We start from the raw sequence: 72089 nt of genomic DNA on the forward strand, positions 1-72089 counted from the left end.
CGTTTAAATCGTGTAGAATCATCAAAACGTATCGACAAATGATTATCTTCAATTAAAAACTCATAACAACAACTATATAACGGCCGATTAATCCAGGTAACCTCCGAAATAATAGTAAAATCCAATTAACGCTCTTTAACATCTAGATGCTCCAATTGGTACTATAAATAAGATCCAAACCAACATCAAAACTCGCACCAACCTCAAATCTCCTCTCTAACACTCTCTAAAATACCAGTTGCTTATCAAAGTTTGTTTTTCCGGCCAACTCGTCATTCAACCTTATTCCGGCATCATAAGAGGTAATTGATAGGTTAATTTCTAGTGTTTTGATCCGACAAACAAAACCCCTAACCTAAATCTAACAAACATAGAACGATTATGGAGAATTGAATCTAGGGTTTTATGTGATGAAGATGATGAATATGATCTTCCGTTTATATCTAATTGTTTCCATCAGTTTTCAACAATAATGGTTTGGTCCAGTGGTTGGTCATGTTTGCTGTGGACGTGGACACCCGGGTCACATCAGATCCTTTTTATTTATTTTAAAAACCATTTTTATCAATTTTAATAAATTTAATATATATTTATAAGTCATTCAAAATAAATAAAATTAGTTTTATAGATAAATAAAAGATGTTTTGATTTCCGTTAACAGTTTTTCGTTTAAGAATCAACTTTTACAAACCCAAACTGCTCGTTAAAACTCGTAAAATAATTATATAGATAATATATATATACTGTCGTCGTAATTTTATAAATTCTAAATCAAGAAACACTTATACTAATAATCATACCGGTAACGGTGACATAATTATATACAAATTTAGTATAAAACTTATAATTAATATTATAATAATAAATCGTCAAAATCCATTAAACTTAATATTACAATACAATAAAATGGGTAAAAGTATATATAAATAATAATACATGAACCTTAAAACATGTAAGGCCCCGTTACCGGTAGCCCTACTTTCGTGTTGGATTTACTCATAAACACAGTTCTAAATATCAGAGTTAATTAAAACTTTCGCGGAATATAAAAGCTTTCATAAAACATTTCATAACAAAACACGTCTTGTCTTAAAACATCATTTTGTCTTTCAAAATAAACGAAACATTAAACTTAAACGTCTTGAGTCTTCCGATGCCAGCCTCTTATTCAGTGCCACGTGTCTCCTCAAGCGAGCTGCCTCATCCTACTCACCTGCGTGCATACTAAAAGTCAGCTACGCTGAGTGAGTTCTAGTTAATCATACACTATACAATACACATAAACTTATATTCTTTCATTCATACTTTCATACTTTCATACTTTCTTTTGTATTAACTTACTTTCATATCTTACGTTATAAAGAGCATTACGCCCTACATTCCTCGAGTATTATTAGGGCTCGGTACCCTCCTTCCTCGAGTATTATTAGGGCTCGGTACCCTCCTTCCTCGAGTATTATTAGGGCTCGGTACCCTCTTTCCTCGAATATTAGTAGGGTTCGGTTCCCTAGTTCTCGAATATTAGTAGGGTTCGATTCCCTCTTCGTTACCATACAACCATACATCACACCTCGAGTATTATTAGGGCTCGGTACCCTCCTTCCTCGAGTATTATTAGGGCTTGGTACCCTCTTTCCTCTAATATTAGTAGGGTTCGGTTCCCTAGTTCTCGAATATATTAGTAGGGTTCGATTCCCTCTTCGTTACCATACAACCATACATCATACCTTGAGTATTATTAGGGCTCGGTACCCTTTTCGTAACCATACAACCATACAACCATCATTTCCTTCTTTTATTAACTTTATCACTTTCATACACATAAGCATACATATCATACTTATCTTATACATAGCGTTACAACCTGACAGTACGTGCAATATCCGAAGATCGTTCACGTACCATCAAGCAATCATTCATACATTTCACATTATCCACATAAGGCATACACTTATCTCTTAGGATAAGCGTATTAACAAACATATTGAGTATGCACACAGCCCCGAAAACATAACACATAAATGGGGCTAGAAACTCACCTGAATCCTGTTACGCTCTCCGTTAATAGTTATTCCCTTCTTGAGCTGTGCACGGCTAACTGCACAATATTTACACGTATCAATTAACTACTACTACTCATGTTGTATTTCTATCTTTATATGACCCACAACGAACAGGGGTTCGGGGGCAGCGCCCCTGGTAGCGGGGTCTAGGGGCGGCAGCCCCTAGCAGGGTCCAAAGGGCAGAGCCCCTGGCTGGGGTCGAGCTATCTTAACACATTTTCATTAGGTTTTTAATTTATTTTCTAAGTGAACTTAACTTTAGGCGAAGTTAAACCTTAAGCGAACTTAGCTTTAGGCGAAGTTATCAGTTAGGCGAACTTGGCCTTAGGCGAAGTTATCAGTTAGGCGAACTTGGCCTTAGGCGAAGTTACCAGTTAGGCGAACTTGGCCGTAGGCAAAGTTAAGCTTTGGAGGCGAACTTGGCCGTAGGCAAAGTTAAGCTTTGGAGGCGAAGTTAAGCTTTGAAGGCGAAGTTATCAGTTTGCAGGCGAAGTTGCCCGGTTCGCAGGCGAAGTTGCCCAGTTCAGCTACGGGTTTGGTTTTTATCAAGCATTTTGGCGATTTTAATACCCTTGTTATGGTTCGACATCACCCACTAACGTTCCCTAACCATTTTCGGTCATATATATATCCCGTATATACTATAAAGCTTGGATCTTTAAGCTTAAGGACATTCAAAAGGCTAAACGTTCAATAAAACGTAAACTTTAAAGGTCAAGAACATACCTTTAGCGCTCGTTCGATCTTGGTTAGCTTGTTTATGCACTCTAGATCTCGTGTAATAAGATCTAATACCAACTAACGTTTACTCTCTCTCGGATCTTGCTCGTTTATGGTGTGTGTGTGTTTGGAGTGTGTAGAGATTATGATGGAAATGAAATGAGGGTTTAGGGTTTTAGGTTGGTTTAGGGGATATTTATATCCCTTAAAGCCCATGGACCTAAGGCCCATTCTCATTTAACCCATCTCAATTAATCTAAGTCCATGATCCGTTCTTTACTCGACATTAATTAATTAATAAAGCGAAATCACTAAACGTAACTTTCTTTATTTAACATTATGAATTTTAGGATGTTACAAAACAAACACTTTATTTTCCATAAAATTAGTTAGTAATTATTTTGTTTTTATTATTTTAGTTCGTGACGTTCACTTGCTTTGGTTTCAATTACGCACTTACGATTTTATTTCAAGTTTGTCTTCAACTTCAAGGTGAGTTTCTCACACCCCCTTTTACCATTTTTAACTATTTTGGGGGTAGTATATATATCCTATCAAAAATACAATTTATTTTATTTATTATTTACAAACTACAATTCGCATCATGGACTTCTTTGATATTACGTGCATGGATTTCTTCGATAAGTATGATCATACGCCCCCCCTTTGCACTCATGGACCATTGTTTCTAGTGGAAAATGGACTCTGATATTAGTACGTTGGTGTACAATCCCAACTAGAAAAGACCTTTATTTATTCTTTACACTCATGGACCATTTATTCTAGTGTAAAGAACCTTTATGTGATTTTTCACAAGTTTTCATGGAATTGTATGGTTTTATATATTATTTAAACGGTGTGACCTCACCAACAATTAAGTTAGTTGAAATTATTTTATATATATGTTACAGGTACCTTTGTTAGAGGATGAAATATATGAAGTCATTAGAAGTTAGGTTATTTAAATAATAAACAAGAAGACCTTTGTTTGTTCCTTTCTCTTTGTATTTGTTTTATTAAACAACTTGTGTACTTAGGTTTTGAATGAATTAATGAAATTATCGTCACTTAATAGTGTCATATGTGTTTTGGGCAATCTGTACGTCACACTCGGGCGTATTCCGCTGGGCCCAATCCCGAATTCACATGGTAATTTATACATCCTAGTGGCCGTCGACTAAGTGTCTAAATGGGTCGAGACAATAGCCACTAGGACGAATGATCACACAGTCATTTGCAATTTTGTGCAAAGTAATATATTTTCAAGATTTAGAGCCTCCCGAACCATCATAAATGATGGGGGATCTCATTTCAAAAACTTTAAATTTGGAAAATTGCTTAAACGATACGGTGTTGATCACAGAATTGCCACACCTTACCATCCACAAATGAGTGGACAAGTTGAGGTGTCTAATCGGAAAATCAAGCTGGTCAAAGTTCGTTGAAACTCGAGACTAGGTCCCGAGTTCACCTGGGAACGACAAGACCAGATGAAACAAAAATACCCTCATCTGTTTCCAGTAGAATCAGAAACCAGTGAAACTTCCTAAATTTCTGGACGAAATTTCTTAAATGAAGGGATAATTCCTAAATTTCTTAAACGAAATTCACTAATGCAATCACGTTTATCCATCCTAATTTTGTTTTATTAATAAAATCTCTCTTTATTAAGAATCATTATCTTGTAAAGTCAACAAAAAGTCCAAATTTCAACACGAAACGAGAAAAACGTGAAAAAACTCGGGCAGCGAGCCAGTAAGTAAATAAACCATTAGATTTATTAAACAATCTCAAAAATTCAAAATATATATGAAAACATCTGAGACAACATAAAAATATAATTTAGGAAGGCTCAAATCACGAAAATTGGAAAATAAGCAAACACGAGCCAGTACAGGACCCGGAAATGACCTCACATAAACTATTTTAAAGAAAATGGTTTTTATGGTCCATACTGTTAGGAATGTGATTTCGTTTAAAGTCTGATAAAAATTATTGAAAACGGAATCCGTTTGGATATTTTAATCACACAATACGTTAAATGATTAATCGAAAATACCTAGTTATTAACCAAAAACCCCTCATATACCCCCCCATTCCCATAACCGGCCCCCCTTAACACCTCACACCCCCACTTCCCATTTGCACCAATGATCATCCTCCAACTCTCCATACCACTGATTGGTGTTTCTAGAAGGTGAATGAGTTGTAAAGAAATGAGGCCATCCACCACTCACCCTATTATCCAACTCAATACTCTACCCTACCCTCTCCCTCTCCCTTAAAAAGCTATGGCCAACCCCCCTCCCAATACACCCAAACCAAATTCAAATCAACACTAAACACACACATACACATAATCAAGAACATGGAGATTTAAATCAAGATCAAGAAGGGATTAAGCTATTAAGGAGCTATTAGGAAGGAAGCACAATACACCACTCACACATAAACACTATATTCATCTTTCAAAAATCTCAAGAATCAAGTGAGTATTATGTTAAGATTAATTAAGTATTGATTATGGTAATACAGGGTTTGATGTTCTTGAGTTGATGATTGAAAGTTTGATAATGTGAGTAAGTGTATGTGTATACATGTGTTGTGGGTGTATGTATATGTGTGGAAGGGAGGATCAAAACTTAATACACATGCATACATACATCCTAAAGACCCTATATTGATTATTAGATTTGATATTGGGTGTTAATAATCTCTTGAACCTTTGATGAATTTGAAAGAACTTGATTCTAGGGTTTATTGTTACAATGAAGTTTGGATTAATTATTATTCATAAATTTGTTATTATGGACTTAAATTGTTAAAAATTGTGTTAGAGATGGATAAAATAAGAATATGTTCATAATTGTGAAAATTGGGGATTTTTTGTATTAAGTTAATTAAGAGGTTTTGAATGAATTCTTGGATCAAAAGATGTTGCCGGAACAACCTAATTGGAAATAAGATAAGTTGTATGTTAGAAATAGTAGATAGAACTTGAAAATTTGTTAAAGTTACTAAATAAGAAAACTTTAATCTAAGAAAAGATGAAAATTGGATTTTTATGTGAATACTTGTAATATATATAATCAATAGGTGATTAAAAACAACTTAAACTAAGATAGGGTGGATAATTAGAAACTTGGATTAGTTAAAACATTGTTAAAATAAACAAACAACTTGCTAAAGATAGAAACTTTGTTAAATGGTGAATTGGAAGAATAAAATGGGAATAGATTATCTAGGATGCATGAAATCCTATCAAACTAATTGAATGAAATAAACATAAAATGGTATTTAATCAAAGTGGATGAATTAGATTAATTAGAATTATCAAATATTAAAAGTTACTAAAATAGGAAAATTTGTTAGAACAACACTTAGAAAATTTTATAAATCCATGATCCTTTGATTAACTGATTGTTTAAAAGGTTGATAAATATGGGAATAATATAAAGGTAATTAGTTATAAAGGAATAGAAACTTTTGAAAAGCAAAAACATGATGTTATTAAAAAGGACAATACTTGGATCATGAACACTTAGATTCTTTTAAAAGAAAATGAGAATCTTTATTAAAAAGTATCATTTTCGAATTATTAGGAACTCATAAAATAAGTTAAAATCAGGACTTTTAAAATATTTAAATATAATTATATATATAAAAAATAACAAGCTTAACTATTAACATTGTTAAGGAAATCTAAAATACGAACTAGTAACCGAAAAACTCGATTAAAAGTATCTTATGAACATATATAGTTAAAACTGCACTTTATGGTAAATTATATGTTATTATATGTGTTTAGTTCATAGGATGATTAGTATAGACTTGTGCAATTTATTTGACTTGTCGGTAACGTAAACGGTCGAAAAATTGGCTTTTTAAACGAAACCGACACAACTATTAGGGCATGTTTTAGTAACAAGTAACAAGTATTTCAAGCATAAAACCGACAAAAACGACAAGTTTTGTGAAAAATAGAAGATTAATATTTTCTTAAAAATTTCCAGCAACTGAAACTTAAAATATTTTATTATATTTTAATTTTTTATTAATTAATTTAATTAATTAAATAATAGTTAACGGAAAACTGAACTATGTGTACTCGTTTATTTGCTTATGTGTATACTAGAGTAGGACTAATAAATTAAAAAGAGTTTTGTATAAAAACAAAAATCAAGTTTTTATTAACAAAACGTGTACTAATATAGGGCACGAGATTTTTTGAAACGAAAAGCTACAAAACCGTGAGTTTCTCTATCGAAACCCCCTTTGTTTTTTAACTGGAATTGTTTTAAATCGATATTTAATTGCGTTTTGGGGGAAAAGCATATTCTTCATTTCATATGGAACCCTTTTGATATTGCAAAGGCATTTTATTTTACAAACTGTATCAAAACCGGGATGAGTCTAGTTGGCTAAATAACGGTTAACCCTAGAAAGGGGCACAGAAATATTGGTAGATCTATCGGGGTGACGCCCCCCATTTCTAATCGCGTTGGGTTAAAAGTGGGTATATTTTGAGTCTGGTATGTATCGTGTTATCAACTATGATAGTCATACGTAATGTTTTATTCTTAGCTAGTTTACAATAGCACGATTTGTTTAAAAAGTAAAATGCTTATTGTTTTGTGATGTAATGACGATAGATCATTACATACGGATTTGTGATATAATGGCAGTAGACCATTATACACGGGATATTTTGGATATAATTCGATGTGTAGTGACGATTACACAAGAATTGATATCGGATATAATTATATGGATGTTGTTTTCGATTCATATATATATATATGTATGGACTATTTTGATATAAAGGAAACTCACCAACACGTTGTGTTGATCAATATATTAATAAGCTTTTGTAAGGCCCCGATCCCGGTGCCGTACTTTAGCGTTGGATTTATTCATAAAGACAGTTCTAAATATCAGAGTTGACTAAAACTTTCGCGTAATAACATAAAACATCAGCAGTCATTACAAACATCCATAACTTTTCTTTAAAACATAACTTAAAACATTTCTTTTAGTTTAAACATTAACAATAAAACTTCAGATGCCAGCTTCTTTATTCTTCCGCCACGTGTCCCCACTCAAGCCAGCTGTCTCAATCTACTCACATGCGTGCATACTAAAAGTCAGCTACGCTGAGTGACTTCTAGGTAATCATACAACATACAATCGGTTCACATACTTTCACACATGCCCGAAGGGGTGTACATTATTCATACTTACCTTTCATACATAACTATCCATCCTATTTAAATAGCCTTCCGCCCTATAACCTAAAATATATTATAAGGGTCTGGTCCCTAACATCACAGATATTATAAAGGGTGTGGTCACCAACATCACATATATTATTAGGGTCTGATCCCTACCATCACATATATTATTAGGGTCTGGTCCCTACCATCACAAATATTGTTAGGGTCTGGTCCCTTTTCTACTTTTCTATCTCTTACGTTCATTCATAACATACATACATATCATTCATACATTTTACATAACATTCATAGTCATAATTATAACTTGACGGTACGCACAATATCCGAAGATCGTTCACATGCCGTCAAGCGATCATTCATACGGTTCACATATATCACATAGGGCATACACTTATCACTTAGGATACGTGTATTAAAAAATCACATCGAGTATGCACACAGCCCCGAAAACATAACAAGGAAGTGGGGCTAGAAACTCACTGGATCCTGTTGCGTTCACCGTTAATCGTTATCCCCTTCTTTAATTGCACGGCTAACTGTATAACAAGTACACGTATCAATCTAACTATCACTACCCATATCGAGTTTCTAGTTTAATTATTGCCCTCAACGAACGGGGGTTCGGGGGCAGCGCCCCTGGTAGTGGGGTTCTAGGGGCGGCAGCCTCTAGCGGGGTCCAAGGGGCAGAGCCCTTGGCTGGGGTTAAGCTTGTTTAAATTAGGATCTTAACTTATTTTCTAAGTTGGGCTTGTTTGCACCCCTTAGGACAATGGGCTAGCTTGTTTAAATTAGATAAGGGCTTAGCATGATGTGGGTTTAGTTGTTTCAGGCCCAATTGTTCACTATGTGGGCCCAACTGTCCATCTGGGCCCAACTGGATTCAGCCCAACACCCAATTGAGGTCTTGGTCAGCCAAGAACCCTTGGCAGAGAATCCTAGAGACCGAGAAATCTGGTCTGACCGAGAACTCAAGTTTGACCGACCGAACTCTTGTATTGACCGAAATCCCATACCTGGCCGAAAACACGGGTTGGCCGAGAACCCCCTGTTCAGCACATCTTTCTATCTTTATGTTTCTACCTTGCTCAGTAACTGTTCTATGGTTCAACTCATGAACTTTTAACCCCTTTTTATCATCATTCATAACCGTTTTTCACCAATTATCATCACGGCTGCAAGGTTTAACCCGTTTTAGACATAAAGCTTAAACCTTTATAGAGTTAAAACGTTATAGGCTAGATCTAGGGTTTATCTATGAGCCATATATTGGCATAGGTCTATTAAGTTCATTCTGATCATCAAGTTTGCATTTTTATGAAGCATTTAGACCCGACCTACTCTAGGGTTAAGTTTCATAGCAAACCGTTCATAAAAAACGTAACCTTTAAGGTTAAAGAACATACCTTTAGACGTTTCTAAAGTCAAGGCTAGCTTGGTTACGAGACTTGACCTTCTATTTAGCTTGTATCCTAATGATCTATCAATACAAGGTTTGATTTTGATCCCAGATCCTTGTTCTTGCTTACGGCCGAAATGGAAGGGTTTGTAGGTGTGCTATGGTGTATAAAGGGAATAAGATGGATGATATGGATGGAAATGGAAATATTTAGGGTTTAAGTGGGTATTTATACTACCTTAAGGACATGGACCTAGGGCCCATCTTTCCTTTTTAGTCCATGATTAATTCCTTTTAATTAGCTTACTTATCTTTCCCTTTTACCATTTTACTAGTTACTTATTAACTCAAGTAAACTTTCCTGACATAACAGATCGATATGAAATATTATTATTCGAAATTTTGGGATGTTACAAGTCTTCCCTCCTTAAAGAGGTTTCGTCCCCGAAACCTAACTATTACTTAAACAGACTAGGGTAAAATCTACGCATCTCATCTTTAGCTTCCCAAGTGGCATCTGACCCTTTGCGATGCTTCCATATCACTTTCACCAATGGTATAACCTTGTGACGAAGCTACTTTTCCTTGTGATCAACGATCTCTATTGGTTGCTCAATGTAGTTCAGCTGTTCATCAACCTCGATGTCCATCAATGGCACGTGAGACGTTTCATCAGCTAGACATTTCCTCAGATGAGAAACATGGAAGGTTGAATGAATTCCTTCTAACTCGTCGGGTAAATCCAGCTTATAAGCCACATCATTCACGCGATCTATAATCTTAAACGGTCCGATATACTCGGACTCAACTTTCCTCTCTTCCTGAAACGAATAATCCCTTTCCAAGGTGAGACCTTGAGCATTACATTGTCACCAACGTTAAACTCAATCGGTCGTCGCCGCTTATCAGCATATGACTTCTGTCTGTCTTGAGCAGCTTTCATCCTAGCCTTAATCTGATCGAACTTTGAGGACGTTTCTTGAACCACCTCTAAGCTTCCCATTTACTTTTGACCAATCTCTCCCCCAAATACGGGAGTTCTACATTGTCTACCATAGAGCATTTCAAACGGTGGCACACCAATACTTGAGTGGTAGCTGTTGTTATAGGAGAACTCTGCTAGGTGCAAATGATCATCCCGAATTCCTCCAAAGTCTAAAACACAAGGACGTGGCATATCCTCAAGGGTTTGGATCGTCCTTTCAGACTCTCCATCTGTTTGAGGATGATACGCCGTACAGATGTTCAATCTCATTCCCATAGATTCATGGAACTTCTTCCAAAACCTTGAAGTAAACCGAGTATCTCTGTCAGACACAATCATTAACGGCACTCCGTGTTTAGCCACAACCTCTTTAATGAACAAGCTTGCTAAAGTTTCTGACGAGATAGCCTCTCGTATAGGCAAAAAGTGAGCATTCTTGGTCAAACAGTCCACAATCACCCAGATGGTATCATGTTGCTTAGCTGTACGAGGTAGCTTAGTTATGAAATCCATAGTGATGTATTCCCATTTCCACTCAGGTATCTCAAGCGGTTTCATTTTTCCATAAGGCTTCTAATGTTCGACTTTGAAACAAGTTAAGCACTTATTAACATAATCCACTACATCGTTTTTCATCCCTGGCCACCAATAATCTCTTTTCAAATCTTGGTACATCGTTGTAGCTCCAGGATGAATCAAGTATCTCGACTTATGAGGTTCATCTAATATTCGACCTCTGAGATCACCATGGTGTGAGATCCACATACGGTCGAACCTAGTCTTAACACCATGAGTGTTTTCCATCAACTAATCTTGCTGGACATAAATTCTTTCCTTCTTTACTAACTTCTCGTCTCCTAACACTTCTGACTGCACTATGGTGATTTCTTCAAAAAGACTTGAATTCATAATCAGCTGGTATGACTTTACTGTTGCAAGGACTTGCTCATTCTTACGACTCAGCGCGTCAGCGGCCACATTAGCTTTACCAGGATAATACTTAATGTCGCAGTCATAATCCTTAATCAATTCCAACCATCTTCTTTGCCTCATGTACAGTTCTTTCTGCTCGAAGAAGTATTTTAAACTCTTATGTTCTGTGTAAATAGTACACTTAGTACCATACAGATAATGCCTCTATATCTTGAGAGCATGCACTACGGCTACTAGTTCTAAATCATGCGTCGGATAAGTACTTTTGTGCACTTTCAATTGTCTAGACGCGTAAGCTATCACTTTCCCTCGCTGCATCAACATGCAACCTAACCCAAGATGCGAAGCATTAGTACAAATAACCAGATCCTCGTCACCATCGGGTAAAGCAAAGATTGGAGCTTGCATGAGTCTCTTCTTTAACTCCTGAAAAGCCCCTTCTTGAAACTTTCCCCAACTGAATACTATCGACTTTCGGGTCATACCGGTCAACGGTGCGGCTATCTTGGAGAAACCTTCGATGAATATCCCATAGTAGCCAGCTAACCCTAGGAAACTTCGTATATCAGTCGGATTCTGTGGAGTCTTCAAGTTCGTTGTCGCCTCAATCTTGGCTGGGTCAACGGTAATCCCGTCAAGATTTATCACGTGACCTAGAAATTGCACTTCTCTTAACCAGAACGCGCACTTCAAAAAATTAGCATACAACTTCTTTTTCTTTAGAGTCTCCAATACCTCTCTCATATGCTCGGCATGATCATACTTGCTTCTAGAATAAATAAATATATCATCAACGAAGACGATAACTGACTTATCCAACATTGGCCGACACACCCTATTCATCATATCCATAAATGCTGCGGGAGCATTCGTTAGACCGAATGACATCACGAGGAACTCGTAGTGTCCATATCGCGTCCGAAACGCTATCTTAAGGATGTCTGCCTCCTTCACCTTCAATTGATGATAGCCTGATCTAAGATCTATTCGTGAGAACCAACTTGAGCCTTGAAGTTGGTCAAATAGATCATCAATCCTTGGCAAAGAATATCTATTCTTTACCATAAGCTTATTCAACTCGCGATAATCTATGCACATTCTCATACTTCCATCATTCTTCTCCACGAATAACACTGGTGCGCCCCACGGGGAAACACTTGGTCTAATAAAACCTTTTTCGAGGAGTTCTTGCAGTTAGGACATCAATTCTTTCATCTCGGACGGTGCTAGACGGTAAGGCGCTTTCGCGACGGGTTGGGCTCCTGGTACTAAATCTATCTGGAATTCTATCTCTAGCTCTGGTGGCAACCCCGAAAGACCCTCAGGGAATACTTCCGGGTAGTCGCGCACGATAGGAACATCTTTCAATTCTTTCATCTCGGCCGTAGCGTTGACAGCATACGCCAGGTAAGCACCGCACCCTCGCCTCAATAATCCCTCGGCTTGTATCATCGAAATGACATTAAGCCCAGAACTTTCCTTATCACCATAAACCATCACCACACTACCATCCAAGGACTTTAACCTTATTATCGTACTCTTACACACTATCTAAGCTTCATACTCACACAACCAATCCATTCCCAAAACCACATCGAACCCTCCTAAGGTCATAACATACAGGGTAACAGGGAACTCATATCCCTCTAACTCTATCTTACAGTCCTTAACCATTCTCATTATTTTAACCGAAGTGTCACTAGCGGTTTCTACTATCAAAGTTTCAGACACTCGACAACATTTCATTTTAGCAAATTTACTAAATAGCGTGGCTACGAAACTTTTGTTCGCACCCGAATCAAATAACACAGAAGCGGAAACACCGTTTACTAGAAACTTACCTGTGACGACATCGGGAATCTGCTTGGATTGTTCTTGCGTTAGCATGTAGGCTCTAGTCTTTGGCCTTGTTGGTTCCGCATCCTTCTTCGCACTACCTCCAGCCTCACCATCGGTGCACTCTCTTTTCATATGGCATGTCTTGCCACATTTGTAACATGCTGGCTTCGTACTGCACTCATTGGCATAATGCCCTACCTTCCCACACTTATAGCACGCATTAGACCCCATCCTGCATTCTCCACCATGAGTTTTTCTACATTTGTTACAAACATCAGAACTCCTACTCCACTTACACTCACCACCACGCATCTTTCCGCAGGTCTTACACAATTTCTTCTCCCACACTTTCTGCTTCTTATCCTTGAAGTTTCACAACTGAGTACGAGGTCGTTTAACAGGAGTGACCCACTTCTTATCCTTCTTCTCCTCAACCACAACAACATCATCCATAGACAGGTCCTCATAATCCATCTGTGCGAGTTCAACAGCAGAGTCAAAGGTAGCAGGTTTATTTGCCCTGACTAGTAGGCAAACTTTTTGTGGCAATCCCCTCACGTAGCACTTGATCCTCTTAGCCTCATTGTTGACCATTTCAGGCACCAACCTAAACATTCGGTTGAACTCGGTGGTGTACTCACGATGTGTCATCATCCCAGCTTTCAAGTACAGGAACTTCATCTCCACCCTCTCAACCTCGGCCTCAGCACATAATTTCTTCATAACAAGTTCTTTCAGATCCTCCCACCTCATAGCCTTTATTTCCTCTCGACTCCTTCTCTGCTCAATCGACTCCCACCAATACATCGCCTCATCTACAAACGATTGGGTGGCATAACCGACAGCTTGATCGGGACGACACTCGCGAATGCGGATAACCTTGTCCATAGTGGTTATCCATTGAAGAGTAGCGATTGCGTCTCCCAAACCAGTTAGCTTTGGCGGGTCACATTCCTTGAAAGACTTATAGTTGCACCCACCTCGGCCTCTTTTCCTATCATCAACCTTCACAGACCTTACCACACTCGAAGCCTCCCTCTCTCCTTCGTCATCTTTCCTACCCCTTCCTCCCGCTCCTTCAGCGGTACTTTCATGGCCTCTAGCAGACCCCTCCTGGTTCAAGTTCTTCACAGCAGTGGCTACAGCTTGAACAATAGCTGCTTGGATTGCAGGATCTAGTTGAACCCCTTCATTTTTGTTCTGGTCTCCTCCAGCTGCGCTTCCTTCGTCTCTCGTTTTGGAAGCTTCTTCTATCGAAGGTTTTCGGGCACGACAAGGCCTTCCACGGCGCCCGGTGCGGCCTCCAGCTCCCACATTTTCTCCCGTTCCAGCCATTGTATTCTAAGAAGGGAAAACACAAACGTCATCACTCAAGGAACTATTTAGTACAAGGATAGTAAGGCTAACAGGTAATAATAGTGGCTAGTTGTGATTAGCTGATCACGTTACTTTCCGTGTCCTATACAGTTCCCCTTTTGAGTCTATTTGTGCTGGTACTACATTAAACAGTTAGTCAATCAGAGCAATCATGTAATCCTATCCCTATCATTCACATAACCTTCCTTATCATTTCACATACGTCTTTTAAATATACACTTTACCTTCACTGAGCTTTCTTGAGTGACACATGTCATTCTTGAACTGACATCTTCTTTCTTTTCTTACTAAAATCCCATTCTCTATTCAAGTCTAAGCATGTAGTATGCTTAAATCTCTTGAACTTTGCTCTGATACCAACTTGTAAGGCCCCGATCCCAGTGCCCTACTTTAGCGTTGGATTTACTCATAAACACAGTTCTAAATATCAGAGTTGATTAAAACTTTCACGGAATAACATAAAACATCAGCAGTCATTACAAATATCCATAACTTTTCATTAAAACATAACTTAAAACATGTCTTTTACTTTAAACATTAACAATAAAACTTCAGATGCCAGCTTCTTTATTCTTCCTCCATGTGTCCCCACTCAAGCTAGCTGTTTCAATCTACTCACCTACGTGCATACTAAAAGTCAGCTACGCTGAGTGAGTTCTAGGTAATCATACAACATACAATTGGTTCACATACTTGCACACATGCCCGAAGGGGTGTACGTTATTCATACTTACTTTTAATACATAACTATCCATCATATTTAAAGAGCCTTCCACCCTATAACCTCACAGATATTATAAGCGTCTGGTCCCCAACATCATAGATATTATTAGGGCGTGATCCCTACCATCACATATATTATTAGGGTCTGGTCCCTACCATCACAGATATTATAAGGGTCTGGTCCCTTTTCTACTTTTCTATCTATTACATTCATTCATAACATACATACATATCATTCATACATTTTACATAACATTCATAGTCATAATTATAACTTGACAGTACGCGCAATATCCGAAGATCGTTCACATGCCGTCAAGCGATCATTCATACCGTTCACATATATCACATTGGGCATACACTTATCACTTAGGATACGTGTATTAACAAATCACATCGAGTATGCACACAGCCCCGAAAACATAACAAGGAAGTGGGGCTAGAAACTCACCTGGATCCTGTTGCGTTCACCGTTAATCGTTATCCCCTTCTTTAATTGTGCACGGTTAACTGTATAACAAGTACACGTATCAATCTAACTATCACTACCCATATCGCGTTTCTAGTTTAATTATTGCCTTCAACAAACGGGGGTCCGGGGGCAACGCCCCTGGCAGCGGAGTTCTAGGGGCGGCAGCCGCTAGCGGGGTCCAAGGGGCAGAGCCCCTGGATGGGGTTAAACTGTGCACAATTGGCTAGCTTGTTTAAATTAGATAAGGGCTTAGCATGATGTGGGCTTAGTTGTTTCAAGCCCAACTGTTCACTATCTGGGCCCAACTGTCCATCTAGGCCCAACTGGATTCAGCCAAATACCCAAAAGAGGACTTGGTCAGCCGAGAACCCTTGGTAGAGAACCCTGGAGACTGAGAACTCTGGTCTGACCGAGAACTCAGGTTTGACCGAGAACTCGAGTTTGACCGAACTCTTGTTTTGACCAAAATCCCATACCTGGCCGAAAACACGGGTTGACCGAGAACCCTCAGTCCTGGCTGAGAACCCCTAGTTCTGCTCATCTTTCTATCTTTATGTTTCTACCTTGCTCAGTAACTGTTCTATGGTTTAACTCCTGAACTTTTAACCCTTTTTTATCATCATTCATAACCGTTTTTCACCCATTATCATCATGGCTTCAAGGTCTAACCCGTTTTAGACATAAAGCTTAAACCTTTATAGAGTTAAAACGTTATAGGCTAGATCTAGGGTTTATCTATGAGCCGTATATTGCCATAGGTCTATTAAGTTCATTCTAATCATCAAGTTTGCATTTTTATGAAGCATTTAGACCCGACCTACTCTAGGGTTAAGTTTCATAGCAAACCGTTCATATAAAACGTAACCTTTAAGGTTAAAGAACGTACCTTTAGACGTTTCTAAGGTCACAGCTAGGTTGGTTACGAGACTTGACCTTCTATTTAGCTTGTATCCTAAGGATCTATCAATACAAGGTTTAATTTTGATCCCGGATCCTTGTTCTTGCTTCCAGCCGAAATGGAAGGGTTTATAGGTGTGCTATGGTGTATAGAGGGAATAAGATGGATAATATGGATGGAAATGGAAAGATTTAGGGTTTAAGGTGGTATTTATACTCCCTTAAGCCTATGGACCTAAGGCCCATCTTTCTTTTTTAGTCCATGATTAATTCTTTTTAGTTAGCCTACTTATCTTTCCCTTTTACCATTTTACTAGTTACTTATTAACTTAAGTAAACTTTCCTGACATAACAGATCGATATGAAATATTATTATTCTAAATTTTGGGATGTTACAGCTTTTCAGGTAAGTGAGGATTTCGAGGAGGCATGGAAAGGAGGGCATGTGGTGTTTGAATAAAGTTGTAATAATGTAAACCGTGCAATAGCATGCGTAAGAAACTCAGATAAAGTAAAATATTTTCTTTAATAAAAGATGATGCTTTTATTATTAATTGTCTATTATTATTGGCTATCGGCATCTGTCATAACCCGAACGACTTAAGTTAAATCTTCGGTTGTGTTAAGATTTTCGGGGTGTGAAACCTTGTGGTCCGTTTCTTATTGTTAATGAGACACGAGCAAGGGGACCCCACATGGCTAACAGCGTGGATGATCAAGTCAGTAGTGTATTTTCTCTTTTTTAGCTTTATTTAAATATTCACAACCCCACTTAGGAATTATGAATACCCAGGTGAATAAACTGCATACAGACCCATACTCTCCGGACCCGAAGCATCCCATCAATACAAGAATTAAGGTTATAAAACCATACGCCACTGAAGTGTAAAACACTAAAACTAAGCAATTTAAGATTTATATCACCGGCTACTTGGCATATTCTAACGTCAAACCTACACAAGCATCATATCATAACGTATTCAAATTTAAAATTCATAATATTTTCACATTTCATACCAAGAATTGAGGTTTGAGTATGACCCGCCTTTCATTACTTATTTTCCATAGATAAAACGCTTTACCCACAAAATATTTCCGTTTTACCCATTTTATCAAATTGCCCTTTCATTCCCAAGGCTGAGCCTACTGACACATCCCAAGTTAAGTGCGTTTTGTTTTATATTATCTCATATTATTAGTAGTTTGAAAACCAATTCCCGATAAGTATCATCATCTCCCACTTTAACGCAAAAAACTAAATTAAAAGGACATTTTTTTTAAAACAGTTTTCTATTTTTTTTAAAATTTTTTTGAGTAAAGTTAGATTTAAACTATGACTCAAATCTCATATCCCCACACTTAAATTTTGAATTGTCCTCAATGCAAAGATAAAGACGACTTAGAATAAAAATAAAATAAAAATAAAGTCGGGCTACAAAAAACTAAAAACCTAAAAATAATACAAAATAAAATATTAATAAGCTAGATAATGGAAAAAACTTAGGGTATGTTTGGCAAAACTAGCTGGTAGCTGGAAGCTGGTGACTAGAAGCTGTAGTTGGTAGCTGTTAGTTGTAGCTTTTTAGAAATCTTTCAGTGTTTGGTAGAGTAGTTGGAGCATTTAAGAAAACTAGTTGGATGCTTGCGCGATGCACTGTTCTAATCCGAAACCTATTCTGACTTCACCCCATTAAACTCAAAATCGTACCATCATGAACCGAACTAAATTAGCCCTTTTTGCATCGACTCGTTCCTACCCTAATTTGGTCTTACATATGACCCGGGCTTGCCTGACTCGACTTGTTGTCGATCCTAACTTGCATCCACATAATATGTTAATTTTTTAAAGTTAAAGAAGTATAACAATATGATACTCAAATTAAAGAGAATAGAATGCTCGTTTTTATGATACATTTAAAAAAAATATATTAACATGTGAAAAAGTTATGGTATTTTAAAAATTCATGGGGGTAGTTGGTTTTGAATATGGGTTAAATACATTATTATTATATGAATTAACAAAATATGATGGAAGTTCAAGAACCAAAATTGTAAAATTTGAAATTGTACAATAATAATTACCCCCATGATTGTAATTACATATTTAACCCATATTCAAAACCAACTACCCCATGACTTTTTAACCCGTATTCAAAACCAACTACCCTATAACAAATAATCATTACATATTTAACCCATATTCAAAACCAACTACCCCATGACTTTTTAAAACACCATAACGTTTTCGCACGTTAATATTTTTTTTTTAAAATTGCATCATAAAAACGGGCATTTTATTCTCTTTAATTTGAGTACCATATTGCTATACTTTTTTAACTTTAAAAAATTAACATATTATGTGAATATTGGTTAGGATCGAAAACAAGTCGAGTCAGGCAATACCGGGTCATGTGTAAGACCAAATTAGGGTCGAAACGAGTTGATGAAAAAAGGGCTAATTTAGTTCGGTTCATGTTGGTACGGTTTTGAGTCGAAAGGGGCAAGTCAGAATAGGTATCGTATTAAAACGGTGCACCGCGCGAGCACCCTACTAGTTTTATTAAAAGATCCAGCTACTCTACCAAACACCTAAATATTTCTAAAAAGCTACATCTAACAGCTACCAGCTACAGCTTCTAGCCACCAGCTAACAGCTAGCAGCTTCCATCTACAGCTACCAGCTAGTTTTGCCAAACATACCCCTAACCTAAAAGCTTCAAGTTACTAAAACCAAAGAATACTTTTCAATAAGTATGAGTTTTTTCTTAAAAGCTTGTTTCTTAAAGCTCTTAAAAGCTCCTAAAAGCTCTTTTCCAAACATACCCGTAGCTGGTAATATGTGCATGTAACATGATGCCAAATTCTTCTTCCATGAATGCCCTCCAACGACAAACTTGCTCTCCAAACAGTAACTCCTTCTCTCACACACGAATGTAAGCGGAAAAAATTCAACAATATCTAATAATATATCTTATCAATCTAATAGATATTATGCAATTAAAATACATCACCAACCAACAAATATATAAAACATGAATAATCAGGAGCAAATAAATAAATATAAAGTATACGGTTCAATTGCTCCATCCCCAAACTTGTTTTTTTCATTATACTCAACCTGGGGATCGTCTCTAGCTTAATCTTTCTTCAAACTAGCAAAACTTAAAATACAAAAACAACGACGAACTACAAAAAACGACGTTAGTGACTTGATGAATTATACAAGACTCGAACAACTAGACCCTAAAACATGACTCAAAATACCAAACTAAACACAAGGAATCACACCTGAATGATAAAACAAGGAATAACAAGAAATATTAAATAATAATAAAAAACATAAAAAATAAATAAAATCTGATACGCTCACCCATGGCCGCGCTAAGAGACCAGGGATGGGCTCCTGGCCGCGCGGTGTGTCGTCTTGCCTGCCTCACATCCCAGCGTCTCGCGTGGGGTCCTTGTACCTACGCGAGGTGTTTTTAACAGAAAGTTACGAAATTTTGAATCTTTAATGATTAGAAAAATTTTTAAAAATTACGTCACTATTACGAAATTTTGAAGTCTTTTTATGCAATATTATGTCATTTTTACGTGCAAAACTTACCTGGAATCCCTTGAATTCTCATCAAATCCTCTCTCCATGATAGTAGTGATTCCTTGAACCGACTCAACGACACAAATTAAAACTAAGAAAAACTAACGTTAGTGACTCAAAGAAAAAATAAAAAAAAATTGAAATAAACAAACTCTACACTTGAATTTTCACTCAAGAACTCATGCTATGAGAATCACGTGGCGGACCGAGTGGAGCTTCTCTACCTCGGTAGAACTCCAATGCCCTCAAATATACTGAATCTAGGTCTGACGATTCATCAACCTTACTTTTCTTCTTTCTAGCTCAAAGAACCTTCACAAACTTTCTCTTACCACTACCAATTTCTCTAACACACTTTACCATTACTCGAGAAGTTGAAACCTCTCGCTCCTTCTCCCAACCAATTCTCACGGAACGGGAATCGTCAAAACGTGGATCCATGCCCAAGATAAATGATTATATCGAGTAGACTGGATGACATGGATCAGTAAGACCGCCTTGACCACTCGGATGTCTCATGGATTTAGCCATATAAGTGGCACTATCGTCACCGACTCTAAAAGTGATCTTGCCTTCGAACATGTCAATGATTGCCCTAGCAGTACGTAAAAGTGGAAGACCCAAAATTATAGGAACTCACTCATCGGCCTCCATATCCAAATAAAACAAAATATGTGGGAAAAACCAAATTATCGACCTTAACGAGCAAGTTCTCCATGACACCCCTCGGATACTTAATGAAACGATCAGCTAAAGGCAACGTCATACGAGTAGGGGTGAGCTCTCCTAGGCCTAGCTTTTCATATATAGAATACGACATGAGGTTTGTGCTAGCTCCTAGATCGGCCAATGCTTGACACGTCATGTCACTTTCGAAAAGGCATGGAATGGTAAAAACACCGGGGTCGGGTAATTTTTCCGGTACTTTACTTAGAACCACCGCAGAACACTCTCCATTTAGTGGTACAGTCGAAAGTTCCTCCAACTTATACTTTATTTTAAGAAGGTCTTTCAAGAACTTTGCATATTTAGGCATATGCCGGAGGACTTCGACGAACGGGAGGTTAATTTTTAACTGGCTAAACATATTGAATAAATGCCCGTAATCTTTCGTATACTTTTGATCCTTTAGAAAAGTGGGATACGGGACATAGGCAAGGTCAATCATGTGTGGTGGTGGTTGGACTTCAACCGGCTTCTTCTCGATGCTTCTCTGTACTTGCGGCTCTATAATTTGTGTGTTACCCTGTATTTTCCCCGGAACCTCCATCTCTATCTCCTCATCCACCAACTCATCGTCCCCATCTTTCTCAACTTGTCTACTAACTATCTCCGGACCTAAAACCCTACCACTACGAGTGGAGATGGCTTTCAATTGAGCAGCCAGATTAGTTTGAGGAATACCCAAAAAATGACCTAGAGGCCTCTCTTCTAATTGATGAGCAATATCACCAATGGACATTTGAAGGTCAAATAACTATTATTGTTGATTCTTTAAAAGTAGGTCGTACTCGGCGAACTTTTTCTGTGTAGCTTGATCTCTTTCCAGGATTTGCTTCATCATATCTTCCAAATGTCCTATTTCATCGCTCGAATCCTGCACATTATATTGAACATTAGCACCATTTTTATTGTTATTAATTAAAATACTGACCTTGTCCTTGATTGTAAGAATTTTGAAAGCTAGGTGGTGCACCGAACGGACGCCAATTTGAGTTATTTTGATTTGGGTTCTTGTAGGTGTTGCAACTCAAATCGTTATTATTGTTAAAAGCATTTAGAAACTTGTTTTGACCAGCAATAAAATCGACCTCTTGATTCATCAACGGTCACTCCAAAATGCCATGTCCACCCCTACGAACCTCACACTTATCAACCTTGGCCTTCAGCTCATTCACCTCTCTAGTCAAAGAGTCCAAAGCAGCGGCCACACTAGTGTCCAGATTATCCTGGTGCACACCTCGAGCAGATGAGGGTGTACTAGTTACAGGAATGTAATTCCCGCGATGTGGCCGTTTGGCGTATTCTGATTGAGCAGAGCTTTCAAAAAAATCGTTACATTCGGTGACATTCTTCTTCGCCATTAAATTTCCTCCCTCAGCGGTGTCGAATTGAACTTGGGTTTTATAGTTCAGCCCATTGTAAAACTTCTCAACGAGAGCCCATAGTGTGAGACCATTATGTGAACAACGAGATTTTAGATTTTGAAAACGCTCCCATACTTAACAATACGGTTCATCCGGCTCCATGTGAAGGAGTGGATCTGATCACGAAGATAAGATGCTTTAGCAGGTGGGAAGTATTTCTTGATAAAAGCTGAACGTAGTGCTTCCCAGGTGGTGAATGTGCTAGACGGGAGAGTGTCAAGTCAAAGAGTTGATTTTCCTGCAAGTGAAAAAGGGAAAAGATGTATGAAAATAGCATCTTCAGTAGCACCTTGTAACCTAAAAAGTTTTAAAGCTCGGTAGAGCCGGTTAATGTGTGTTGGTGCATCCTCGTCATCACACCTATGAAATTGGTTAGTTTGAACGAGATTGTTCATGACGTACGAAGGAATCTGCCATGAGTTGGGATTGTCGATCTCAGGAATGATGATACTCGACTGGTTTCCGGTTAAGCCATCAAAGGCTTGTGCGGCGACTGTTCTGTCATCGGCCATTTGGACGTCAATTTGACTTCTCGGACTTTCCGGTGGTGAATTATGTGATGATGACCTTGGTGTTGAACCAGCTTCTGACGGTTTTTTCTCTGCTGACGGATGATGAGGGTAACTACCTAGGCTAAAATCCCCTAAGTTATGGCATCAGTTAAATCAAACTCAACAACTTACTTAAAACATAAATTCCATAACGAAAAGAATCCCAATCAAAATTCAACCAAACAAAGGTTCATCATGACCTAGGTAGTTTATAAAGTTTAGCTTAACATCATGTAATCAAAATCAAACAAAGTAAATAAATCCAAAACCATGGTGAAAATATGAAAAAGAAAAATTAAAGGCGATAAATCCGTAGTCTTCGATCTTGAACGTAAAGCTCTTCACCGGATGTTCTATTTCCTTCAACCCGCCAAGAATCTCGAAATATAGCTCAAGTAAACTCCAAATTTGTCTGGCGGAAACAGGGTCTTTTTCAGGTTAAGGTTAAGGACTTAAGGGTGTTTATATAGTTAAACAGGGCCCAAAACCTGACAAAAACGATAAAACTTTCTATATTCTGATGATGGCCACCACCCGCGACCATGAAAAACCCCCATGGTCGCGCGGCGCAGCATGTAATAATAGGGGGCGGTCTGACCTGTTCCATCCGGTTAATTTTCTGATGCGTTCCGGCTTCACTTTTTATCACGATCAACTCTCGGAACCTACAAAACACAATAATGTTAGTAGTATACAAATCTTGACTGAAAACGAAGGGGCAGAGCCCCTGGCTGGGGTTAAGCTGCCAGGTCAGCTTAGAAAAATTTTATTTTCACTAACTGTCTTAACACATTTTCCATTAGGATTTTAAATTATTTTCTAATTCGCTAACTCAATCTCTATAACGAATTAAGCCTAATTCGTTAACTAATTCGTTTCTTTCATAATCTAGTTCGTTAACTGATTCGTCATCTGATCATCATCTGATTCCTCATTCCAATTCGTTATCTGAACAAACCTTGATTCGTTACCTTATTCTTAACGAATTTGCGAATAACGAATCACCTGATTTGTTATCTGGTTCGCTGTCTAGTTCGTTATTTGGGCATAACGAATGGGTGAACTGATTCGTTGTTCGGACATAACGAATTGGCAAACTGATTAGTTATCTTGCCTTAACGAATTAGTTAGTTGATTCGTTACCTTACACCAATCTTATCCAGACTTTGACGAGTCAAATTCAAAATCGTCAAGAACACCATAACAGTCAACAGATCTCATATTTGCGATTAAACCCCCAATTCTTAACGAAATAGCATGATTTTGGTCTCGTTGAACTCGCAATCCCATCGCCTACAAACCCCAATCACCCAAACATCCAAATATTGCGTTCTAATGAGTGCGATTAATGCATTCATATTACGGGTTCTTTTAGGTTATCAATTAACCTATCAAACGTTAATGAATTTCAGTAGGATTTTTTGTGTTGGATTCGTTTTTAACATACTAAAATAGATCTATGATTTCCTAAACCAATCCGAGTCTAAACGAACGATTTCTAATTATAACATACCTTAAACGAGTCAAACTACGAACACGGTCAAGTCTTGATGTAGGTTTGGTTCGTCACCACGTTCTAGCACCAACAAACTCGGGTTTTCAACTTTGGATCTAGGCTCGGGTTAAAGGATAGTGTTTGTGTGTGTTTATGATGGTGTAGGCTATGGCGTAGAGATGGATAAAAATGGAAAGATTAGGTTTAAGGGATATTTATACTCCCTTAAGCCCATTGACCTAAGACCCATTCCATCTCTTATTCCATCTTTTAAAGTCTAAGCCCACCTTCTATCAGATGTAACATTCGTTAATTTAAACCCGAAAACCCAACCCGTTTTAAATTTTCGGTTTTGTTTCTATTTAAATTAATATATTTTTATAATATTATAAAGACAGAATTACAAATTTTGTCCTTTAAAAAATATCCAAATTACGGTTTGTGTCCTTATTTTAGTTTCTTTGCAGGTGGTGCCCTTTTTTTTAGTTTCTTTGCAGGTGATGTCCTTTAAACATTTTTTTCCTACACGTTATGTCCTTTACGCTAACTACGTTAGAAAAACTCAGTTAAATACCCTCACGTGAGACGCATGTGAGGGTATTTTGGTCTTTTCAATGAAGTGGTTAAAATATATTTAATAATTAATATTTATAAAATAAATCTCTCTCTCTTTCTCTCTCTCTCTCTCCAACCCATCTCCATCTCATCTCCAATTCATCTTCATCTCCATTCCACCTCCAAGCTCTTTCTTCTTCCACCACTCTTCCGGCCACCATCACCACCGCCACCACCTGCAAGGTTGCAACACCCAACATCACCACCGCTTATCTCCACCAACAAGTGTCACCATTTCTGTGACCACCATTAGATCTGACCACCGCTTATGCCGACCACCTTGCAACACCAAACATCTTAGAACCCACAAAACCTGATCCGACGACGGGCTAAGAACCCACAAACCCAGATCCAACTCGCCGGAGAACCCATAAACCCAGATCCATCTTCCGGTCAATCCCGCCGGAGAAGACCGGACGAAATCCAACGCCGGAGAAGACCGACCCAGATCCAACTCGCCGGATAACCCACAAACCCATATCCATCTTCCGGTCAAACTCGCTGGAGAAGACCGAACGAAATCCGACGTCGAAGAAGACCGACCCAGATCCAACTCTCCGGAGAACCCACAAACCCAGATCCATCTTCCGGTCAAACACGCCGGAGAAGACCGGATGAAATCCGACGCCGGTGAGTGGTGTGTGTGTTTGTGTTTGTCTATGGATAGGGAGAGTGGTGTTTGTGTGTGATGGAATTTGGGTTTGGAAACCATAATTCGGAAACTGGTGGTGGAAATTTTGGGGTTTTTGGTTTGGTCTGGAAGATGGAATTGGGTTTTGGAGTGGAGGTTGGTGGGCGACGGTGGTGGTTGCTGGAGGTTGAATGGTGGTGTGAAGGTGGGTGTTGATGGTGAGTTTGGTGGTGGTGGATGAGTTTTGGAAGAAAGAGAGAATATTATATAAACTTTTTGCAGGTGTAGACGAAAAGACCAATATGCCCTCACATGCGTCTCACGTGAGGGTATTTACCTGAGTTTTTCTAACCCAGTTAGCGTAATGGACATAACGTGTAGGAAAAAATGTTTAAAACACACCGCCTGCAATGAAACTAAAAAAATGACACAAACCGTAATTTGTCTTTTTTTAAAGGACAAAATTTGTAATTCTGTCTATTATATATTATTCTCGAATTTCGTTAATGTATTTTATGTAATCATTTCTTTGCAGTTATATTTTTCACCACCCTTGTAGTGTTACATACTCATTTAAAACATTCATAATCAAGATCAAATATTATTTAACTATAATTATTATTTAACTACTACTACTACTACTACTACTACTACTACTACTACTACTACTACTACTACTACTTTATTATTATTATTATTATTATCATCATCTTTTCATATGTTACTTAACTAATAAAAATAATGAATGTTTTAATTAAATAGGGTTTATTAAAATAGTTAAACCTTTTGAATGCCCCATTAAACTATTTTTAATTCGTGTATTAATTGTAATAAACATGATTTAATTTCATAAATTCTATAAAGCATAACAACTCTAAAAATCCACTATAAAAGGAGGACTAATCATTTGTCTTTTTCACACCATAATACATTATTTTCTTAAGTTTAAAAGCACTAACAAGTAAGTTTTTACCATTTCATGCATATTATAGCTTTTGTTTTGATATTTATCTTGAATGTTCATACTTGTTCATAAGTTGTTTCTCATGATCATGTTACTTTTATCATAAAAATCTTATATTTTGGTTATAATAAATCACTATGGTCATGGATATCTAAGATAAACACTTTGATTTTCTAAATATTATGTCAAAACTAGTTATTTTGAAAAACAAATATAATATTATCTAGCTGTTATTATCTGTTAATCATCATAAACTTACAAACCTTTTTATTTTAACTAAGATGATATATACAAAATGGTTTTAATTAAAGATTTCTTATAATAGAAATTGTATACTTGGTTTCTCTAGATAATTAATTATTGTTTATTTATTTCAACAAAAACTAATATCTGTAAATTCTTTAAAATAATTCATGCAAAACATTTAAGTTAATTAATTATTAAAATTATTAATTATGTTACTAGAATAAAAATAAAACGTTTAATCATAAATTGTTATTTAATCTTATAGTAATAAGTTATAATTATTCATCTACAAATCATTCTTCAACAAATAAATATCAAATTATTTATATAAACATTAATTCATTTTTTGTTAAACTCATTTTAAATAAAGAAATCCCCCAAGTCCCCTTTTGCCATAAGTTAATTAACTTTATAACTCGGGTAGCTAGTCCTTGATTTTGTATCTTCATTATTATTTATAATTTCGTGAGATTCAATTGCTTCGTTTGTTAACTCGCTTTCAGTTATTATTTGAAGTTGTCTCCAATATCAAAGGTGAGTTTCTCACAGCCCTTTTTTTATACCCTTTTTTTAACTATTTTGGGGGTCGCATATATATCCTATCAAGAATTAAATTTCTTTTATTTATTATTTACAAGCAACAATTCGTTACATGGATTTGTGTGTTTACTTGTTACTTGCTCAAATATTATGTGCATGGATTTCTTCGATAAGTATGATCATACGCCCCCCTTTGCACCCAGGACCATTATTTCTAGTGGAAAAGGGACCTCGATCTGAGTACGTTGGTGCCCAATCCCAACTGGAAAAGACCTTCATTTATTCTTTACACTCAGGACATTTGATTAGAGTGTAAAGAACCCTTATTTGCATTTCACAAGTTTTCATGGAATTATATGGTTTTTATGTAGTATTTAAACTGTGTGAACTAACAAACTATTAATTTAGTTGACATTTAAATATATGTTACATGTACAATTATTAGAGGATGAAACGGATGAAGACACTAGACCTAGGATATTTTAAATAAGAGTTGAATGTTTCATTTTCATTATAATTTCTTTATTTGCAACAACTTATGTACTTGATACCTTTGAATGAACTAATGACAATATTGTAACTTAATAGTGTCACATGTGTCTTGAACAATCTGTACGTCACACTCGGGCGTATTCTGCTTTAGCCGGGGTGTTACAGGTTGGCATCAAAGCCGTGACTATAAGAGAGGACATTAAACGTAGTGTTCTAGTTGGTTATAGTTTATTTTCATAGTTGTTTAGGTTTCATGAATAGAAATTATGTGAGCCTTATGTGATTGTTTAAAACACTTACCGTTACTATTTTATAATGATTCAATTACTTCAATTACACAAGCACACACAAGTCCAAGGCTTATGCCTAACGCAAAGATTTCCAAAAGATTTTCAATAATCAAATTTTCAATTTTAAGTTGTCGATATTTCTTATTCTTAAAGATGGTTCTATGTGGCGGGTATGTAGTAACTGGAAGGGTGACGTGCTTATTTTTTGAACTCTTGACACCAAGGTTATTGAAACTTAAATATAAGCAATGTGCATAACTCTCAATCAGGCGCGAGACCCGATTGCTTACCTGTAGAGTTCGGATAGGGCACGTGTAACCTCACGAAAAATAACCGGTCAAAAATACCAAGTTTCAATATTACAAGGACTTAAAATATAATTTCTGATTTCCTGTCTAGTCGCGATACGCGACGTCACAAAAGGCAAGCCCATCGCGTATCGTGATGGGTATGTTTTCAAAACCCCAAGATATGGGAAGATGGCTATACGCGACGAACCAAAAACCCAACGTCCTCGCGATACACGATGACGAGGTCTGACAACGTGACACATGTCCCGCCACGTGTCACATGGGGGCACCATGTTCCTGCCACATGTCACCACATGGCAAAACTACCTGTGACTCATGTGACACTCGTCAATTTCAGGTTAACTCCGTTAATTTAAACTTAAGATCACGCGAACTGTAACGCATATCTCATTACATTTAAATTAGGGTTTAAATGACGCATGACAATTATTACACAAGTAGTCTTTCGGAATTTCACCGAAACACACACGAGTCGACTCAAACCGTTGGTAAACAAACAATAATTAATATAAACAAGTACTTAGTATAATACATATTATATTGTCATAATATATGTTATGTGACTATGTGCTGTCATGTATAACATCATGTTATGGTTGTAAAAGATTAGTTTGTACTAAAATTAAACTAAATAAAACTTGAGGGTGCTAGTTGTAACTTGTAATTTATTTAATCACTATATAAACAACATTAAACAATAAACCCTAACCCTTTCCCTCCCTCCCTCTCTCCCTTGCGACGGCAGCCACCCAAACACCCCTTCCCTCTCCTTGTTCAACCAAAACACACAACACACACACACATACAATCATCTTTGCAAGTCTATTGAAGAATCTAAGGTGCTAACTAGATAACTAACACCCTATATATACTTTATGTTGATTTAATTACATCATTAAGCATACTAATCATAAACCCTAAATTCTAAGTATGTTGATTGTTGATGAGTTAGGGTCGTATGCATGATTTCTAGTTCATAGGTTAATAATATGTTGAGTTTTGATGAAAACTGATGCTGGACAGATTCTTGAATTCGTGTTTAGACAACTGTAACTCGATGTTAATATTGTATTTTGAAGTTATTGTTGATTCTATGATGTATTAGATCGAGTCTAGTTTCTAAAGAGTCTGATTTTGTAATTTTTGGACGAGTAAAATTTAGTTTTTATTATTTTACAAATCTGTTGTGCAAGTCTGATTCGGGAAGCCTGCTGGTAGGCTGTTTTGCGATTAAGATATCTCATAAATGAAAAGACCAATGGGGTTGATTCCACTTCTGGGAGTTAATATCTGAGTTAGGAATCTAACCCAATTGTTCTTGCATTAATTGTATTTACCACGTAACGGGAATAACAAATAACATTCTGTTGCGCATGATAATGACTGCTGTGTGTTTACTGAGTTGTTTTGATCATTGTGAGAAAAAATATGTGATAAAAATATAATAAAAATAGTTTTTGAAGCCTAACTCAAGTGTGCTTCTGTGATGATATTTGGTGATTTATTTGACATGTTATGATTTATTAAATAGAGTAATCTTGTCGGGTAAAAATCTGCCTGGGTAAATTAGCTGCTGAATTACTTGAATTAACATGAAAAGTGATTTGTTGATCGATGTTTGCTATGTTGTGACTTATTTGCCCTTGTGAGGGATAGTTGCTAGTAATGTTCAATGGTAACAATTAACACTTAATACTTGTTCACACATGTAAATAATCACCAACGTGTCTATCGAGTCACACCTGTTTCACAAATTAACACGAACACATCTCATGTATAGGTTTTATGTGTTGAGTCTAGTGACTCACTCATAGTTCAAATACTTAGAAAATCTCGTTTTGTTTTTAGAGCACTAATGAGGATTTTCTGTGATGCACACCTTTCTCGGATCTTTTTGTTATCTTCGCAAACAGTGAGTTTCACGGCCCCTTTTACTCTTTAACGTTTTTATTAGGGGGAGATAACATACTCCAACAACGTAGATTTTGTTACTTTATTATATATCACTTGTAAGGATAAGTGGCAACAAACCAACTAAAGCCCTTCTGAACATCGAACCAGTTAATATTTGGATAATAGCGAGTCACCTTTGAGTAGTACTACTGGGTTTGACAAACCCCACCCAACTCTAAACTCGACTGTTGGTCGAGCGGGTGTAAATTTGGCTAACACATTACCATGGTCGTGGTTGACATGGTGGCAAGGCAATCGCTAAACAGTCAGCTTCGGTGTCGAACACTTCGTAATACATGCTTGATAGGTTAGCTACCTATTGATATATAATTGACTTAACATTATCTGGTAACACTAAAACGCAAACGCTTTATTTGTTTAAACCTGTGAACTCACCAACCTTTGATTTGACACTTTTAGTATGTTTATCTCAGGTAGCCGAGGCGGGCGAGCGGTATAGGACATGCATTCGCTAAATACCATTGCTTTAAAAACTTCTTTTATTTTTTATCTTGATAACTTGTGTTTTTAAGTCGTCCTGTGTGGCACAACTTTTGGCTTTACAATTTACGCTTCCGCATTTCATTTAAGACTTAATGTCATGTTGGTTTTAAAAACTTTAAAATGGTGTTTGATTATGACTAATGATTCTGATCCTGTTAGTTCACACCCTCTGACGGTAAAACTCCGTTAGTTGATTTTGAGGGTATGACAGATTGGTATCAGAGCCATTGGTTATAGCGAACTAGAAATGCATTCATACTAGTCTATAACCGCAATGTTTCATTAGTTATAATTTTACGCACTGCATATATAAATATGTATTATATATTTAGTTATTCGTTTTCTTTTTCTCTTTACCTCATTCACTCAAACGCGTGTAAACCATACACGACTTACCCTGTAGGGATGTCGATGCCATCATCATCATCATCCGAACCGGTTTCTCACGCCCCAGGAAGGAACCGCAGCTACCCAACTCGTCACCACCCCGAGTAGTCCTGTCACTAGCAGCCCCCGCACCGAAGAGGCACCGCCCATCTGGAGACGTGTACGAGGAAAACGGTAACTGGAGTTGGTACCCGAGTTTGATCGAGCGTTTGGTTTACCGTGAGCAAGTTCCACCACTACCTCTCCCGGGCTGTCCTATGTCCTTCAACACCCTACCACCCCTAACCCAACCAATGGAGCGTGCTATCGCAGCTCTCGCTTCCTGTTTAGAGCGTGAAGTGGGCTTTATGCGCTCCACGAGAGCGAAGGTTACTGAGGTGAAAGAGCATGGAGCTAATGCTTGGAGGAGACTTACCTACCTGATCGAAGCCATGAATGAAGTTCAGGATGCTCATTTGCAGCAAATGAAAGTAATGACCTAGATGCAATCAAAGATTAAAAACTTGCAGAACAAAGTTTGGAAAGCAAGAAGCCTTGGAGCAGTAGCTCTAGCTCGTTGTGAGACACTAGAGGCGCGGATTGCCCCAAAAATAGTGGGGCTGGAAGAGGATATCCTGAGGAAGAACCTGAAGAACCGGAGGTCAAGCCGTAGTCTGTACTTTCAAGAATTACTTAGACTGTAAACCCAGTTCGTTCAACGGCACCGAGGGAGCCATAGGTTTCCTGCGTTAGGCCGAGAAGGCAGAATAAGATTTTGAGATGTGTAACTGTCCACCAGCCAGCAGGGTCAAGTTTGATGCTGGAACACTGCAAGATTCCGCCCTCACCTGGTGGAACTCTAATGTGCAGATTCTTGGTTTGGATTTGGCAAATGCTATGAATTGGGAGGAATTCAAGAACATGATGCGAGAAAAGTATTGTCCTAGAGAGGAAATCTCGAAGTTGGAGTCAAAATTTTGGGCGTTAAAGATGGTGGATTCTGAGATTGAAGCCTACAGCACCTGTTCCCATGAGCTGGCGGTGATGTGCCCGTAGATGGTAGATCCGCCAAGTAGGAGAATCGAGATGTATATTGATGGTTTGGTACGCCAGATTCTGGGTATGGTGACGTCATCTAAACGAACCACTATTCAGCAAGCTATCCGAATAGCCCACAAGCTGATGGATCAAGCAGTGGCACAAGGTGAGTTACCACCTAGAGGATCCACCTCTCAAAACCCGTGACAACTCAAGCAATGATAACAACAACAACAACAACAACTCTGGGAATGGAGAGAGGAAGTTTGACAACACCAGGTCCTCATCATCGACCCTCCACAGCAACAACACCACCGTAGACCCCAACTCACTCAGAAATTCAATAACCAGGGTTCCAACAACAACAACGGTGGCGGACAGGGTTCGAGTGGCTATGCTGGAAAGTACCCAAAGTGCAACAAGTGCAATTATCACCATGCTGGCCCATGCGACCGTTTCAAGTGTTTGCGATGCGGTATATTGGGTCATCAGGCCAAGGACTGTAGGGGAGGCCTAGCGGGTAAGGGTGCTCCTAAACAGCCTGCAACAACGAAAGGGTGCTTTGAGTGTGGTCAGGAGGGTCACTTCAGGAAGGATTGTCCAAAACTGAAGCAGAATGAGAGCAATGGTGGCAACAACAGTAACATAAGTGGTAGTAAAGGAAGAGCTTTCGTCATTGGATTGGGCGAGGCCCGCAGCAATCCGAATGTGGTTACCGGTAAGTTCCCTGTGAATGACTGTTTTGCTTCTATTTTGTTTGACACTAGAGTTGATAGAAGTTTTATGTCGCAAGCCTTTAGTAAACTCTTAGACTTAACTCCAACTGCATTAGATGCTAAGTTTTCTTTTGAATTAGCTGACGGTAAGTCTATAGAAACAACTCAGGTACTAGCGGGATGTAAGTTGAAACTGTCAGGTCATACTTTCGATATCGACCTCATACCCTTTACGCTTGGTAGTTTCAATGTTGTTAGCGAAATGGATTGGCTATCCGAAAATAGAGCTGAGATTATATGTCATGACAAGATTGTTCATATCACTACTCCTTCCGGCGAAATCATCTCGATATAGGGCGAGAAGAGTGGCATGACCACCAGTATCATCACCCTCATGAAGGCGCATAAATATTTACGAAAGGGTCATCCAACGATCTTAGCTCAGGTAATTGAGAAATCCACAGAAGAGAAGCGGATCGAAGGTATACCGGTTGTGCGAGATTTTCCCGAAGTCTTCCCGGAAGGTTTGCCAGGACTCCCACCCATTCGACAAATCGAGTTCCAAATCGACTTAGCCCCCGGTGCGGCACCTATAGCACGAGCCCCGTATCGGCTCGCACCAGCGGAGCTCCAAGAGTTGTCCACTCAATTACAAGACTTGTTGGATAAATATTTTATCCGACCTAACTCATCACCATGGGGAGCCCCTGTCCTATTTGTTCGAAAGACGGACAGGAGTTTCTGCATGTGCATAGACTACCGAGAGCTGAACAAGGTGACGGTCAAGAACAGTTATCCCCTACCCCGAATTGATGATATTTTCGACCAGCTTCAAGGATCGAGTTACTACTCGAATATCGATCTGAGATCTGTTTACCATCAACTGAGAGTGCGCGAAGAGGACATTTCAAAGACGGCATTCAAAACTTGGTATGGTCACTATGAGTTTTCAGTTATGCCATTCGGCTTAACAAACGCACCAGCCGTATTCATGGACCTCATGAACAGAGTATGCAAGGTATACCTCGACAAGTTTGTTATCGTTTTCATAGATGATATCCTCGTCTACTCCAAGAACAAGACCGACCATGAAGAACACCTGAGGTTAATCCCGGAATTGCTAAAGAAGGAATAATTGTACGCAAAGCTTTCGAAATGCGAATTTTGGCTTCGCGAGGTTCACTTCTTAGGGCATGTGATCAATGAGAGTGGTATCCATGTCGATCCAGGCAAGGTAGAGGCCATCAAAAACTGGGAAGAACCTAAGACTCTAACTGAGGTGCGACAATTCCTAGGATTGGCTGGCTACTACCGACGTTTCATTGAGGGATTTTCAAAGATTGCTCAACCACTCACCACACTGACACACAAGGGTACTAAGTACAATTGGGGTGACGCGCAAGAGTCTGCCTTCCAACTGTTGAAAACCAAACTCTGTAGCGCACCTATGCTAGCCCTCCCCGAGGGAACGGAAAATTTTGAGGTGCATTGTAACGCATCGATACATGGTCTCGGTTGCGTGTTAATGCAACTCGATAAGGTTACAGCCTATGCCTCTCGACAGCTACGGATTCACGAGAAGAACTATACGACCCATGACTTGGAACTCGGAGATGTGGTGTTTGCTCTTAAGATATGGAGGCATTACTTGTACGGTACCAAGTTTACCATTTACACTGACCACAAGAGTCTCCAACATATCTACGATCAAAAGGAGTTGAACATGCAACAGCGTCGTTGGGTCGAGCTACTTAAGGATTATGACTGTGCCATAAAGTACCACCCTGGTAAAGCCAATTTAGTTGCCGATGCTCTCAGCAGAAAAGAAACTGATAAGCCTAGACGAGTGCGAGCATTACAACTCATGATTCATGCCAACTTACCTGATCAGATTCGTGATGCTCAACTCGAAGCTTTGAAAGACGATAACCCCCCCCCCCCCACTACCAGAACTCATGCGGGCATGGATAAGCTGCTTGAAACCAAATCACACGGGGTCCGATATTTTGAAAACCAGATTTGGGCCCCTCGATACAGAGACTTGAGAAATCTGGTGATGGACGAGGCACATAAATCCTGATATTCCATTCGCCCTGGCTCTGATAAAATGTACCATGACCTGAAGGCACTTTACTGGTGGCCAAACATGAAAGCCGACATTGCCACCTACGTGAGCAAATGTTTGATTTGTGCTAGAGTCAAGGTGGAGTATCAGAAACCACCCAAACTGTTACAACAACCGGAAGTCCCATTGTGTAAATGGGAACACATTTCCATGGACTTCATCACGGGATTACCCGAAACACCGACGTGATGAGATACCATCCGGGTGATCGTTGACCGATTGACTAAGTCTGCACATTTCTTAGCGATCAAAGAATCGGACAAAATGGAAATACTGACTCGCATCTACATGAAAGAAGTAGTGTCCAAACACGGAGTGCCTGTCTCAATCATATTTGATCGAGATTCTCGTTTCACTTCACACTTTTGGAAGTCACTACAGAGCGCACTAGGCAATTGATATGAGCACAGAATACCATCCTCAAACGGATGGGCAAAGTGAACGCACCATTCAGACCTTGGAAGACATGTTGCGTGCATGCGTGTTGGATTTCGGAAAAAGTTGGGAACCCCACTTACCCTTTGTAGAGTTTTCGTATAATAACATCTACCACGCCAGTATTAAAGCAGCGCCGTTTGAAGCATTGTACGGACGAAAGTGTCGATCACCCCTTTGCTGGGCAGAGGTGGGTGACAGCCAAATCACTAGTCCAGAATTAGTACTTGAAACCTCAGAAAAGATTGTCCGAATCCGAAATCGCATGGCAGCAGCCCGAGATCGTCAAAAGAGTTACGCCGACAAGCGTCAAAAACCTCTGGAATTCCAAGTGGATGACAAGGTTTTTCTGAAAGTCTCACCTTGGAAAGGTTTAGTTCGCTTTGGAAAGCGAAACAAACTTAACCCATTGATACGTTGGCCCATACCGGATAATTGAACGTATTGATTTGGTAGCATACCGATTGGATTTACCAACGGAACTCAGTGGCGTACACAACGTTTTCCATGTATACAACTTGAATAAATGCCTTTCTGACGAAACACAAGCAGTTCTTTTGGGCGAGTTGCAAGTTGATGAACAGTTACTCTTCATCGAAGAACCAGTCGAAGTCTTGGATTGGGAAACCAAAACACTCAAATACATCAAGATTCCCATCGTTAAAGTTCGTTGGAACACGAGACGTGGACCAGTGTTCACGTGGGATAGCGACAATCAAATGATGAAAAAGTATCCTCACCCTTTCGAAGGGCGGGCCAAGCACCGAAAACCGCGTATTATACGTATTATATTGTGATAATATATGTTATGTGACTATGTGCTGGCATGTATAACATCATGTTATGGATGAAAAAGAATAGTTTGTACTAAAATTAAACTAAATAAAACTTGAGGGTGCTGGTTGTAACTTGTAATTTATTTAATCACTATATAAACAACATTAAACAATAAAACCTAACCCTTTCCCTCCCTCCCTCTCTCCCTTACGACGGCAGCCACCCACACACCCCTCCCCTCTCCTTGTACAACCAAAACACACAACACACACACACACATACAATCATCTTTGCAAGCTTATTGAAGAATCTATGGTGCTAACTAGATAACTAACACCCTATATATACTTTATGTTGATTTAATTACATCATTAAGCATACTAATCATAAACCCTAAATTCTAAGTATGTTGATTGTTGATGAGTTAGGGTCGTATGCATGATTTCTAGTTCATAGGTTAATAATATGTTGAGTTTTGATGAAAACTGATGCTGGACAGATTCTTGAATTCGTGTTTAGACAACTGTAACTCGATGTTAATATTGTATTTGGAAGTAATTGTTGATTCTATGATGTATTAGGTCGAGTCTAGTTTCTAAAGAGTCTGAGTTTGTAATATTTGGACGAGTAAAAGTTAGTTTTTATTATTTTACAAACCTGTTGTGCAAGTCTGATTCGGGAAGCCTGCTGGTAGGCTGTTTTGCGATTAAGATATCTCATAAACGATAAGACCAATGGGGTTGATTCCACTTCTGGGAGTTAATATTTGAGTTAGGAATCTAACCCAATTGTTCTTGCATTAATTGTATTTACCACGTAACGGGAATAACAAATAACATTCTGTTGCGCATGATAATGACTGTTGTGTGTTTACTGAGTTGTTTTGATCATTGTGAGAAAACCATATGTGATAAAAATATCATAAAAATATTTTTAGAAGCCTAACTCAAGTGTTCTTCTGTGATGATAATTGGTGATTTATTTGACATGTTATGATTTATTAAATAGAGTAATCTTGTCGGGTAAAAATTTGCCTGGATAAATTAGCTGCTGAATTACTTGAAATAACATACAAATTTATTTGTTGATCGATGTTTGCTATGTTGTGACTTATTTGCCCTTGTGAGGGATAGTTGCTAGTAATGTGCAATGGTAACAATTAACACTTAATACTTGTTCACACATGTAACTAGTCACCAACGTGTCTGTCGAGTCACACCTGTTTCACAAATTAACACGAACACATCTCATGAATAGGTTTTATGTGTCGAGTCAAGGGACTCACTCGTAGTTCAAATACTTAGAAAATCTCGTTTTGTTTTTAGAGCACTAGTGAGGATTTTCTGTGACGCACACCTTTCTCGGATCTTTTTGTTATCTTTGCAAACAGTGAGTTTCACGGCTCCTTTTACTCTTTAACGTTTTTATTAGGGGGAGATAACATACTCCAACAATGTAGATTTTGTTACTTTATTATATATCACTTGTAAGGCTAATTGGCAATAAACCAACTAAAGCCCTTCTGAACATCGAACCGGTTAATATTTGGATAATATCGAGTCACCTTTGAGTAGTACTAGAGGGTTTGACAAACCCAACCCAACTCTAAACTCGACTGTAGGTCGAGCAGGTGTAAATTTGGCTAACACATTACCATGGTCGTGGTTGACATGGTGGCAACGCAATCATTAAACAGTCAGCTTCGGTTTCGAACACTTAGTAATACATGCTTGATAGGTTAGCTACCTATTGATATATAATTGACTTAACATTATCTGGTAACGCTAAAACGCAAACGCTTTATTTGTTTAAACCTGTGAACTCACCAACCTTTGTGTTGACACTTTTCGTATGTTTATCTCAGGTAGCCAAGGCGGGCGAGCGGTATAGGACATGCATTCGCTAAATACCATTGCTTTAAAAACTTCTTTTAATTTTTATCTTGATAACTTGTGTTTTTAAGTCGTCCTGTGTGGCGCAACTTTTGGCTTTACAATTTACGCTTCCGCATTTCATTTAAGACTTAATGTCATGTTGGTTTTGAGTACTTTAAAATGGTGTTTGATTATGACTAATGATTCTGATCCTGTTAGTTCACACCCTCTGATGGTAAAACTCCGTTAGTGGATTTTGAGGGTGTGACAACTCACGATAGCGACGGCTATGTCTGGGCCCATCGCGTATCACGACGGGTCCCAAATCCAGCCTATAAATATGGGCTTTCACCCATTCATTTCTCATACTCATTTCACACACTACTTTCTCTCTCTAACATCTCTCTAAAAATCACCTCGATAAACGTGTACCGGCCACCTCGTATTCCGTGACCATAAAACTCTGACATTTTACCTCGTAAACCGTGCCATTAAACCGACAATACCTCGAAATACCGACGACCCGACATTCCACCTCAAAGTACGTGCCGATCCGAGACGACCCAACATTCCACCTCAAAGTACGTGCCGACCTGAAACGAATCGACGACCCGCCTCGAAAAATGTGCCGACACGAGATGAACCACCGACCCGCCTCAAAGTGCGTGCCGACGAGACTTGAAGACTGGCGTGCCTCGATTTGCGTGCCAAGGAGGTGTTAATCAAGATTCTCGATATACGTACCAACGTCGAAGTGTTGCCCATGAGTTTAGAAAATAATAAGCCGAACAAGGTAGACATAATACCCGAATAAAATATTAATAAAATAATAAAGGCTTAGACCCTAGTTAATGGTATAGTCGTTACCCCGAAAATAAAGAAAAGAAAAGAAAAGCAAAAACTTATATAAAGAGATAGATATAAATATAACTATTGATTATAGATAAAGCGAAATTATTATTTAAATGATTTTAGATAATAATAAAAGAAAAGAAAATGAAATGATCTTTATTAATAAATAAATATAAAAATATTATTAAAAGTATTTTGAATAATAAGTAAAATAATATATATATATATATATATATATATATATATATATATTATTTACTTATTATTCAAAATACTTTTAATAATATTTTTATATTTATTTATTAATAAAGATCATATATATATATATATATATATATATATATATATATATATTGTTTTTATGATTTATGTAAAACAAATAATGTGTGTATATATATATATACGTTTTGGAAACGCATATTTTAGAAAAGAAAACATGACGGACTAAAGGTCCGAATATGAGAATAAAGAATATATGATCTGAACTATATGTTCAAACATACTATAAAAGAAAAGGAAAAGTTAAAGTAGAAAATAGTTATAGTTAATAATGTTATTTAAGTTTATTATTCTTAAATAATAAGTACAAGAAAAATATATGTTTCTTAATGAAGAAGAAACTTAGAGTTTAAGAAAAAGAAAACAAGTTAAACTAGAGGTTTATCTTGTAAAAGAAGTAAGTTAAAAGAAAGAGTTTCAACTAGAAAAGAAAATAACAAAATGATTTTTTAAACTAAAGGTTTAAAATAATGAAAAGATGTTTTGAACTAAAGGTTCATAAAGAAAATAAAATCGAGGTAAAGATTTTACAAAAGAGACTAGAGGTCTTAAGCCGGATTGTATATCCGACTAACAAAAAGTTATACTCGTACTATAGGTGCCAGATAAGAAAGAAGAGGGAAAGACCCTCAGACATTGTATTGAAGTTGATCCAAAAGAAAAAGTTATACTCGTACTATAGGTGCGAGATAGCAACGGGAAAGACCCTCGGACGACGTATTGAAGCCGATCCAAATCAAAAAGGTGAATACGCCCCAAACTTTATAAACTTATTTTCAAACGAGTCAAACATGTTAAATGAAAATGTTTACATGAGACTAAGTGTCTCTAAAACATTTATAAACAATGGTATAAACACTGGCCTCAAGCTATCGTGTACGTTTGTTTAGATCCTTATATATGTGACGGGAACATCACATCTGGTCACAATTACGTTGCCTACGGGGAGTATGACTTTGTGTATACGCATAGGTACTCAACTAGTCGAACGTTACGGTGTTTGCTGGGGTGTCAAGTGTAGAGACTTGAGTTTATGAATTGTGTTGTTTTAACTTGATTATTCCTAAGCCACGATGGGCCGAGACCTACGTAGTCTCGAGGGGTGATCAAGTAATAGAAAATAATTTTCAGCGTCAGCGTATTCACCAGCTGATGTACTAAAAGTAGTCTAATAATTATTAACTAAAATTATGCTAAACTAGACACTAAGTAATACTCTAGACTCTTAAACTTAACTTAAACTACTAACCGGCAAGTAAACCGATTGACTCTAGTAAAGCTAAGTAAGTCCGGATATCTGTTTGATCTCTGATCTCGTTAATCCTAACACACACAGATCACAGATCTGATATGTATATATATAATTAACTTAAGGATCTAGTTCATTGTTACTCGTGGTTAGATGTTATATATATATATATATATATATATATATATATATAAGATATTAATTGTATGTATGTGTGTAATAAGATTAATATGAAGATGAAGATTGAGAGAGACTTAGACATCAATTCGTTAATGTAAACTCAAAACTTAAATTAAACAGTGGACAAAGTCCACTATATACACTATATATAGAAGATAGATCTAGTTCGTTACACATTCCGTAATAAACTAGCATCTACTTCGTTACATAAACTTAAATGAAATAACTTTAACGAATCACCCCCTGATTCGTTAAACATCCTTAACGAACCAGGAGGGATATTTAACTTTGCTCTAGTTCGTTAAACATCCTTAACGAACTAGGCTATACATTAACGAACTTCATTAATAACTTAATTATTTATTACATAAATAAAATGATAAGTACGTTAACGATAAATACAAAGACTCGAGACGCAAAACCGTGCACTAACAATATCGAACCCACGAGACTCTTTAATTACGTATATTAACTAATTAGACTCAACTGACTGACACGACTATTTAGTTATTATTAGTAAGGGGGTTTTACTAAAAAAACTAAATTTAAATTAATTAAGAAAAAACAAGTAAAATAAACAAAGAACAATTTTAATTGATTAAAATCAGATGATGATGAAAAACCACCTAGGCTAAAATACCCAAAGTTTCAGTTACCAATTATTTGGAAAATAATAGTTATGGAACTGGGATCGTGAAATAGACAATTAAAAGAAAACCCGAACAGAACCCTTGCCACTTCAAGAAGACACCTATGGATTTCTAACAAGTTTTAAGACTCATCAGTTTTATATATTAAACATCCTTACGGTTATTAAATTATTTATGATAGAGTACCTTTATAGTGAAATCCTACCTTACAGCACGGAAATCAATGGTAATTTGACGAACTTAATTGACTCGCTAGACAATATTAATTAATCAAACCTAGATGGACTCCTTACGAAGAACTAAATCTAGCCATCTCAATCAACAAAGATCTAGTAATAACCTATCACTTTACAGCTATCTAGGTTAGCAACACACTTTTATTCATTTGACTAATAATATTATTCGTATGATCTTATTCGAATTCAATCATAAACTAGTCAAAAAAACACAGTAGATGACCTAACAAAATCCTATCATATGAAACAATCACCAAGAATTTTGTGGAATAATAAAACTAGAACAACCAAAACAAAGTACACATACGCATCAATCAAATAAACCAAACAATTTATTTGATCATAAAACCATAACAAAGAGCAAATTCCAAATAAAATAAAACTTCAAACAATAGTTGAGTAGGTGTTGGACCCAAACGATCTCTGCTCGAACCAAATACTTTTTCTCTGTATAATATTCTTCTTGTGGCTCCCTTGTGACTCTTTATAATATTCTTCTGGTTCGTAGGATCTTCTGTCCACCAATCCCTCCTCGTTCACCCCAAAAAGAATAACAATATATAATTTGTTTTGTGCTAAAACCCACTGACCGACTCTATGTTTCAAAACTTGTGTCTCAAGGCTTCATTAATTTCCTTTAATACCCATAATATATCGGCCCATCACATTAGGAGTCCAGCCCCAATCAACTTTGTTGTAGCACTGTATGAGAGAAACAAAATCTCATAATATATGTTTATAACTAAGAATTATTTTACTTGAATTTTTAATTAAGAGACCTACCAAACGTAAAAGTAAATTTCACTTTTCATTTATTTTAACTTTATAGCTTCATAATATTTTAGCATAATTAATTAATTATTATTCAATCGTTTATCTCAAGTTTAATTTAGTACCTCGTTCTCGTTGTCTCTACAAACTTTAGAAATCCAAATATGAACCGAGACCGAATATAATTTAATAATAACAACTTCAAAGTTACTCAAAAGTGTAGAAAATATTTATTAGATTTATATATAATTTAGCCCATATCACCAGCATATCGCTGACGTATTTTAACATTTCAAGAAAAGTAAAGTATCAAGAATTGGAGCCATTTATGAAGTGGATGTTCGCAAGGTAGAGATGTCTCATTGTTTTAAATGAATAAAATATTGAAAAGAATATTTAAACAAGTTTTAGCAAGGTTTATAAATCAACCACTTGGATATTTATTATCTGAGAATTTTTCTAATAAATCAAAATGTTTCATTAAGGTGTACAAATAAACTAATGTTTAAATATATATATATATATATATATTATATTTTATTATGAATAAAGCTTTATAAATAAATTAATATTTCAAATATAATTTTTTAAAGACTTCCGCTGAACTCTGATACATTTACAAAACATGTACCAACTGTTGGTCACACGCCTAGGCCGTAAGCCGGGGTGTGATAGGTTGGTATCAGAGCCATCGATCTTAGTGAATTAGGTATTCAGTTATACCTAGGCTTTGATCAAATGATTGATAAATATTTTAATACAAAATTTTACAAGTTTAGAAAAGTTTAAATACTTAAATTAACAATATCAAAATTTAAAATATATATATATATATATATATATATGTAAAGAGTTAGGGATACGATATAAATAGTATGGATAAGATAAGAACATCTTTACACCTAATCTATAAATTGGAAATAGTCGACTATGGTCCAACTAAAAGAACAAGGCAACTTCCGACAGAAAAAGAAGAAGAAAAATACGAATTTAGCTTTATCCCAAAATTTACTATATGAATAGTAAAAGAGTTAAATCATGCAAAAACAAAAGAAAAATGTTTGAAAAATAGCAAACAAAAACAAAGAAGAAATGCTTGAGACATGATCAAGTAAAATAAATCAATTAGTTGATATAAAGAAATAAAGATCCTCATACATGATGTATGAGTGAACAAGAATTATAAATATGAAATAAGACGATACATTCGTCCAATTGATAACAATAAACCATTTCATAGTAGAAAATCTTGCGTAGTACAAGATATTTTTTGATTTCGTAAATAATTAAATATATCTATGAATTATTGTAGAAAGAAGAAAGTATGAGAAGAAACTTTTCCAAAGAAGTAAGAGGAACATTAAATGAAGATATAAAGACCCACATGAATAAGTAAAAAAGAATTTTAAAGAATAAAAACAATTGATTCATCCAAATGGTAGCAATAGAATTTTCTAAAGACCAATTCATAATAGAAAATCTTATAATATAGGTTTTGATTTTCTTAAGTATTAAAACTATCTATGGATTATTGTAGTATTTCAAAAGAAGAAAATATAAAAGGAAACTCTTCCAAAGAAGTTAAAAGTAAGAGAAAAACGAAGAAATGAATGACAAATATAGAGACGAGGTTCAGGAGATGATTAATGAAGCTGTAGCTCCAATAATGAATATGCTCAATAACCCTAGAAAACTAGAATCAAGAAAAATGACTCAAAGCAAGCCCAATTCTTTAGAAGAAAGTTGTAACCAATTTAGTCATGAGAACAAATTAATGAATAAGAGTAACAAGAAACCTAAACTTCAACCGGAAAATGTTTTTAAGAATTACAAAGCCTATGAGCCTAAGAAATACCGTGAAAATGAAAATATCATATCCACCTTGAATTGGCTTAAGGAGCAAGAATCAATCTTGAACAATATTACCTGCACAAGTGAACAAGCCATTTAATGCTCTTCGCAAATATTCAAAGATAAAGCTCTTGAGTGGTGGAGAACATTAATTCAAGTTAAAGGAAATGAAATAATGTACGATTTAAGTTGGAAAGAATTCAGAGATCTTATTCTACAGAAATTTTTTCCAATTAACAAAATAAAACAAAACCAAATCTTGCCATGGGACCAGAAAGTCATTAATAACAATCTCAAGGAATACAAAGTTAAATTCTTAGAATATTGTCAAGTAACTCAGCGATTAGATGATTTGGAGCTTGACAAAATGATGAAATATATATCTGGGCTACCAAAAGAAACGAGAAGGATAGTAAGGACTCAGATACCACAAACAACTTCTGAGGCCATGATGTTGGCAAAATATACAATAATGCCGGAAGAATAAGAAAACAATAAACCAAAAGAAGTGAAGAAAATTATGAAAGGAAAAGGATCGCCTAAATTCACAAGGCCCATTTGTGAAAACTGTGGAAAATGGCATCATGGAAAATGTAAGAAGCAAATCAAGATAGTCATATGTACTTTCTCTAAGAGAAAAAGTCATACAGAGAATGACTGTAGAGGGAAAGTGGCTACGTGTTTCATATGTGGAGAAAAAGGACATTACAAGAACGAATGTACGGAAAATAAAACAAGTAAGAGCAAAGATAAAGTGTAACATCCTAAATATTCTAATAATAAATAAAGAAAGTTGCGTTAAATTGTCGCGTGTTAAATAATATTAACTAGCATCTAATATGGAAAAGATAATGGACTTGAACTAATTAAGATGGATTAAAAGGAATGGGCCTTAGGTCCATGGGCTTTAAGGGATATAAATATCCCCTTAAACCACCCTAAACCCTAATCCTCATTCCATCTTTCCATATTTCTCTACACACTCAAAAACACACACATCCTACACCTCATATACAGCCGAGAGAGAGAGACGAGCGAGATCTGAGAGCGAGTAAACATCGGTTGTGATTAGATCTTTGTTATTCGAGCCTTATACAAGATCTAGAGTTCCTAAACAAGCTAACCAAGATCAAATGAACACGTAAAGGTATGTCTTTCACCTTAAAGTTTACGTTTTTATAAACGTTTAACCTTGAAACTTAGAACGAGAATAGATCGAGTATTAAGGAAACGTAAAGTTGTAAACTTGAGACTAAAACGAACTTATAGGACCTGCAATAGGTGCGGCTCGTTTAAAGATAAACCTTAGACCTAGTATTAAACGTTTTTAATCGTAAAGGTCCAAACTTTATATGTTTTCGAGCCGAGTCTTATCCAAAAATGACCTTAGGAGTGTTTACGGGATTGATTAACAACCCCTCAAGGTTCGCATGATTGAAACAGAAATGATTACGGGTCGAAACTGAAATCCCGTCGATGCTGCGGATAACTTCGCTAGATAAGTTCGCACCGTGTGTATGTTCGCTGGACTCTATGTTCGCCGAGCCATAAGTTTGCTGAACCTTAAGTTCGCTGAACCCTATGCTCACTGGACTCTAAGTTCGCCGAGCCATAAGTTCGCTGAACCTTAAGTTCGCTGAACCCTATGTTCGCTGGACTCTAAGTTCGTTGAACCCTATGTTCGCTGGACTCTAAGTTCGCCGAGTCATAAGTTCGCTGAACCCTAAGTTCGCTTAAGTTAAGTTTGGTAACGAATTAGATTACGAATCAGACTTAAATCGTTATGGGGAATGAGTTAACGAATTAGAAAATAAATTAAAATCCTAGTGGAAAATGTGTTAAGACAGTTAATGAAAATAAAATTTTTCCAAGCTGACCGCCCCTAGAACCCCGTTGGCCCCAGCCAGGGGCTCTGCCCCTTGGACCCCGCTAGGGGCTGCCGCCCCTAGAACCCCGCTGCCCCGGACCTCCGTTCGTTGTGGGTTATATAAAGATAGAAATACGATACAAGTAGTAATAGTTAATTGATACGTGTAATTGTTATACAGTTAGTCGTGCACAGTTAAAGAAGGGAATTACGATAAACGGAGAAAGGAACAGAATTCAGGTGAGTTTCTTGCCCCACTTCCTTGTTATGTTTTCGGGGATGTGTGCATACTCGATGTGATATTTAATACACTTACCTTAAGTGGTAAGTGTATGCCTTGTATGATTCATGTATGATGATTGCTTGACGGTGCGTGAACGATTTTCGGATATTGCATGTACCGTCAGGTGTTAGCTAAAGAGGTGATTGACATGTATGATGTAAGATAAGATGTATGTATAGATATATATGATGTATGCATAGTGTATGTATGATATGTTGATGGTACGTGAACGCTCTTCGGAGATTGTACGTATTGTCAAGAAAAGTATGTAAGAGCAGGTATGGTATGAAGGTATGGAAAAAAGGGTGACCGGACCCTAATAATATCCGAGGATGAAGGGTGACCGGACCCTAATAATATCCGAGGATGGAGGGTGACCGGACCCTAATAATATCCGAGAATGAAGGGTACCGGACCCTAATAATATCAAAGGTATGTAGGGCGAAATGCTCTTTATAATGTAAGGTTAGTTACGTGTGTATTGTGTATGTTAAAGAAAGAAATGGATGAACGAAGTACAGGTTATGTATGTAATGCGTACCTTCGTGCACGTATGTGTGTATGAAAAGTAAATTATGTGATTAACTAGAACTCACTCAGCGCAGCTGACTTTTAGTATGCACGCAGGTGAGTAGGTTGAGGTAGCTGGCTTGAAGGGAGACACATGGCGGGTGAATAAAGAAGCTGGCATCTGAAGTTTTACTTGTTAATGTTGAACTAAAAGATATGTTTTAAGTTATGTTTTAAAGATAAATTATGAATGTTTGTAACGACTTTTGATGTTTTATTATTCCGTGAAAGTTTTTAATTAACTCTAATTTTAGAACTGCGTTTATGAGTAAATCCAACACCAAAGTAGGGCCACTGGTAACGGGGCCTTACATAAAGAGAAGAACGTTGAAACACTAACGACGAATATATGAAGAAATGTCAAGACAATCAAACAAAGACAAGAGTAGGTCAAAATAATGTTAACTCTTGTAATAGCTATTAGTCTAGTTAACTCTTGTAACCCGCTTACAAACTCGTTATAAACGAGAGATTTTGTAACATTGAATGAGTATTTAAGTCCCTAATATATATAAAGAAAATATTAGCATATAGATCGTGTCTGTACATGTAAGGCCCCGTTACCGGTAGCCTTACTTTGGTGTTGATTTACTCATAAACGCAGTTCTAAATATCAGAGTTAATAAAAACTTTCGCGGAATAATAAAACTTCAACCATAACGTTTTACATAACCATCAAATCATGTCTTATAAAACATCCGTAGTCAATTAAAGCAAAACATAGTCTTTAGAACATCACAACATTTCTCCGAGATGCCAGTATCTTCGATTCCATGCCATGTGTCTTCAGTCACGCGAGCTGCCTCAACCTATTTGCCTGCGTGCATAGTAAAAGTCAACTACGCTGAGTGAGTTCTAGTTAATTACATAACTTACTTATCATACACATATACGTGCCCGAAGGTACGCATTACATACATATCATGATCAGCATTCGTCCATACACATTCATATCTAACCATACATCATAAAGGGCGTTTTACCCTACATACCTTGGATATTATTAGGGTCCGGTACCCTCCATCCTCGGGTATTATTAGGGTCCGATCACCCTTCTTCCTCGGATATTATTAGAGTCCGGTACCCTTCATCCTCGGATAATATTAGGGTCCGGTACCCTTCATCCTCGGATATTATTAGGGTCCGGTCACCCTTCATCCTCGGATATTATTAGGGTCCGTTACCCTTCATCCTCGGATATTATTAGGATCCGGTCACCCTTTCTTCCATAGCTTCATACTATACCTGTTCTTAAATACCTGACAATACGTGAAATCTCCGAAGAGCGTTCATGTATCATTAACATATCATACGTACATTATGCATACATCATAGATATTCATACATGCATCTTATCTTACATCATACATGGCAATCACATCTTTAGATACCACCTGATGGTACATGCAATATCCGAAGATTGTTCATGCACCGTCAAGCAATCGTCATACATAAATCATACAAGGCATACACTTACCACTTAAGGTAAGTGTATTAACTATCACATCTAATATGCACACAGCCCTGAAAACATAACAAGGAAGTGGGGCTAGAAACTCACCTGAATTCGGTTACGTTCACTGTTAATAGTTATTCCTTTCTTCAGTTGGGCACGGCTAACTGTATAATAATTTACGTGCATCAATTAACTATTGCTACTCATATCGTACATCTGTCTTTATATAACCCACAACGAACGGGGGTCCGGGGGCTGCGCCCCTGGCAACGGGGTTCTAGGGGCGGCAGCCCCTAGCGGGGTCCAAGGGGCTGAGCCCCTGGCTGGGGTTAAGCTGTCTTAACACATTTTCCATTAGGATTTTGAACCATTAAATAATTTGCTACTTAAAGTCCAAGGGCTTCTTTGTAATTAAATCATTCTTTTCTAAGTCCAGGGACCGTTCTGTCATTCTGTTAAACTTCTAATTCGTTACTGGTTCATAGCGAATTGGATTGTCCTAGCGAACTGGTTCCTATAACGAATTGAACCCTTAACGAACTGGACTCCTTAACGAATCCGTACATATAGCGAACCAGTCCAAGTAGTGAATCAGACTTTCTAATTTTTTATTTCTTTTAACGAACTAATCATAACGAATCAAGGGTAATTCGTTACCCTTTTCCCTTAACGAATCAGAGACGAATCATAGGCGAACTTGAGCTAGTTCGTTGTGTTGCCTTATGCGAATCAACTAACGAATCACCTTCAATTCGTTAAGTCCCCATAGCGAACTAGAGTTAGGTCAGGGAATGTCAGGACATTCCCTGACATTCCTTATCCTCCTACTACTATTCTGGAAACGCCTTTGCTGGAAATCCGCCAGAAAACCGCGAACACGTCGGAGTTCGATCTAGATATGAGCTAGGGTGACCCCTAAGTTCATCATAGGTTCGGTTTATACCCGATTCCACCCGGATCTCGTGACTTAAACGGTTTAACGGTGTCGGCTCATCGTTTCGTGACCATAACTAACGAATTTAAGCTCATACAACAAATACTATCATACCTTGGGTCGGGATCCGTTTCTTCTTCTATATTTCGGCTAGAGTGAGAGAGAAACTAGAGAGAGAGAGCTTAAGTGTGTGTTTTGGTGGTGTAAGGGATATGTGTAAATGAAGGATTAAATGGGTAATTAATGGTTTATATAATTATTGATCATGGGCTTAAGCCCATGGTATTTCCTTATTTCTTCCATAACCCAAATCCATAACCCATATCCATTTACCCAACACTAGCCCGACTCATAACAACTCATATTTCATTTATTAACTGGAATCAGAAAACAGGATGTTACAGTACACAAGAATGCTACTATCTATACAAGTTTAGAAATTTTAAGAACAATATCTATCATAAATAGAAAAATGAATATAAAGAAAAGAATTTATTAAATTAGACATAACAATATCAATCCTTAAAGAAGATAGAAACTAATAAATAATCGAAAGGATGATGGAGGGAAAGAAACGATCAAAATCATAAAGAATAGGATGTCATGAAGATTTCTGCAAAAGAGATTCGATAGATTGAATCCGAGAAATTTCTAGTTAATATTTAGAATACTGAAGGTAAGGTAAATAATTAAACACAATTGGCCACTGAGTTTAGAGATTTACAATTACTTGCGACATTCTAATATATAAACTTACTATATCATCCAAAGAAATAAGACAAACAAAAATGATATACTACACTAGGAAGCATTAGTAAAAAGTCAAACAAGATAACTATAGATTGAGGCTACCTATTCCTTATCAACTGGCAAAAATATATTTACAAAGAAGATTGCATAATTATATAAAATAGTGAATATGAAACAAGATGGTATATCATTAGAACATCTACTTAAGATAGTAGATTCAAATAGATGCTAAAGATAAAACCATTATGTCTGAAGATCTTAATAACCAAGAATTAGAAGACTTGGAGAATTAGAATATTGGAGTTTTAGAAGTTTAAAAGGTAGACATAGACAAAGCAAAACCAAGAAAACCTCAGGAGTAAGTAATCAACAACAATCAAATCTCCGTAGAGAAAGGTTATGGCACACAATCAATGTGTTGAAGTCGAGGGAGATAACAATATTCTTACACTTGGATACCGAAATTGGATACAAATAATGGAATGATACGCAAGACGATGATGAACAAAGCTCATGAGTATAGGATACACTCGGGAAGTGATAAAACATACCACAAACCTTAGATCGAATTAGTAATATAAGAATATGAACAAGATATTACCTCGTACGTAATGAAATGTCTAATCTATTTACAAGTTGAAACCGAGCACAAGGAACCTTTGGATTACTTAAAACAGCTCGAATTTCCCATACGGAAATGGGTAATGATAATCATTATGAAGCTTCCAAGACTACACTCCGATATGATAAAAGGATGGGTTATTGATGATAGACTAACAAAGTTTGCCCATTGAAGTAGTTCAAACTACTAACGATTTGAACTCGATGGATAGATTAGCATGAAATTATGTGAACAAAATCATGTCCCTACACAGTTTGCCACTATTCATAAACCTCAATCAAGACAGTCGAATTGCATCCCATTTATGAGATACTTTCCAACAAATGTTAAGAACTCGATTGAATGTTAGCATTATCTATCATCCCCAATAGATGTGCAAAGAGAAAAGAATAATCCAAACATACGAGGTAATGCTCCGCGCAAGTATAAAAGATTTAAGCGAAAGTTGCATAATTATTAAAGCTCTCAAGTAATAATTACCATACAAACATTCAAGCCACGCCATGTAAGATGAAATACGTACACAAAAACCAAACATCCGTGTGTTAGTCTAAAAATATGGGATAACCAAAGGTCTAGACCCGAAGTAGTCCACGAAACGACGAATAAAGTATTACAAATCTGAGAGCGACTCGAGGTGGCGTAAGATCGCCAAAAGAGTTATATTTCCATCACAAACCATTAGAGTATAATATATGTGATAAGATGTTAATTAAAATTTCGCCTCAGAAAGACGTCATTCACTTCGATAAGAAAAGAAAACTTAGTCCACATTTGAAGGACCATTTGTAATACTCGAGCGAATCGGGACTGTTTCATACCGTCTGCGACTACCCAAAGAAACGAAAGGGATACACTATGTAATCCACGTCTCTAATTTGCGTAAATATCTAGCCAATAAACCTTTTGTCGTTGTTCTTAAAATATATAAAAAATAAATGAAAATATAAAGTTCCTAGAACGACAATTTAAATCGAAGATTCAGAAACGAAGAAATTAAAGAGAAGAACCTTGAAAATTGAGAAAGGAAAATGGGTCTCACGAAAAGGCCCCGAGTATACATGGAAACTCGAAACAGAAATAAAGAAAAAGTACCCCCACTTGTTCTAAGAGCGAATCTTGCGGATGAGATTCATTCCAATGTGGGGAGGATGTAACGTCACGAAAAATAACGGGTCAAAAATACCAAGTTTCAATAGTACAAAGACTTAATATAATTCTGATTTCCTATCTCGTCGCGATACGCGACGTCACAAAAGGCAAACCCATCGCGTATCGCGATGGGTATGTTTTCAAAACCCCAAGATATTGGAAGATGGCGATACGCGACGAGCCAAAACCCAACGTCATCGCGATACGCGATGATGAGGTCTGACAACGTGAAACGTGTCCCGCCACGTGTCACATGATGGCACCATGTGCCTGCCACGTGTCAACACGTGGCATAAAGGCATGACATGGTGACACGTGTCACCACGTGGCACAAAGACCGCCACATGTAACCACGTGGCACCGCGTCTGCCACGTGGAAAAACTACCTATGACAAACGATAGCTACGTCGCGATACGCGACGGCTATGTCTGGCCCCTCGCGTATCGCGACGGGTCCTGAATCCAGCCAATAAATATGGGCTTTCACCCATTCATTTCTCACACTCATTTCACACACTACTTTCTCTCTCTAACATCTCTCTAAAAATCACCTCGATAAACGTGTACCGGCCACCTCGTTTTCTGTGACCATAAAACTCCGACATTTTACCTCGTAATCCTTGCCATTAAACTGACGATAACTAGAAATACCGACGACCCGACATTCCACCTCGCAGTGCGTGCCGATCCAAGACGACCCGACATTCCACCTCAGAGTACGTGCCGACCCGAGATGAATCGATGACCCACCTCGAAGAACGTGCTGACACGAGACGACCCGCCGACCCGCCTCGAAGTGCGTGCCGACGAGGCTTGAAGACTGGCATGCCTCGATTTGCGTGCCAAGGAGGTGTTAATCAAGATTCTTGATATACGTGCCAACTTCGAAGTGTTGCCCGTGAGTTTAGAAAATAATAAGCCGAACAAGGTAGGCATAATACCCGAATAAAATAATAAAGCCTTAGACCCTAGTAAAGGGTATAGTCATTACCTCGAAAATAAAGAAAAGAAAACAAAAAAATTATATAAAGAGATAGATATAAATATAACTATTGATAATAGATAAAGGGAAATTATTATTTAAATGATTTTAGATAATAATAAAAGAAAAGAAATAAAAGAAAAGAAAATGAAATGATCTTTATTAATAAATAAAGATAAAAATATTATTTAAAAGTGTTTTGAATAATAAGTAAAAGAATATATATATTTATATATATATATAATGTTTATATGATTCACGTAAACTAAATAATGTATATATATATGTATAAGTTTTGGAAACGTAGATTTTAGAAAAGAAAACATGACGGACTAAATGTCCGAATATGAGAATAAAGAAAATGATCTGAATTATAGGTTCAAACATACTATAAAAGAAAAGGAAAAGATAAAGTAGAAAATAGTTATAGTTGATATTGTTATTTAAGTTTATTATTCTTAAATAATAAGTAAAAGAAAAATATACGTTTCTTAATGAAGAAGAAACATAGAGTTTAAGAAAAAGAAAACAAGTTAAACTAGTGGTTTATCTTGTAAAAAAAGTAAGTAAAAAAAGAGTTTTAACTTGAAAAAGAAAATAAAGAAATGATATTTTAAACTAAAGTTTTAAAATAAAGAAAAGATGTTTTGTACTAAAGGTTCATAAAGAAAATAAAATCGAGGTAAAGATTTTACAAAAGAGACTAGAGGTCTTAAGCCGGATTGTATATCCGACTAACAAAAAGTTATACTCGTACTATAGGTGCGAGATAACAAAGAAGAGGGAAAGACCCTCGGACAGTGTATTGAAGTTGATCCAAAAGAAAAGGTTATAATCGTACTATAGGTGCAAGATAGAAACAGGAAAGACCCTCAGATGGTGTATTGAAGCTGATCCAAATAGAAAAGGTGAATACGCCCCAAACTTTATAAACTTATTTTCAAACGAGTCAAACATGTTAAATGAAAAAGTTTACGTGAGACTAAGTGTCTCAAAAACATTTATAAACAAGGGTATAAACACTGGCCTCAGGCTATCGTGTATGTTTGTTTGGATCCATACATATGTGATAGGCACATCATACCTAGTCACAATTACGCTGCCTGCGGGGAGTACGAACTTGTTTACATGCATAGGTACTCAGCTAGTCCAACGTTGCGGTGTTTGCTGGAGTGACAAGTGTAGAGACTTGAGTTTATGAATTGTGTTGTTTTAACTTGATTATTCCTAAGCCACGATGGGCCAAGACCTACGTAGTCTCGAGGGGTTATCAAGTAAAAGAAAATATTTTTAGCGTCAGCGTATTCACCAGCATATCGCTGACGTATTTTAACATTTCAGGAAAAGTAAAGTATCAAGAATTGGAGCCATTCATGAAGTGGATGTTCGCAAGGTAGAGATGGCTCATTGTTTTAAATGGATAAAATATTGAAAAGAATATTTAAACAAGTTTTAACAAGGTTTATAAATCAACCACTTGGATATTTATTATCCGAGAAGTTTTCTAATAAATCAAAATGTTTCATTAAGGTGTACAAATAAACTAATGTTTAAATATATATATATATATATATATATATATATACATATTATATTTTATTATGAATAAAGCTTTATAAACAAATTAATATTTCAAATATATTTTTAAAGACTTCAGCTGAACTCTTATACATTTACAAAATAGGTACCAACTGTTGATCACATGCCTAGGCCTTAAGCCGGGGTGTGACAGCACGAAACCTATCCGGCCAAAATATGCCACCCAACGCCATACGAATCACAACTTTTAGTTTTCAATCGTGATCATGTTCTCTTTGTGAAAAGAATACGGTTACACTCTTAGGATGTCATACAAGTCATGGTAGTTCATGCGACGTGTGACGTCTGACCCTCAATGTTTTACAATGTGTTTTAACTGAAATTCAGGCAAGTCATGGTGGTATAGCTTTCGGTTCGATTTGATTACGCATTTCATTTTTGTGTTGAAATACGAGGACAATCAAGTTTCAACTTGTTTTCTTTATTTAAATATTCATTTACTATTATGGTTTATAATTGAAAATTCGAAAAGTCATGATGATACATGAATAATCGAGTTTCAATTTGAATATGTTATAATCATATTTATTTAATATTATAATTTAGAATTGAAAATTCGAAAGGTCATGGTGATGCATGAATAGTCGATTTTCAATTCGTTTTCTTTATTTGTATATATTCGTTTATTTTTATGGTTTGAATTTTGAATACAAAGAGTCATGGTGGTACATGAAGAATCGATATTTTTTTAATAATTAGATTTCACTACTTATATTAAGTTTGATATATATATATATATATACATATATGTATATATTCATATGTGTATTCAAAATTTATGAGGTTTTTATTGAAAAACGAAAATTCGTGATGGTTCATAGACATTTCAATTTTGATTTCAAAGTTTGTTTCATTTAATTTTATTTCTTTACTTATTTCTGCGATTTATATAGATTGATTCTGATGTTCCTTTTGGTTGTTAATACGAAATTTCATATTTACACCCCATGTCACGCGAATAATTCACGTTTCGCTGCATGTATTCTTGTTTTCCTCGACGTCGTCCTCGAAACTCAACCCGCAAATGAAAACTCAGATTAACACGTTGTTGACTATCATGATCCCGACTATGATAACCCAAAATCCATTAACAGTAAATCCAAAACAATGCCTGAACCATTCCAAACCCAACACAACTCCTTGACACTCAACTTACCTCAACAAAAAGTCTTGCATGGGAAAACCGCCTTTGTGTAACATATGTATATCCCACCACTATATTACAATACCATATCAAGATACTCCAAATTCTTGTAGTTTCAACCACCAACTCTTGCCAAGATCCTATATAACATCACTCATTTATTCTCACGACCTGTTATCCAGCCATGTATCACAACCATATGCCTTACCATATGCTCGCGCTTCAAGCCTGCTTTAACATCCCGAAATTTCTAAGAATAATATTTAATGTATTATTCGTTAATGATGGAAAAGATTACTAGAATTAGTAGAGAAGTAAATAAGTAACAAAGCTGGTTCAAGTAGACTAATTAGGTGGAATTAACTATGGACCAAGAAGGAAATATGGGCCTTAGGTCTATGGGCTTAAAGGGGTATAAATACCCCTTAAACCCTAATCTTTTCCATTATTATCCATCTCTACACCATAGCCTACACCTTGGAAAACACACACAACACCATCTTATAACCCGAACCAAGATCCGAAGGCGAAAACCCGAGCTTGTTGGTGCTGGAACGTCTAGGTTAATTGTTAAATGAATAAACGGGTTAGGAGACGGTCCAATTGCACCCCTTAAAACCGACAACTCAGATTAGCACATTGTTGACTATCATGATCCCGACTATGATAACCCAAAATCCATTAACAATTAATTCAAAACTATGCCTGGACCATTCCAAACCCAACACAACTCCTTGACACTCAAACTTACCTCAACAAAAAGTCTTGCACGGGAAAACCGCCTTTGTGTAACATATGTATATCCCACCACTATATTACAATACCATATCAAGATACTCCAAATTCTTGTAGTTTCAACCACCAACTCTTGCCAAGATCCTATATAACATCACTCATTTATTCTCACGACCTGTTATCCAACCATGTATCCCAACCATATGCCTTACCATATGCTCGCGCTTCAAGCCTGCTTTAACATCCCGAAATTTCTATGAATAATATTTAATGTATTATTCGTTAATGATGGAAAAGATTACTAGAATTAGTAGAGAAGTAAATAAGTAACATAGATGGTTCAAGTAGACTAATTAGATGGAATTAACTATGGACCAAGAAGGAAATATGGGCCTTAGGTCCATGGGCTTAAGGGGGTATAAATACCCCTTAAACCCTAATCTTTTCCATTATTATCCATTTCTACACCATAGCCTACACCTTGAAAAACACACACAACACCATCTTATAACCCGAACCAAGATCCGAAGGCGAAAACCCGAGCTTGTTGGTGCTGGAACGTCGTGATAGACCAAAACAACATCAAGGCTTAACCTTGTTCGTAGTTTGGCTCGTTTAAGGTACGTTTATAATTAGAAATCGTTCATTAGGGTTCGGATTTGTTTGGGGGATCTTTGATCTGTTTGAGAATGATAAAAACGAACCCAACAAAGCAAACCTCACTGAAATCCATTATAGTTTGATAGGTTAATTGTTGAATGAATAAACGGGTTAGGAAACGGTCCAATTGCACCCCTTAAAACCCGATGTTTGAAGGATTGGATGATTGGAGTTTGTAGGCGATGTGATTACAAGTTCATGGATATCAAAATAGTGTTGTTTCGTTAAGATTTGGGGTTCGGTTTCAAAAATCCATTCTTGTTGACTATTTGCTGTTCTTGGCAATTTTGACTTTGACCATGAGTCAAAGTCTGGATAAGAGTGATTCAGTTCGTTATGTTAAGATAACGAATTATTCCATCCATTTGTTATGTCCAGTTAACGAATTAGTTCAACCATTCGTTAAGACAAGATAACGAAGTAGCTCACCCAGTCGTTCTGTTAAGATAATGAATCAAGTGATTCGTTACCCACCAGTTCGCTATGGAAAGATAATGAATCAAGTGATTCATTACTTACCCAATTCGTTATGATAAGTTAATGAATCAGAGGACGAATCATATGATAAGGTGACGAATCAGGATAACGAATCTGGATAAAAAGATAACGAATTAGTTAACGAATTAGGATAAAAAGATAACCAGCCAGGGGTTCTGCCCCTTGGACCCTGCTAGGGGTTGCCGCCCCTAGACCCCACTGCCAGGGGATCTGCCCCCAGACCCCCGTTCGTTGAGGATTATAATTAGACCAGGAACTCTTTATGGGTAGTGATAGTTAATTGATACGTATAATTGTTATACATTTAGTCGCGCACAACTAAAGAGAAGGAAAACCATTAACAGTGAACTTAACCGAGTTCAGGTGAGTTTCTAGCCCCATTCCTTGTTATGTTTTCGGGGCTATATGCATACTCGATGTGATTAGTTAATACACTTACGTTAAGTGCTAAGTGTATGCTATATTTGATATGTGATAGATATGAATGATTGTGTATCGGTACGTGAACGATCTTCGAATATTGCGCGTATTGCTAGGTTATAAATAAAGGTATGAATGTTATATGTAATGCATGTATGATGTATGACCGTGATAGATGAATGCTTGTCGGGGCGTGAACGATCTTCGGATATTGCACATATCGACAAGGAGTATGATTGTTATATGAATGATGTGAAGAACGCTTAGAGTGTTCTTATGCTACGATGTGATTATTGTATATGCAAACAAGTGTATGCAGGTACAAGAATGGAAAAATGAGTTCTATATCTAACATGGAAAGTTAGGATGGCAAATCCCTCTAATTTCCATTGGACATAGACCTGGCATGTGATGGCGTAGTTAAGTACGGCGGGCCTTATACGAATTATAGACGATATATGAGAATGTAGTTAAGGACTGTGGACCTTATACGTGCTTATGAAATAGGAGTCAGCATAGAAAAGGACTGCGGACCTTATACTTGCTGTAATTGTGTTGTGATAGCATAGGGGAGGACTGCGGACCTCTTACGTGCTAAGAAATAGGTTGTAACACGGGGAAGGACTGCGGACCTTGCACGTGTTGTTAATATAGGGTGGTACAGGGAAGGACTGCGGACTTTGTACGTACCAAAAATGGTGAACATAGTTAAGGACGGCGGACCTTTTACATGTTCACGACCTTGAGTATAGGTATAGACGGAGGACTATGATCATACTCTAGGTGGATTGGGGTAGGTAGTAGTAAGTATGTATGTAGAACAGAAGGTTAACTTGTTAAGTATGAATATGTATCTTCAGATACGTAAGTATGTATGATATGTGTATGTATTGCATGTTACCTGATTAACTAGAACTCACTCAGCGTAGCTGACTTTTAGTATGCACGCAGGTATATATGTTTATCGAGATGGCATGAGGATGTCACATGGCATGGATTGAACGACTGGCATTTGAGGATAGAAGAATGATGTTTTAAATATGAGGCTTTATGTTATGGTTTTAAAGGAAGAATTAAATGTTTTGTAACGAATGGTTGATATTATATATTCCGCGAAAGTTTTAATAAACTCTGATTTGTAGAACTGTGTTTATGAGTAAATCCAACGTCCAAAGTAGGGCACCGGGAACGGGGCCTTACACCTGCTACCATTATAGTGACCCAAACACGCCCATTTTGCTTCAGAAGGACTAACTTGATTCCGCCATGCAATACCTCAAATCGTCTTCTCTGACACTTGAAGTTCACTCGTAGCCTTGCACCAATGCTTAGTCCCGTCATACTCGTCAAACATACATATTTGTTTTTAAAACCCAAGCATGATTTTCCGCTTTCATTTTTTTATTTTTATGTTATTTTTTATAAACACCTTATACTTATAATTTCAAATCCTCAAATTATTTTCAAATAGTCAATTAACAGGTATTTAATCAAGTTGATGTTCTTCAAAAGAGACATTAAGTCAAACGTATGGTTATTATTATTACTATTATTTTTATTATTATTAATATTATTAGTATACATGTTATCAATATTATTTCATCACTACTATTATGGTCACTATTATTATTTTTTACCGCTATAATTCTTATTATATATAATATTCTTCAAGGTTAAATAAAAACGGTAAATAAAGTAAAATTTTTGTTTCAAATAAGTCCAAAGCCATTGATACTATTATATTATCATCATAACAGTTCAATCAAAACGAGTCATTTTTAGTCGGAGATTCTCTTTAAAGTTTTCATAGGACGCCGACATAAGGGAAACCTTTATTTTATATTAAAATTTTCATAAAGTGTCACAAACTTTAGCACTAGCTAAGAAATTATTATTATTATTATTATTACTAATTTTTTTTATTATTATAAAATCATCGCATTCTTTTTCGATTTTCATAAACTTAAGCGAATTTTAAAGAAAGAATTTTCCTCTTCCCCTTCGTCAACGCTAGCAAATTCAGTTGAGAAATCGTGGAACCACCCTCACCATAACCTTCATACCTCAAATATATCTTCGAGAAGACAAGTATCGCAAGTTTCGTCTTGTTTTATTTTATTTATTATGATTATTTTCTTTTCTTCTCTTTATATATATATATATATATATATATATATATATATATATTTCTAATTTAATATAATCAAAGCAATTTTATGTGTCAAATCCTTTCGAGGGTTATTTACGAAGTTTATAAGTGAGTTTGGCCATTTGTGATTGCTTAGCCATTTTCGTTGTCATTCATGGTTGCATTGCTGAATTTGTTTACTATTATCTCAATCTCTAGTTTTATGACCGATTTCCCATAAACGTAATCGTTTAGTGGAAGTTGGGATTTCAAACTTTCTTAGGTACATGTTGAATTTATATTACTTTTACACAAATTGTTTTGATCATTTGTTTAGTTCTCTTTTCGTCAAGTATTTCACCGAATTATTTTCTTATTGTCTCATCAATCTGAACCCAATGTTTTGCTTTGATTTCGAAGTTTCAAGTATATACTTGGTTAATCTTGTTGTTACTCAAAATTAATGTTTATGGGGAATTTCTTTCGTTAAACGAAGTTTCAAATTGATGTTATACGTTGTTTAACTCCAAGAACTCAAACTATTTTGATATTTCGATATTAATTTTTCCTTTATCTATATTATGCCAATGCATTTTCATTTCACATGTTGATATTTTGTTAGCCCAATTCTACATTTAATTGTCATGTTATTCTCTACCCCGTTATTTACAACTAATTATTGTGATGGTCAAGACTTCAATGTTTTTATCTGTGTTGTTATTGAAAACCTAATGTTTTCCTGATTTCCATATTATTTCATGAATCAAAAGTATTATTCATCGATTTTACTATTATTGAACCTCACGGTTTACATTTATAGCGTTATTACCGACTTCGAGAGTTTCTTTTATTTATTTATTTTTTATTTTGAACCCCAATAACATCATTTATTTTGTTTAAACTTCAATAGTTTCGCTTATTTATTTTTGACATCATATGTTCGCGTTATCCTTGACCTCAACGATTTGTTTATATAGGTTTTGTTAATTTTGATAGTCATCGTGCTTGATTTCCAAGTTTTCATAAACATTTATTGTATTTATTGTTTATATCTTAAAACCCACACAATGGGTCAGATTATGTGGACCATCCGACGATAAAGGTAATTATGGGTCGACACGTAATTATCCAAGTCTTCGCATGGAAAACATAATAAGTACGGTTGTGTGAAATAACTCGAAACTTGGAATGATTTTGAAAAAACGAGACAAATGCAATATTATAAGGGTATGGTGGATACGCCGCTGGTACATCCTATATATAAGTGTCCTTGTTATATTTCCCATTTGTGGCGTCTTTCCTTTCATTCAAAGATCGAAGTTATTTTTTTTATCATTTAAATATGTATGTATAAAAATGTTTAAACTTTGAACAACTTTTAGTTGTTTTCTTCTAAAATTTTATTTTTATTTTAATTACGGGACGAAATTTCTAATAATGTTGTGAATCCTGTAACATTCGTTAATTTTTAAACCTGAAAACCCGACCGGTTTTAAATTTTCGGTTTTGTTTCTATTTAAATGTATATATTTTTATAATATTATTAATTAATCTTAATTTTCGTTAATGTATTTAATGTGATCATCGCTATGCAATTATATTTTTCACCACCCTTGTAGTATTACATACTCATTTAAAACATTCATAATCAAGATCAAATACTATGTACATGTCCCATAAAATTTATTATAATTATTATTTAACTACTACTACTACTCCTGCTTCTACCACTACCACTACCACTACCACTACCACTAAATACTAATGAATCTTTCAATTAAATAGAATTTATTAAAATAGTTAAACCTTTTGAAACCTCATTAAACTATTTTTAATTCTTGTATAATTGTATTAAACATGATTTAATTTCTTAAATTCTATAAAGCATAACAACTCTAAAAATCCACTATAAAAGGAGGACTAATCCTCCATCTTTTTCACACCTTAATACATTATTTTCTTAAGTTTAAGAGCACTAACAAGTAAGTTTTTACCATTTCGTGCATTTTATAGCTTTTGTTTTGATATTTATCTTGAATTTACATACTTGTTTATAAGTTGTTCCTCATGATCATGTTACATTTATAATAAAAATCTTATATTTTGGTTATAAGAAATCACTATGAATATGGATATCCAAGATATACACTTTGATTTTCTAAATATTATGTCAAAACTAGTTATTTTGCAAGATCACATATAAATAGTATCTAGATGTTATTATCCGTTAATCATCACAAACTTATAAACCACTTTATTTTAAGTAAGATGATATATACAAAATGGTTTTAATTAAAGATTTCTTATAATAGAATTAGTATACTTGGTTTCTCTAAATAATTAACTATTGTTTATTTATTTCAACATAAACTTGTATCTATAAATTCTTAAAATAATTCATGCAAAACATTTAAGTTAATTAATTAGTAAATTTATTAATTATATTACTAGAATAAAAATAAAACGTTTAATCATAAAAGGTTATTAATATTGTTATTTAATCTTATATTAATAAGTTATAATTATTCATCTACAAATCATTCTTCAACTAATAAATATCAAATGATTTATATAAACATTAATTCATTTTGTTAAACTCAGTTTAAATAAAGAAATCCCCCAAGTCCCCATTTGCCATAAGTTAATTAACTTTATAACTCGGGTAGCAAGTCCTTAATTTTGTATCTTCGTTATTATTTATAGTTTTGTGAGATTCAATTGCTTTGTTTGTTAACTCGCTTTCGGTTATTATTTCAAGTTGTCTTCAATATCAAAGGTGAGTTTCTCACACCCCTTTTTTATACCCCTTTTTTTAAACTATTTTGGGGGTAGCATATATATCCTATCAAGAATTCAATTTCTTTTATTTATTATTTACAAAGTACAATTCGTTACATGGGCTTGTGTGTTTTTTTTTGTTACTTACTCAAATATTATGTGCATGGATTTCTTCGACATATATAACCTATCAACAATTCAATTTCTTTTATTTATTATTTATTCGACAAGTATGATCAAATATTATGTGCATGGATTTCTTCGACAACTGAAAAAGACCTTCATTTATTCTTTACACTCATGACATTTGATTCTTGTGTAAAGAATCCTTATTTGCTTTTCACAAGTTTTCATGGAATTTTATGATTTTTATGTAGTATTTAAACTATGTGAACTCACCAACTATTAAGTTAGTTGACATTATTTTATATATATGTAAGGCCCCGTTACCGGTGCCCTTCTTTGGACGTTGGATTTACTCTTAAAAACAGTTTTAAATATCAGAGTTAATTAAATCATTCACGGAATATTAAAAACTTTCACAAACATTACAATCAAATCCATAACGTTTTCTTTAACGAAGATATTGTCTTTCAATTTCAAAACATTAATTAAAAACGTCTTATTTCTTCAGATGCTAGACTCTTATTCTTCTGCCATGTGCCCCCGCTCAAGCCAGCTGTCTCAGTCTACTCACCTGCGTGCATACTAAAAGTCAGCTACACTGAGTGAGTTCTAGTTAATCATACCACATACAACACATTCATAACTACACACTTTCGTATGTACTTCATACTTTCATGCTTGCATAATCATACCTTACGTTTTAAAGAGCATTACGCCCTATAACCTTCGCATATATTATTAGGTTATGCAACCCTTTAACCTTCTCATATATTATTAGGGTATGCAACCCTTTATCCTTCGCATATATTAGTAGGGTATGCAACCCTTTAACCTTCGCAAATATTATTAGGGTATGCAACCCTTAAACCTTACCTTACCTTTCATTTTCACATCCATACATTCAATATCATACGTATCATAGTCGTACATACTTCTTTATTAACATACATATATAATACATACTACACTATACTTTCATTAACAATACACGCAATACCCAAAGGTCGTTCATGTACTGTCAAGCATACATTCATAACTATCACATTCGTCATTAAGACATTCACTTACCATTTAAGGTAAGTGTATTAACATTCACATTGAGTATGCACACAGCCCCGAAAACATAACAAGGAAATGGGGCTAGAAACTCACCTGAATGCGGTTACGTTCACCGTTCATGGTTATTCCTTTCTTGAGATGTGCACGACTAAATGTATAACAATTACACGTATCAATTAACAATCACTATCCAAATCGTCTTTCTATTTTAATTATTACCCTCAACGAACGGGAGTCCGAGGGCAGCGCCCTAGCAGCGGGGTTCTAGCGGCGGCAACCTCTAGCGGGGTCCAAGGGGAAGAGCCCCTGGCTGGGGTTAAGCTGATTCATTAACTGTCTTAACACATTTTCCATTAGGATTTTGAATTATTATTTATTCTCTAACACATTCGTTATAACGAATTATGCCTGGTTCGTTAACTGATTCGTTAGTTGATTCATTGTTCTGGTTCGTTATCTTATCAAGGTGTTGTCCGTTATCATAGTTCGTCATCTTGTCATCATCCAGTTCGTCATTCTGATTCGTATCTGAACATGACTTGATTCGTTACATTAACATAACGAATTGGGTGAGTAACGAATCACCTGATTCGTTATCCTGTCACAACGAACTGGGTGAGCTAATTCGTTATCCTAACGAATTGGGTAGATAACGAATCACTTGATTCGTTATCTTATCGATCATAACGAACTGGGGAAACTGTTTTTTTATTTGGACATAAAGAATTGGTGAACTAATTCGTTATCTAGCCATAACGAATTGGTGAACTGATTCATTACCTTGCCATAACGAATTGGGTTAATTAATTCGTTACCTTCTCCTAATGAATTACACCAATCTTATCTCTGAGTCAAAGTAAAAATCGTCAAGAATACGATATAGTCAACATATCTTAGATCTGCAATTAAACCTTCGTTTCTTAACCAAATAACACGATTTAGGTATCAATGGATTCGGAATTACAGCGCCTACAAACCCTAAACATTTGTTCGTCCAAATATTCATGTTTATGGGGTGCGATTTAGGCATATATGTTACTAGTTCTTTAGGCTAGCAATTAACCTATCAATCGTTAATGGTTTTCAGCAAGAATCATCACGTTTGGTTCATTTTTACCATATGTATACAGATCTAAGATTATCTATATGAATCCGGACCTAAATGAACGATTCCTAATTATATACGTACCTTAAACGAGTCGAACTACCTACATAGTTAAGCCTTGATGTTTTTTGGTTCTTCACGACGATCTAGCACCAACGGGTTCAGGATTCCACCTTCGAATCTTGGCTCGGGTTATAGGATGGTGTTTGTGTGTGTTTTTGATGGTGTAGGCTATGGTGTAGAGATAGATAAAAATGGAAAGGATTAGGGTTTAAGGGGTATTTATACTCCCTTAAGCCCATGGACCTAAGGCCCATTCCATTTCTTATTTCATCTTCTAAAGTTCAAGCCCACCTTCTATTAGTTTATTTATTTAAACCGAAACACGACACTTTATCGAATAAACAAAATTTCATTTATTTATTCAAATCAAAAGTAGGATGTTACAATAAATGTTACAGGTACAATTATTAGAGGTTGAAACGGATGAAGACACTAGAACTAGGATATTTTAAATAAGAGTTGAATGTTTCATTTTCATTATAAATTCTTTATTTGCAACAACTTGTGTACTTGATGCCTTTGAATGAATTAATGATGCTATTGTCACTTAATAGTGTCACATATGTTTTGAACAATCTGTATGTCACAGTCGGGCGTATTCCGATTTAGCTGGGGTGTTACATCAGACCATTCTTCTTCTTCTTCTCTATTCTTCTTCTTCTTCATTCATCCGTCTTCTTATTCCTCACCATAACCACCACTCCATCACCGTCTCCGTCCAAAAACCACCACCTGTCACCACCATTATCACTGATTCACCACCATCCCTCGCCGTCCACAAACCACCGACGCTCACCCACCATCATCGTCGCCGACCACCATTATCATCACCACACTCCATCTCCTTCGCACCTACACCACCATCATCGCTCACTCACACACCACTATCACCACCGCCACTATAACCCACCATCATCATCGTCTGTTGTTGTTCTCCGACGTCACAGGTCATCATCATCACCATCCATCGCCGCTCTCACTACCAGTCACCGTTCAGTGTTATTATTTTCATTTAGACCGATATTGAGGTACGTATTTAATATTATTTTATTATGTCGGGTTGAAGTTTTATCGATATGCGAGTTCGAGTGGTTCGTTTTAGATAATGGATGGTTTAGTTTATTGGTTTATTTTATTAGCAGGTCCGCGGGTTTGGTTTGGTTTGGTTTGGTTTAATGGGTTATGACTATTTTGGTATGTCAAAATGTTGCGGGATTGCCGGGTTATTTGTTGTCTTTCAGTATTAGTTGAGATGTGTCGGTTATGCTACACATAGGGGTAACGAGTCGGGTTTTATTATTATTTTGATGATAGTGACGTTTCTGAATTAAACGATATTTTTGAACTTTCTATAATAATATTTTATTTCCCAACCCGACTTGTCACCTATTTAATTTTTTTCCGGCATGGGAATTGTTGGTTTGCACGATAATCGAATTAATCGGTCAGTTTGTTTCTTTTGTTCGTGTCAGTCTGAAATAGTTGTCTGTATGTTAATAGTTCGAGTCGAGTCTTTTGTATGTTTGTTAATCGAGTTGTGGGGATGCGTTGTTAGTTTGGGTTTGAATTGAAATTGATTGACCGCCCGTACTCAATCTTCATTCGGGCGGGGCAATCTGGTTTTATAAAATATTGTACAGGGTATCCCTGAATTTTTCTTTTTTATTCATTTTTAAATTATTATTTTATTGTTGTTTTAATATTAATTTATTATATGGGACGAACGCGACCGAAATGCAATACGTTCGTCACCACAGCTTATTGTTGGAATATCTAACTTCAATGTTTCGATCTATATATGTATGATATTCCAGGGTCGTCTAGCGCCACCGAGCGGAGGAGGCCGAGGACTCGGCCTGAGGGTGCGGGCCGTTGTGGCCCTGTTTCTGCTCCTCAGGGTGATCCTGAGCCACATCGGTTCATGGAGCAGCACTAGAGGTGCGTTATTCAGTACAACGGTCAGGAGTTGCCAATTACTCCGGACATTGAGCGTGAGAAGATTGTCGGTAACGGACCAAGCAAGCATCTATGGTGCTCAGGTTCGGTATTATGACTAAGGAGTTCACAATTCTGACTAGAATTCGAGGTATGCAGCTTTTTAGGCATAGGGCCTTAGATTGGTCATTGATGGGTACCCTAGGGTTAGATAGTAGATTATAGGAGTTTATATCAGCTAGATTGGTCCGGGTTCTTGCCTGTGACTTGATATCATATGTCGAGCTCACACGGGATTTCTACTCAAAATGCCGATTCACGGCCACCGACTTCGCCGAGCCGCATGCCGTGTCGTTTTCACTCGGACGACACGTGTATGAGATGTCAGTTCTAATTTCGCTGTGACAACAGGTTTTTATACACGGGAGGAGGTTCAGACTCCCGAGTTCTTGTAGAGCTTTCGAGCTTATACTATGCGGTCATAGTGGGACCAAGAGTTTTAGTTGACTGAGGCTAGTTAGCTCAGTAGTGGCTTCATCCACCAGGGATCCTGTCCATCGCTACTTACATCGTATTGTTGCGTACACTATCGCAGGCCGTCATTTGGATCGCGATAAGTGTAGTAACCTAGACATGTTGTGCTTCATGTCAATCATTACTGGCAGGGAGGCCAACATTGCGATGTTTCTCCTGACGTCATTTGGTAGAGGCCGGAGCTTACAGGGGACATCGGCCCAGTTATCATTGGGGCCATATATTATTATGATTGCACAGAGTATTGGGGTTTTCTAGAGATATTCAGTCGAGTTCTTTACTCCTAGACCAGTTACAGAGGTGTTTTGGTTAGAGGATACCGGGGGGGGGGGGTTGTGAGCTACAGGATCCACCCACACTAGTCCCGGTCAGACAGGGACCGCAAGTGCCATAACCTCCAGGATCAGCCGTTGCTGTATCATTACAGAGGGGAGTTCCGACACACCGAAAGCATGTGCTGATCCCTCGCATGATGTGGCCACAGCAGCAGTATCCACTCCGTTAGCCGCCACCGCAGCCGCAGCGGCCAGTCACATTGGATATGATTTATCAGCAGCAGCGGGAATGCAGCAGGAGGCTAGGGCCCACCAGGAGGAGGCGCGGGACCACCTGGTCCGCCATGATGATTACTTCAGATTATTATTTGTTCATTTACGGGTACCGCTCCCACCTTCGCTGATCGTATATATAGAGCAGCCTGCGGACCCACATGATGGAGGCGAGGACACACCGCCAACACAGTAGACTTTTGTTACCCTTTTTGCTATATTTTTATCTTTTATTTTGTTTTTATTCTCATGGTATGTATATATTAATATTATATTGAGAATATTGTATGGGTAACTGACTGGGCTTATATGTATGTATATATATATATATATATATCTTTTGTTGTGCTTGTTGTGTTGATTTATTTCTATAGTTTGTTGTACGTGGAACTTTGTGGGTGTAGTTCACTATAAACTCTCACGAGACCTCACTCGTACACCCGGGCTACCGGGGGGTTTAAAGGGCTTGTTTCATACGCAAAATGCAATCGTGATTCCTACGAAAGTGAGTTAGGTCTAATTAGTTTAGCAAAATTTATTATGAAATTAATTAATTCGGCTGGGTAATTTTTGATAAAATTAACAGAAAAATCATTTTTACATAACTCTTAAAAGACCTATATCTTACACTTGTGAGAAGCTTGCTTTTACACGTCTCGAGATTTTGCAGGTTTGGCTGTCAGTTTTTTGTATTCGGATGAGACGAGTGTTTTCATTGTATTATCATTCATATCAAGTTATTTCAGTTTCATAATCTATTTGCTAGTAGAACCATCACCTTAGAGCCTAGATATTTTAAATTGTTAAACATTCAATTTCAGTCTCGTCCCTCAAATGTTCATTAATTGTTTAAATATTCTAACATTGAGGACAATGTAACCCTCAAGTGTCGGGATGGGGGGAATTTGAAAATTTTAGCCCGATATGTCACACCCTCAAAATCCACTAACGGAGTTTTACCGTCAGAGGGTTTGAACTAACTGATGCGGAATCGTTAGTTATACCGTCAGAGGGTGTGAACTAACAAAATTTGAAGACATGCAAGTCTTAAGTAAAAATGCGGAAGCATAAACTGTAAAGCAAATAGTTACGCCACACAGGACGACTTAAAGCAACAGTTATAATGACAAAATTTAAAGAAAGTTTAAAACGATAGAGTTCAGAGAATGCATGTCTTATACCGCTCGCCCGCCTCGGCTACATGAGATAAACATACTAAAAGTGTCAACACAGGGTTGGTGAGTTCACATGTTTACATAAATTAAGCGTTGCGTTTTAGCGTTACCAGATAGTGTTAAGTCAATTATATATCAATAGGTAGCTAAACTATCAAGCATGTATTACTAAGTGTTCGACACCGAAGCTGACTATTTATACAATTGCCTTGCCACCATGTGAACCACGACCATGGTAATATGTTAGCCAAAATTACACCCACTCGACCTACAATCGATTTTAGAGTTGGGCGGGGTTTGTCAAACCCAGTAGTACAACTCAAAGGTGACTCGATATTATCCAATATTAACCGGTTCGATTGTTCAGAAGGACTTAGTTGGTTTGTTGCCACTTAGCGTTACAAGTGATATATAAAGAGTAAACAAAATCTAAATCTTTGGGGTATGTTATCAGCCCCTAATAAAAGCGTTAAACAGTAAAAGGGGCCGTGAAACTAAATGTTTGCAAAGTTAACCAAAATTCGAGAAAAGCGCGCGTCACAAAAATCCTCACTAGTGCTCTAAAAACAAAATGAGATTTCTAAGTATTTGAACTACAAGTGAGTCCCTAGAATCGACACATAAAACTTGTGCATGAGATGCGTTCGTGTTACTTTGTGAAACAAGTGCAACTCGACAAACACGTTGGTGATTGGTTACATGTGTGAACATGTATTAAGTATTACCATTTTACATTATCAGTATATTATCTCCCACAAGGGCCAATAAGTCAAACACATAGCAAACATCGATCAACAATTCACTTTTCATGTTAACTCAAATAATTCAGCAGCTAACTTACCGAGACAGATTTAACCCGACAAGATTACTATATTTCATAAATCATAACATGTAAATAAAACCACTGAAAATCATCACAGAAGCACAATTGAGTTAGGTTTCTAAAAATATTTTTATTATATTTTTATCACATACAGTTTTCTCACAATGATCAAAACAACACTGTAAGCACACAACAGCCATTATAATGCGCAACAGAATGTTATTTGCTATTCCCGTTGCATGGCTAATCGAATTAATAAAAGGCCAATTGGGTAAATTAATTGTTGAGTCAAAGATTTGACCTAAGAGAAGTATATGGAAGATTGGAATCTTCTCAACCTCTTTGGAAATCGCTAAGTATGGAATCGGGCATACCTGAGACATCCGAGTAGGGTTTTACTTAGCCGGGCACGATATTTTGTCCACCGGGCAAGGTTATCTTCTAGAATTCTTCTTTAGTGCATATCCAAGCAGGGTTCACCAATTAGTGTATAACCGAACAACGTTCACTAGTTAGTATATACTCGGGCAAGGATCACTTTATCTAGCAGGTTTGTTCTTCATAGCCGAGTAAGGTTTACTTCCGAGTAGGCTCTTGGCTAACCAAGCTCATGAAGCCAAGTGACTGGAAGACCGAGCAAGGTATTCATTAATAATACTAGTGGTCCTAGTAAGCTTGATGTGTAATGAGATATCTTTAAGTAACATCGGGCAGGGTTCAACTCAAGCAGGGTATAGTGCTACCGAGCACACTTTGCTGAATAAGCTATTCATAGTATAGAGTTGAAGGGACCATTGAAGAACAAGGTTGCTCGTAAGATTATATCGGGCAAATTCTGATATAATCAACAAGATTGAAGTCTGCTACGTGTTTGGAAAATACTCCAAGTAAATTCTACCCGAAAACTGTTCCCGGACACACTTCTATGTTACCAAGTACTAAAGGAAGGAAGAGCACACAGTCTACTCAGAAAAGTTAATGTTGCTACAAGGCCTACCCAGAAGACATGTTTTACACTTAGTAAAGTTTTGAATATGTAATTTGATTATGTTTTAATCATTAGAGTTTCTAGAAGGAATGATAGCTGTCTTAGGATGGCAGGCCTATAAATAGAATATTTTAGGGCACGCCTCCTACGGATTTGAGCATTTACACTTTTCAGATAAGAAAGAATATTTGAGTGTAACGGCTGGTCCAAGAATCGTATGGATATAACTTTCCCATCAAAAAAGCCTAAATCGATTATCATTTGTATGATTTATGTTATATAAATGGAAATCTTTTGAGTGAATCTTGTGTGTTAGTTACCTTTGATTAATTGTTCAGCAACTAATCATTTGTCATTGATTCCGCCTTTAACTCTCTTGTCAACACATTATTGTGTGAGTTATGACTTGATTTGTTTACGATCTACCAACAATCGGGGACTTGACATTAATAAAAACTAACTTTCACACGTCCAAAAATTACAAACTCAAACTCTTTAGAAACTAGACTCGATCTACTACATCATAGAATCAATAATTACTTCAAAACACACTATTAACATCAAGTTACAGTCGTTTAAACATGTAATTATGAATCGGTCCAGCATCAGTTTTCATCAAAAACTCAACAAACTATTAACCTATGAACTAACAATCATACATACAACCCTAGCATATCAATAATCAACATGTTTAACAATTAGGGTTTAGATTAAGATGCTTAATGATGTAATTAATCAAATAGAATAGGTTAAAGAGTGTATTTTATTACCTAGTTAGCA

General features: G+C 36.6%; 1 protein-coding gene across 1 annotated transcript; it reads right to left on the reverse strand.

The window, feature by feature from the left end:
- Positions 1 to 13300: 13300 nt before the first annotated feature.
- On the reverse strand, positions 13301 to 21662 carry LOC143601318 (uncharacterized). The gene is made up of 2 exons (XM_077078762.1): positions 21654 to 21662; positions 13301 to 14185 (listed from the first exon to the last, which is right to left on the reverse strand). The coding sequence occupies exon 2, from the start codon at positions 14056 to 14058 to the stop codon at positions 13543 to 13545; it is 516 nt and encodes a 171-aa protein (XP_076934877.1). The 5' UTR covers positions 14059 to 14185; positions 21654 to 21662; the 3' UTR covers positions 13301 to 13542.
- Between the last annotated feature and the right edge of the window lie 50427 nt (positions 21663 to 72089).

Source organism: Bidens hawaiensis, unplaced genomic scaffold (assembly GCF_021521415.1).
Source record: "Bidens hawaiensis isolate Kalapana, Puna unplaced genomic scaffold, B.hawaiensis_p1.1 tig00056052_1, whole genome shotgun sequence".
Classification (NCBI taxonomy): domain Eukaryota; kingdom Viridiplantae; phylum Streptophyta; class Magnoliopsida; order Asterales; family Asteraceae; genus Bidens; species Bidens hawaiensis.

Coding starts and splice junctions, on each gene's coding strand:
- LOC143601318 (XM_077078762.1), bottom strand. CDS start 14,058: ATGGACAAGGTTATCCGCATTCGCGAGTGTCGTCCCGATCAAGCTGTC.